The sequence below is a fragment of the Serinus canaria genome, chromosome 8 (assembly GCF_022539315.1).
Source record: "Serinus canaria isolate serCan28SL12 chromosome 8, serCan2020, whole genome shotgun sequence".
Classification (NCBI taxonomy): Eukaryota; Metazoa; Chordata; class Aves; order Passeriformes; family Fringillidae; genus Serinus; species Serinus canaria.
The window spans coordinates 21,756,240-21,823,936 of NC_066322.1; the positions used below are offsets into that span (position 1 = coordinate 21,756,240).

Here is a 67,697-nt window from a genome sequence, read left to right on the forward strand (position 1 = left end):
CCATACAAACGTACGAACTTTTAACATAAAACCTACTCCAGAAAAAATGTTTTACGGTAAAGGAGCATCAGAACAAAAATTATGACAACTGCCTTTGCAAGAACGTGGAAGCACAGAGAGTTGCTTCCTGTAGGTTTGAATGACTTAAATAAATATGAAAGTACTGGTTATCTGAAGGCAAGACAAGGATATGTGTATAGGTATGTGTCAAGATAAGTCTGTGTCAAGTGAGAAGCGCAAAAGAATTGTTCAGCATTGCAGAATAACTGAATAAAGTCTCTGACACTGTAGTAGCTTCTGGAAATTCCAATAGTATAATTTGCATCCTGCATTTGGCTGAAGGAGGAAGAAATATTTTGAAGTCAATTTAATGCATGTGCCAGGTGCTTGGGTTAGCAGCTCTGAAGGATGAAGTCCAAAGCACAGAGCGGCATTGCTGTCCCATATATTCTGTCTCATTCTGAAGGTTATGCTTTCTTTAGAGACAAGAGTGTAATTTAATCTCCATGTTCATTCAGCTCCTGGCTCAAAGCCCATGGAATCGAGAGAGAATATTTCACCAATTGCAGGGTGCTGCGGTGTCATCCTTCTGTCACTTGACCTGGTCCTGTGAGCCATTTCTCTGGTGAATAATTCTGAGGGAGATGTTCTAGGACTGAACAATTTGACTTCTTTTTCAAGACCAGGACAGCAAAGTGCTGTGTCTAAACATGGATATGGATCCACTAGAAAGACCCCCAAGACATTTCTCACTGGTAACAATACTGAAAACCTACCTTTGTCTTGCGTTCTCTCAAGCCTTGTCTGAAATGTTTCCTTTTTTTCTTTCTCAGATAATGCTTCCCTTTCAACATGTTTGCTTTCTTAATGCAGGAGACAGTTCTGTATCTTTGAAAAAATTTGGATTGTCTAGTGCCGTTTGTCAGGTCAGTCAGAGCACTGTGTGCAGGACTGTCTCCAAACAAAGCTAAGTGTTGTTAAAAAAATCAAAACTTAATGTCTCTAATCAGACACAGAGGAATAGCATTGCTCTGGTTTTATTTTAGATTTTGCCAGTATTTCACCAGGATTATTTAGATCGTTTATTTTTCTAATTTAAATGAAGTGAAAAATGCAGCACATGAACAAGATTAGAAATATCTCTGTTAATTATTAAATCAGGGGAAGAAGAAATCCAGCTTATTGAAGAATGCAGTGATTTACGAAAGAAAAACTAAAATGCATAGGTTTTTTTCCTGGTCCTAAGCACCACCAAGTTCTTTACTGATTGGAATAATTAATGGTTGTAATATTTTCCTAAGGACAACGGGAGGAAACCACATTGTGGCTGTGACACGAATAATTGCTTTCCTACATTTACTTACTTTCTGCAGTAATAAATACACATAAGGCTCAGCTTAAGAATTTAACAATATACTTAAATTTCTGATCAAGCTGATTTGAATTAAGTCTACTACGCTAACCTTTTTTAATAGAACTTTACAATATACTGTAAAACTGTTGTTTAAACAATCCTCCCCATAATTACCACCAATAAATGATACCTTTTTATTGCCATTAGAACACTCTGAGTAACTGGTTTCCAGAGATTGCTGCAGTAACCTGTACATAACTTTGTGCTATGTAGTAAGTAGTTGTATGGTTTTCTTTTTAGAATTCTGAAACTGGAAAGGTTTAAGAAAACATGCAAAATGCTGAGGATACACGTAAGTGAAATATTTAATGTCCATCATTCATAAAAGTTACATTGTTTACATAGGGTTCATTAGTATATAATAAAAATGTCATCTTAATGAAAGATTTTCTGGCAAGTCTTTTATATGTTAATTTGTTTAACATATGCTTTGGCTATACAGCTAAATAGGAATATATTTTAAAAAATCTTTCTGCAAATAGTTGCTTAACAGTTACAAAACCTCATTACTAAGAATTGGTTATTGTTACACTTGCTTGTTGTTTTGTAAAAATCATCTGTGTTTTGGACAGGGAATCTTAGGACCAACTTTATGTAGCAAACATGCTCATTGCATAGTGACCATGTAAACAGCTCAGGGACCCACAAATTATATCCTTGTACTCTAAAGTCACTGTGTAAAGTACACACTGTACTGCTCATGTTTTCTTATATTGATGAAGAATTTGGGGATTGTTTTATTGTTGATGCTGATGGGAATTTCTTTTTAAAATGAGTCAGTTTTATACAAGAAGTTAAAAAATTAACACCAAAGGAAATAATTTTACACTGTGCAATAGTATTGCTACCTCATTCTTTTTGATTTTAGAGAAATATATATATATATATATATATATATATAGCATATTGGAACTGCACTGTACTTCTTTCAAAAGAAAAGTTTAAATTAGTTGGGACAATTAGCTATGTGTTTACATAAAGTTAACTATGTTTGCATCAAATAAAATGTTTATTAATGAAAGGTATTATACAAGAAACATCAAAGAGAAATTCATCATACAGAAATGTACACTATATGTGACAGATGGAAAAGTGCATGCAGAGTTGTCTCATTTTAAAAAAATTAATTCTGAAACAATAGTACTAAATTTACTGGGTTTTGATTCCTATGATCTCGGATGAGTGAAAAGTTCTCCTTGAATTTACAAAAATCCATTTAACAGATGTGACTAGTACACATTAGCAAGCAAGTGGAATGAATGCACTCAGATTTTATTTTACAAGTACTTGTGCTTGACAAATGTGATTTTTTTTTTTAAAAAAAGAAAAGGTTTCTTCGAATATGGGCTGGGTAGATTGCTGCCAGGTTGCTCTGGTTTTATACATAGGTTCTCTAAATTTGTTTTTGATACCACACAATTTGTTGAAGCCTTCAATTCTGTTAATTAGACACCATAAAATAACGTATGTTTTGTTAACATTCAGGAAATGACATCAAGTCTTTTGCTTTTATTTTTTGGCTCAATAGATTTTTAAATGTATGATTATCATAACCTAATATTGTCTTTGTCTTCACTGCAGTGGATTTCCGATCAAACTTTTCCCCTTCTTTTAATACTTTAGGGAATTTTCAAACGTCGGGATGTTTGGCTGTAATGCCCCATGATTTGTTCTCCCTGAAAGAAATCATAGTGACAATTTATTAAACTACAGAGCAACCTGGCTTTTCGGGGTCTGCAATTCTATTTTGTGCTCAATATACCTAGCATTAAATCTTGATTCATTTCATCATACTATTTAGGTTATATTTGTCATGCAATTACTTTAGCTCCTAGTTTTCTGGCTCTTTTAGAGGGCTAAGACAGGGTTTCAGTATCAAATCAGTGGGGCATTACTTTGCATGTTCAAAAAAGGAGGTTAAAAGGCTAAAATCTAAATTGCACCAGCAGTAGCATATACATTGAATATGAAGAAATTGAAAACCTAAGAAGGAACTGTACTTTAAAATATTTAAAAGGCCGTGTTTCTGTGTTTAATACCAATTGTTCATAGGTACCATAAAAGCAAAGAGACACATGGGTACATGTTGACCTTAAATTTTAAAAAAGAAACAAAACAAAAAACCCCAACCAAAAAAAAAACCCCAAAAAACTGATGGGAAATAAAACTCCTTAGATTCAAAATGGTTTATTCACACAAATTTAATAGGATATATCACAATTGTTTGGTCCATAAATATTTAGGGGAAATAGTTTCTATACAATGCATTTATCAATAAACAAAGAAACATGGACAATTTTGCTAGACCACTTACTGTACTATAAACACGAAGCTCAATATATAAGATTATTGGATTTATCAACTATATCTGAAAGAGTGCACAACTGCTTTCTATGACATGTTTGTCCCCTCTAACAGGATACACCATAAAAAGAGTTTCAGAAATAAGAGGTAAAACAGTACAAAACTAGTGAGGTGTCAAAAGGGCTTAAAACAGTTAATTTAACAAACAACACATATATCCTGATTTTTCACAAACTTACTCCCAAGGTATATCATAAGGCACATAGTAGAACTGAGTTTTAATTAGTCTACTTAATAAAGTAGATCTCTAGTACCATATATTGTTCTGTCAAAGAACAAAATTTATAAGTATCAATATTTTTACCTGTAAAAGTGTATTAATAAAGATCTCAGCCTTACCAAGGTCTTTTGGTCTGGTTAGTGGTAAATGCCCATAAGGTAATAGAAATAGGAAAAGTCAAGATTCAATATCAGTAGAAGATGATAACCATACTTGCTAAATATATAATGGCAAACACACCTTTCTTCTATTACAGTGTTAACATCTCTTCCGTCATCTTTTTTAAAATAAGCTACTTTTCTGTGCTAATTTTCTAAAAACCCTGAGCAAAAATTACAATAATGCACTTTAATGTGGGCAGTGAACTGTCAATATGTAACCACACATTTATACAGCCAAAAAGGACACCTTTAAAATATATTAAATAGCCACTTTGACCACCAAAAAGAGATTTGATGGTGTCTAAAAAGTGGGGTATATGTGCAAAGTTATTCTTAACAATCCACTAAAAGCAAGACATAGATCTTGACTGGTTTTTGTTTGTTTTTGTTTCTGAGACTCTCCACAATCTAATTGGTGTTCAACTACAATAAAAGGATACAAATGAACATTCACCACTGCCCAGACCATTCAGACTTTTAGCTTAAATAAAACTAAAAAAAGAAAGATCACTATTGTAAACTAAGAAATGTATTCAGATCAGCATCCACAAGGCTTCTGAGTTTATCGGCTTTGAAGTTGTTCACTGCCAATTCCTGGTTTTGTGTGATTTTTGCTAACATTTTTTTTCTTTTATACAAAGTTTAAAAAGTTAAAATATGTGTTAGAGATATTAATGAACTAAAGATTTTAAGTTCCTGTGTTAAACAAAGTGTCTGATACAATCTCAGGAAACACCTAAAGAAAATTCAAAATAGTAATGAATAAATTGTACTGAATTTTTTTTCCTTAAACATCTTAATAAATTATATTTTGCTTATTTCCATTTCCCTGGGAAAAAAAAAAGTAGGATTTATCAAAAGTTCATTTGAATAGTACTCATGCATGCACCTTCTTGAAAATTATTTTTGGGCTCCCTAAAGTAACTGGGCAACCTCTTGTTTGCTTTGTAGGTACGGCATCAAAGCCATGTAGCCAACTGCAATTTTTTATCTTTTTTAATTACAAAAATTCAGAGCTGCGTGACAGACAAAAATTAAAGCCCCTCCCTAGGTAACATTTCAGATCAGTAGGACTCTCCACTTGCATTGTTACTCTGCTATTGTTACTTTAATGACATTCTTATAGGAGTGAGCTCACTCTGGAGGTTTTTTTCCAGATCTTGCCTCATTAATGTGGGGCACAAATTTGGAGACCGATAGCCTGGTCCCGCCATCCTCACCCACACGTGCTCTCATCACTGGGTCTCTCTCCAAGTCCTCCATCAGGCATGGCTTTCAGTGGTGGCCAAGGACGTCCCAGCTGGGCGCAGAACTGGCAGAGGAGCGTTTAGCTATCCCAGTGAGACTCCCCAGTGCTCAGGGAGAAGCAGGCTTGCAACTACTGCATTAGGAAAGAGCACTGGTACTTCCAGTCTGACTGTTTCCATGATTGCTCTAATTCATTTTGTATTTATTTTTCAACATTTAAAAATAAATAGTACAAAACTTTTGGATGCATTATGAAAATAAAATTGAATTTGGGGTTCTTAAATGCTGTGAGTGAACATACAATCCTGGAGCAGCATTTTTTTGATTATAATTAAAATGGTTTTTATCTGGTTATCAAGGAGGAATAGAATCTTCTTTTTTTGGGGGGGAAAACAATCAATTTTTTTCAAGGTTCTGGAAATAAGTAACATACAATTTTAAGAGGCACTTATTGGAATGATTCATCACCTTCTCTTCAGTCATTTGATAAATTTAAAGAATTTGAGTACAATTTACCAACAATAAATGTTCATATATTATAGCAACATATTATTTCAAACTCATTTGCCAGGTGGCTGCAGATGCTACACATCAAGCTGTTTATTTTCCCAAATATTTTGTGGGTTTGTTTGTTTGTTTTTAAAAAGGTTTGAAAATAATAATAATTATAATAATAATTATAATAATAATAATAATAATGAAGAGTAAGAATTTAAAAAAAAAAAAAAAGGAATGTTAGAAAAGGTTTGTTAAGGTAGTTTGTGAGGGGCTCCCGGATTCGTGGCTGTCCAAGTTAGAGGTCACTGATGTCACTACAGTGATAGTGGGATTGGTCAGGTCTGTTAAAGTGGTCGCAGTGCCGGGTGGAGTGAGTGCGCCGCTGTCTGCTGAGGGCGGTGCCGGGAGCGAGGTGCCGTCAGCTTTATCGACACCCCCATTCTCCTGCCGCAAAAGGTTCCTTCTGAATTTGGCTCTTGCGTTTTGAAACCAAACCTGCAAACCAATCCCAATGGATTTCTTTACCGATGCTTGTTTTGCTTTGCTTGTTTTTGTTTTTGTTCTCGCTTTTTAAATTAATTTTTGAGGTTTGATTTTGTGTGGCACATCACCTAAGTTATTCTATAGCTTTTCTTGCTACTGGTGGTACTGACTCTCTGTGTACAGACCCAGTGCTACAGGTGCTTACAGCCCTCAGAAAGCAGCCTCGAGAAAAATCTGTTTGCTCACTTACCCAAAGAGAGCAACTCTCTTGATGGCCACATAGTGTTTCTTGAGTTGGGTAGCTTTGAGGTCAAAACCCACAAAAATTGAAGCAAAGAGTGAGTGAGCAGATTTTTGCCAAGGCTGAAAGCTTGCCGTGATTATTTGAAAAGGCTGAAGAGGAAGGAGGGGTAATTACACCATCCCTGTCTTACAGATTGTTGATATGGGTCATCTAGTCTTTCTGTTCTGTAAGGTTCACTGGCAGCGTTTGAGGTGACATGTAACACGGACAGGAATTGCCACTAATAGATTCTCCTTCTACCTCACTCACTGCCCTTCTTTGGCACTCTGCATGTAATACACACCTCGTTTTAACTTCACTGAGCTATCACAGACCATATAGGGATTTTTAACATAATTTGCTAGGCTGTCCTTCACAGGGACTTTTTGACTATGCAGGCCCTTAAGGAAAGCAGTAATCTAACAACATTGGGAGGGGGAGCCAGCTGGTCCTGGAGGATCATATTGGTCAAAGCTTACTTCAAACACATCAGGGATCTGCTTATTGAGGGGGCACATTAACTCCTTCAGGGGAGCCCAAAGACTTCACCCATAAAATCAGTAGATTTGCCACCTCTATCCTTAGTGCATTCACCACAGAGAGACCACCGACCCCAGGAGATCTACTGGGTGGGTGGGCTCTGAAGACATTCTCTTCATGGTGAGGATGCAGCTAATCATAAACCACAGTTTGGTGTTTGGCTGCCTCGGGGCAGTAAGGCACACACATTTGGCACTTCCGCCACGTAACACCATACCCCCCTGCACACCCACTAGGGACGCACCCAGCAAAAGTATTTCTACATACATTGCTATAGTTACATATAAGGGAAAGGCTATTGACTAGCAGGGGAAAATTCTGTCAAGCCTGTCATATGGCTTCTTACCTGCAGAACTCTCTTAGTCAGGCCTGTTTTCTGGGCAAGCTGCTTGAGGTCCTTGGCATCTGGGTTGTGGTTGATAGCAAAGTAGGACTTCATGGTACGAAGCTGGTGGTGTTTGAAGGAGGTACGCATGCGCTTTGTTTTCTGGGATGGGGGATAAGGCTGCTGGTCTCTGTCCAGGTGATCTGCCTCATTCTCATTACAACCTGTCAAATAAACAAAGTGGAACAAGGAGTTAGCGCCATGTATCATGTAGGATAAATGAATCAAGGCAAAAATCTTGAGTAACAGGAGGGAAGAAGGGAAGGAGGGAAGGAGGGAAGGCGGGAAGGAAGGAAGGGAGGAAGGGAGGAAGGCAGGCAGGAAGGCAGGAAGGCGGGAAGGAAGGAAGGGAAGAAGGGAGGAAGGCAGGCAGGCAGGCAGGAAGGAAGGAAGGAAGGAAGGAAGGAAGGAAGGAAGGAAGGAAGGAAGGAAGGAAGGAAGGAAGGAAGGAAGGAAGGAAGGAAGGAAGGACGGAAGGAAGGAAGGAAGGAAGGAAGGAGGAAGGAAGGAAGGAAGGAAGGAAGGAAGGAAGGAAGGAAGGAAGGAAGGAAGGAAGGAAGGAAGGAAGGAAGGACGGACTACGGTAGTACAAGGATGTAGTATACATAAGTACAGATGTTATAACTGACGAGACCAAAAGAGATCCAGAATATTGTCATTTCCTATCCTTATCCTATGTCGCCCAGGCCTGTACCTACTGAGGGCAGACTTTGAAAGTTCTCTCTCCTTTGGCATTTATTTCAAACAAGTCTTTTCCCTGTGGTGATGGTTTTGCTTTGGGCGCTCAAGGAGTCATTTGAAATCACATTCAGATTTTGAAATCTTACTCATTGAAACATTGTTAGCTTGAGAGAAGAGTTAAGGTCAAACCAGCATTTTGAATGTTCCTGAGCTTTTCCCCCAAATCAAAAGCACCTATAAAAGAGATGTATAGCGGGGAAATTAGTTAAGACAGTTTATCAAGAAAACCGAGATTTTTGCTGATAAAATGAATGCTTTTGGACTCTGCCTGGGAGTTTATATGAACTGCTTGAAGTCCTTCATCTGTAGAACATATTCAGGAAGCAGTTGAATCAAGACTTGATCCAGGCGCCCAATCCCAATCAGTAGTATGTCTTGGTTAGTGCTGGTTTAGGACATTTCTACAAGCAAGCAGCTGGGAACTCAAAACTTGAAAAGTTTCTCTTCTTTCTCTGATTCAGTATTTTTGAAGTGTCTATGAAAGATAAGTTTGTTTCAGATTACACAGTTTTGAGTGTGAATTGTACACAAGGGTTGCAGCTCTTTGGGGATAGTGGCATCATTATTTCATATTGGAGAAAGAAATTACAGCATTAGCAAAAAGAAAAGTAAGAAATGCATCTGTGCTTTTCTTTTCAGCTTAAACGAAAGGGTTAGTAATTTCTAGGATCTCATTTTATAAAGATAGTTTGGTCACACAGGAGAAAATTAATGGTGTCATCATGGCAGGGAATATTAATTAAAGAAGAGCTAATTAAAAACGTTTCAGAATGTCTGTAAATTAGACAGTTTCATTAGTTGCTCATTTTGATTTTTGAACTGCTTTCCAATGGTTACTGCATTATTTACAAGGCCTAGCTGATCCCCATTCCTAATTGAGAGAAAGAGAGAGAAGAGAAAGAGGGAAGGCACACAATACAGGGAGACTGATGTCAGCAGCGCTGAAAACAGAGGCAAAGCAACTTGAAACCACAAGAAAGTAAAAAGCTTCTTGAAGGTGTTTTCTCTTTTGAATTATAAGACAAGTCAACATGAACAGATGCTGGTAAGACAACACTTTGACAGAAAATCAGGTGAATATTTAATTATAGCTAGCTTTGCTCCTAGTCTTGGTAAGAACTATATCTGTACTTTCAAACAAAGTAAGCTGACACTTCTGAAAAGACCAGGAGTTGAAAGTTGCCTTAAAAACAATATCAGACCAGATTTGGATTGTATTTACTACTTGTTTTCACAAGCAATCACATTGCCTTCAGTCAAACTGCGTGGGCTGTAACTTATGAGCTGACATAAATCAGAGTACCAGAATTCAGTCCTCAGGTTTAACTTCAGACTTGTTTTTCTTGGGCCACTCAGGCTTATAGCAGCAACACAAACTTCCTCAGGCTCCTCTGTCCTGCTTACTGCCTTTGTTTCTGTACTCTACTCTTTTTTTCTTCTCTTTGTTTTTGTTGGTGGTCTACTTTATTTTGGTTTTTATTTTCAAGAGAAAATGAGAAGAGGGCTCCAAGTATCTTCAGACAATCCTGATTTATACAATGATTATAGCTCACTCTGTTTTATACAGTGTTGTGTGGTTGGCCACATCCTAGAGCAGAGTCTTAAACTATCTCCTGGAGAACTAAGGGAAAGCATAAAGTCAGGCAAGACACTGCTCATTTCTTTACAGCAGGATTGGAGGGTGGTATAATTTTTGCTTTCAAAAGAGCTAGAACATTTTGATTCTTATTGCCAAGAATTCTTCAAGTGAACTCTTCATAGTTTTTTACACACACACACATACATAATGAAATAAAGTAAATAGCTCTTTGAGGAACAGATGTGTAAAATATTTTCTTAAGGAAATCTTCTTCACCATCTTATTTCCATATCCTCTAAGCTCTAAGTCAACACAGTTTCCCTCAAATATATATATTAATTATATGATATAAGATGTTATATAGAGGAAGCCTTGAATGTTTTAAGTACTTTTGAATAGTTTCTTCCATTTTTCACATTAATTCCAAACAGCTTGCAAGTATGAGTGATTTCTACCTCATAAGATTTTGAGTTATTTATTATTGTGTTTCCACTTTACAACCGAGGGGCTGTGAAAAAGAAATTAAACTAGCAAACAAAATACAGAATAGAAAAGCTGTTGTTGATTCTGCAGCAGAGTCTGATTTTCCATTCTGTACCAGGGCTCAGCTCCCCTGTAACATAATGTGCACACAAATCTAAGCCAGGGCCTGCTGGATGGCTGTGAATACGCACATGCTCATGCTCAGTTGGGTGAAACTGTTGGCTCCATCGGAGTTTCGTTTTTAAAGCTCGGGGGTCGTTTTCCATAATGGCTTGGCACATGGTATGGACACCGCGGCTGGGACTGTTTGGGAAGGAACTCGGCTTCCTGGGGAGGTCACGGCCGCGGTGCCCCCAGCCCCGGAGCGCCGCGGGTGAGGAGCTGCGGGCTCGGCTGCGGGGCACGGTGGTGTCCGGCTCGGTGCGCTCTGGCACAGGGGCGGTGTGCGGGGCAGGGCTGTGCCCTGTGCCTGTCCCCGTCCCCGCGGGGGACAGGGCGGCACACGGCGACACGGCCCGGACACCGCTCCGCCTGCTGCGGGGCCCGCTGCTCCCTCGGAAGGCGGCAGCCGTGCGTCCCGCATTTAATTTCTGCGGACTGCTCGCCCTTTGTAAATGATTACGTGCAAGAGCAGTTACTGAGTCACAGGGCAGAGAACGAAAAATGTGTCTAGGGAAGTGGCTGCCAATTAGTTCGAGGCTTTTTTTCTCTCAAGAAGCGGTTTCATCTACTGCAACTCATTTCGTAGCTGTTCCAGATTCGCTTTCCTCCCCCTAGATTTGGGGCGCAGTGGGTCAATGGACCGGATGCACGGTTTGGCTGCAAACTTTCTCGAGACCATGTGTCAACCCTGGACATAGCTAGATAATGCTTATAAAAAAGAATAAAATCACGGCCCTAACGGAAAAGATTTCTCAGTCACCTGAGTCCAAAGCCTCAGAGCGTTTGCTGATTTGTTATGGTTTGTTCTTTTTTCTCTCCGCTGCCCGGAGGATTCTGTGAGTTCTCAATGCAATGAGTTGTGTTTTGATAATGGGTGGTGCTTTTAAATCTGATTTAGAGTCAGTGGTACATCTTATATGGCTCGTTGTTGTAAAGAAGGGGCGCTTTAAGACCAGCACACAAAGATTATGTCAGCATTCCCAAATAATGTCTCTCTTGAGTCCTGATCTGAAGTTTAAGGGGAGCTTTATCATATCCATAACTCTTCATTTTACCATAACTTCTGAATCAAATTTTAAGGCTAGATTGTCCCTAGGATTATTTCCCTTTAGGAGTCTGGGAAATTGGGTGACGCTGTGTGTGGACCAGGGATAGAGACCAGAGCGGAGAGCGGGCACACGGGAAATCCACCATTGGAAGCTGGGGCTGAATGAATCCTGGCTGCGCTACAGGTTCCCTTTTCTTTAGCAGCTTTCAGGATTGATTGGAAGCCGCTCCGTAGCCAGGGATTCCAATGTCATCTTCAATTAACAAGGAACAATTAGCGCAGTGATTACCCTGGCTCCAAGGTCTACGCATCAGAGGAGATGAAATCGCCTTGCACAGCTCCCTGGTTCCCAGCTAAAGCCCGTTTCACGAGTGGCCCCAGAGGAGGTGCCGGGGGAGGGGTGGGGAGGGCAGGGGGGCGGTGGAAGATTCCTTATGGATCTTAGTGGCAGCGGGTTGAACGGTGCAGGAGAGAGAGCTCCGGGCCGAGAGCGGTGCACTGTTACCGATCCGCGAGTGTCGGAAGGGGAGGCCCTGACCCCTCTCCCGGCTCCCCCGTGGGGCCAGCGGTCCGCAGCCCTGGGCCCGGAGCCCCCGGCTCCCTGCCCCAGCCGGGACAGCTCCACGCTTCACGGGGAAGCACACCTTGCCTCACTCCTGCTTCCCACGGCTTTCTTTCCTCACTTTCTGTCCATGGGAAGCTTAAGTTTCTCTAAAATGATTGTGGAGTCGGAAGTTTGCCAGTTCGTATTTACCCTTCCTGCTTTCGTCCTTCGTCTAATGAAACTCTGCCTCAACTGCTTGGTCATACCTGAAACTTCTTTACCTCTGGCCACTAGCCCTATTTATACACGGTTTGGATACTCAAGTGACTGAAGTTATAAAAGATATTTAATACAGGGCAACACTTGTTCTTTCCTACTGTTGAGAGAACAGAAATCATTCTCCTTAATTACATTTCTTAGGGTTTAGTTACAAGAAACAACATTTATTCGTTGACCTCTTGTACAGTTTGATCATTTATGTGTCAGTAAAACAGAATTATTCAGCCTGAAGAATTAATCACTATAAATTCAATATATAAATTGAATTATATGCATACTACATTGGTATTGGAGGAACCATATACTACAACTTTCATTCAATTTTTTCTGATTCATTTGGTTACTCCTAATTTGAGGTTTAAGTGGTGATTTTTTTTTTTTACCTAATCAAATATAATAATGATAACTGCATCTCTGAGATTCTAGCAGAGAAAGCTATGTGGTTTTGGGGTTGGGTTAGGTTTTTTGGTTTTGTGGGGTTTTTTTTTTTTTTTTTTTTTTTTTTTTTTTTTTTTTTTTTTTTTTTTTGTCTTTACCCTGGGAAGTGGCTAAGTTTGGGTGTTTGACATTAATAGGCAAAGACAGCCTTTGAGGAGGGCTGCTGTTAGCTTTCCTGCAAATGCTCCAACCCTCAGAGGGCTGTTTGTTTGATTTTCCAATGGTTAAGCAAGATTTGGCCTGGCTGAGTTATTCACGCACTGCCTGGCTGAGGGGAAGCCCGAGAACGCTCTGTTCGGGGGAGCGGGAGGCAGACTCGGCATGTGTTTCCCACCTGAGTTGTAGCTGACGATGTCCACTCCCAAGGCAGGGCTCTTTCGTTTCCTGGGCCTCCCCTTCTGGACCGTGCCAGTGCCGTTGAAGTAAGGCAGGGCCAGCCCTCCGCTCTTGGCAGCCAGCTCGGTGTAGCTCAGCTGAGGGGGGTATTCTCCTTGCAAAAGGGACTCGAAGTGGGCCCTGCAGTAAACCAGGTTGTCCTTCATGCCAAAGTGATCTCCCGTGGTCAGAGTCTTGTTGCAGGTGGTGCAGGTGAAGCAGCTCAGGTGATAAACCGATTCCCTGGCTCTCATGACCATTTCAGAGGCTGAGATCCCAAGGTGGCAGCGGGCACATCTCTGCACGGAGAACCTTCTGAAAGAAACAGGAAAGTGGGCATCAACTAGAACGGCGAAGGCAGAGCTTGCCCCAGTGCCTCCCGCCTTCCCTCCCGGCCACGTGAGGGAGCCTGTCCCCGACAGGGTCGCGCCCCCCCGGCCCCAGGACGGCCAGTGACACCGGCTGTGGCCCCTGGCCCGCTTGGTGTCGGGACCGCCTCAGGGAACAGGCCCTGAGGTCCCAGGGGGAGCGGCTCGCCTTCCCCGCCGAGCTGACCCATTCTCCCGGACTTTGGCGAAGGCCCTGCCGCTGCCCGTGAGCACGGGGCCAGGCGGGCCGGAGCGGAGGGAATCGGCCCCCGCTCTCCTGGCGTTCCTGTCAAGACGAGGAGAGCCGCGGGGCGCTGGCCAGCGGGACAGCTGCAACACACGGACCAGCGGGGCCCGCTCCCCGGGCCCGGCCGCGGGGCTGGGCGGGGCGGCGGGCTCCGGCCCTCGGGAAAACCGGCCAGCTGCGGCCAGAGGGGAATTTCGGTCGGGTCTTTACGGAGGGAAACCGCCGAGCAGCGGGAGAGCCTTCGCCTGTTTGTGCACGGCCACATGCTCAGTCAGCGCGTCCCCTGACGGCCCGTTCAGTTTGGAAACGTGCGAGACTTTTCTGAGGGGACTAAGGATTTAGGAATCGCTGACTGCGAAAAGCTACCTTTGAAAGCCCGTGTGGAGAAAAGAGCGTTTCGGTTCACAGTGCCTTTTGAGGGAATGTGTTTTGAACCCATGAGGACTGATTGCTGTACCTGTAGTAATCCTCCTTGCAGTAAATACTGCCGTCCTTGGCAAAGCAGGTGAGTTCTGACTCCAAAGCCAGTTTACATTCACAGCATTTAAGACACCTGAGGTGCCATTGTTTGTCAACAGCCAGCAGGTAATATCTGTCTGAGATCTTCCCTCCACAACCAGCACACAAAGCAGGCTTCTCGGGGCTCATGGGGGGCATGTTCTGCAAAACAACCACACCACAAGGGATGAGACAGGGAGAGAAAGACAGGCAGGCAGGCCGGGCTGGGGACGGGTCCTGCGCAGGGCCCGGGGCTCGTACAAAGGCACGGCTCTCTGGGACCAAACTCCTGGCTCCCGGGGGGAAGTTTAAGGGGGAACCGGGGCCATCCCCGCTACTAAAGTATTTACCGTGATTCACAGTAAACCTCTCCTTACGATCTCGTGCCATTCCAATACGTGAAAGCAAAGGATTAGGCCGCAGTAGGAAAAGCAGAGCCCATTCTTTTCTGAGGTTCTGAACTTAAAGTCTGAGGCTTCCCCGTTTTTTTTTTTTAGCGTTGTAATCTTAAAGCACTTCGCAGGAACAACGTTTTAAAGTAGAAGAATACTGGTTTGCTGTTTCTAAAGTTCATGGCAGAGGGTTCAGACTTGCATTCATTCTATGGCAAATTTTCACCCGTATTTAAACAAGCCGCAACCACGTCTCTAAGGAAAGATAGGCCTTTTAAAACAGGAGTAAGAGAAAGGAGACAGGTGGATGGTGTAAAGAGCAGCGAGTATGAACGCTCACCCGCCCGGCCAGGGACGTGGGCAGAACGGTGACACGGGCTGGTTTCAGCTCAAACCAGTATCTTTTTCTCAGTAAACTTCTGCGAGTTCCCATTGATCTGCTCCCCACGAGGAGTGCCGCTCGGGACAAAGGGAGATGGAGGGACGGCGGAGACAAAAGCTCGGCCGTGAAACTTGGGGCAGCTTTTGCTGATAAAGTTACATAGGAAAAAAATCCCAAACATCTTGTTCTAAAGTCTCAACCGTTTTAAAGTGGCAACTCTGCACTCATTTTTCAATCTGAAGTTCTGCTCCTCGCTCCCTTTCTTTTTTAGCAATGAAAAGGTGAGTTAAATTTACATTACAAATCCTCATGTAACAAAGCATGAGTTTAAGAGAGGGGGTAAAGGACCTTATGTCCCAAAACCTTAAAGCAGTTTTCCAGGCCGTTACTTTGTGTGCTGAGCCTTGTGCGCGATCGGCGGAAGCCCTACAAGTTGGAGAAAGGGAGATCTCGCTTTGCACAAAGCGCAGCGTGACACTCGATTTCTCCGCCATCCCTTAGTACATATCCGAGAACTTTGGTCCTTTTGACTAAGTAAAGAGGAGATATTACTTTCTAAGCAAAGTAGTCGGCCGGCAAAACACTCAGAGAGAGCGGTGCCTCTGTATCAATCATACACTTCAGACCAAAAACAGTTACGAAAAGTAAGTAGTCGCGGTTTGAGGTTTAATTTAGGAGGTGCCAGAAGCGCAGAATAAAAATAAAGCACACCTCGGGACCTCCAGCTGCAGCCCTGCTCGCATTGGTAGAGCGGCCGCAGGCAGCCGCGGGGGCAAAAGGCTGCTGCGCCGCAAGGGCTGAAACCCCGTCCCTGCTACGGTTTAGAACAGATTCCCCGCTAATCCAGAGAGCACACGCAGCGACATGGATTAGACAAATGTATAACCGAGCCTGGCCAGCACAGCACCCAGCGTTACGGGTGGGTTTACAGGGAGCGTCGGAAGGAATTCCACAAGCAAGGGGTGACAGGGAAGGGACAGAGGGAAGCAGCGTCTTTCTCTTCCCCAAAGTCAGGGTCTGTCCCGATGCGGCTCCATGCTTGCAGGGATTCCCTTGCAAAGAGCTCCAGCTCCATTCTTACCGTATCTCGGCCGTTCATCTGTCCCCCTTTGGCCAGGCGGGACTCAGTCTTGGATCGCCTCTCCATCTCCTCCATGATTCCTTGGATGTGGCCTCCGGAGATCCCGTGGAAAAGCATGGCTGGGGGACGGAAAGGACAAGTATTTTCTTCTGCTCTGCACCCCACTATTTCCATATACAGACCCCAGAGTCTTTAGATCATCCAAAATGTTTACACCGAGGCGCACAGCGCAGGGAGGGAGGTTGCAAATAGGAGCTTCTCTTTGTGCAAGCACTGAGGGCTTCCTGAAGATGTGCAGAAAACAAACAAGGGGGAGAAAACGTAATAATAATTAGTTTAAAAAAATAAAATAATAAAAGCTAGCTAAAGGATCTGTTACTGTTCTGGAGAGCTGGGGGCTTCTGACTGGAGAGACTGGGACCTGGGGCGGTAGAATCAGTCGGGAAAGGATATAGTTTTGAATACAAAGAAAGCAAAAAGAAGTGCTATTTTCAGCAGTCCCTGGTTGCTTTAAAGTTCCCAGTGCCTGTAGGTTGGATTTGGGACTGCTGCTTTCCGGAGCTCTGTCCAATTTGTTAAGAGACTAAAGCCAGCCCATTTTTGATAATTTAGTAGGAGGAGTTCTCTCCCTTGAGCTGCCACTGATTTTTATTCAGACAACAAAGACCTGTCATACTCCTCTCAACCCCTAGTGATGGGCAAGCAGTGACAAACATTACGGTCGGGGCTGTGGGTGGGGTGGGATTTATTACCTCCCCCAAACACGGAGTCCCGGGAGTTGGCGGCGACGGCGCCTGGCGAGGGGCAGGGTGGCCCGCTCTCCCCCCCCGGGGCCCCGCTCCTCCCGGGCCGCGCCGCGGGAACCTCCGTTCGGCGGCAGCTCGGGCTGGCCCCGCCGTGCCTGGCTCCGCAGCGAGAGCGGGAGAAGAAAGAGGAGCGCCGGTGCCGGGCAGCCGAGCCGGGCCGGAGCGGCCGGAGCGCTCCCCGGGCCCGCCGGGGGGTGCTGAGCCTGGGGAGAGCCGCGGAGGCAGGGGCGACCCGCCAGTTCGAGCGCTTCCCGGGGCGCTGCCCGCTCTGCTGCCCCGCGGTGCCCCCGCCCGTAGTCACAGCAGGATGCGGCCCCTCCGCGGGGCCGGTCCTGGCCGGGCGGGGACGCCCCGGCGGGACCCTCTCCCCTGCCCGCGGACTGCGAGCTATCATTGTGTGCAGGGGAGCGGGCGATGCATTCCTTCCAGGCTAATCTCTCTGTCTGCTCTCCCTCCCCTCCGTTCCCCGTTTTCCTACTTACTTTTCACACCACTCTTCCTTGCCTTTCCCTGAAACAGCTGCTGGCTGTTTCCTGACACCTCGATCCCTACCGAAGGATCTTCCTGGCGGCAGTCCTGCGCTCCCCGCTCCCTGGGGAACACTCCACACCAACCCCTAGCGCGACTAGTGAAAGAAGTACCCCAGCCCCCACTTCCTTTCCAAAGCATCCCAGAGACATCCTCAGGGGCTCCTCGAGTCACCTCTTCCATGTAACCCAAGATTCAGGCAGCAAGTTTCCTCCCCTCTCTTTCCCCCTAAGTAGCTAAAATTAATGTTATTTGCAGATTGAATGTTGTTACATTCCTCCGAGTGCCAGAATACAGCTCATAAAACACAATTTCACACAAAGATGAAGTCAATCAAGTGAAATAAGCCGGGATTTTTTTTCTGTGTTGGCACACTAGACCCTGGACAGCAGGGCTGCTATTTACTGTAAGTAATGTAATTAGCCCTTTTGGATGGGAATCAATGTGTTGTATATATGTGTGTGTTTTAATAAGAGAGTAATAGCTATAAAACCAACGAGTCTCAAAAAGGGCTGAGGGAATCTCCTTTAAAAAGGGCAGATCCCTCCAGAAGCCGTAGTCTTCTGCAGAGCACTCCTGGACTGGAAGAAAAAAAAAAATATCTGTGTGTGGGGAAGGAGGAGGAAAAGATAAGCTTTCCTTGGAGAAAACAAGTCAATTAGCACAACAAGACATCAGGAAAAATAAACAAGGTGATTCAATCCGGGATACGGGAGCTATTCGCTCGAGATCCCCAATCTTCCTCCACCTCCTCCTTCCCGTCGCCTCTCCGCGACGCCGGCTGCCCGGGGAGACCGGCGGAGGTGCTTCCCTGTGGCCCGCAGCCCCGCCGGGCAACGGGAGAGCGGCCGGCACCCCCGCGGGGCTGCGTGGCCCGGGCCAGCCCTGTTGCGGGGCCGGTGGCTTTGTCGAGCGGCCCGGGAGGAGGGAAGGGAAGCGAAGGGAAGGGAGGGGCGGCGGCGCTGCGGGCGGGGGCGAACCCCTGTGCGGGAGGGCTCGCCCTGCGCCCGGCAGGTACCGCCAGCTTGCGCTCGCCTGGCTCGGAGAATCGCAGCGATGGCTGTCGACAGAGGTCAAAAAATCTCCCTTAGAGACGAGTTTGTTTCTAATCATTGCAATATAGTCTTTGCGCTCTACAAGCACGTTCAGGGTTTGTTCTGGGTGTTTTCCCCTTCGAAGGAAATTTTTCCGTATTCTTCTCCAGTTATGTTGTCGGGGTAACTCACCCTGCCCCTGTTTGACGTTGCATGTGCTCTCCTGGAAATGGTCTGCATTTCCCGTGGCGTTCGGGTTGCCAAAGATACCCCGGTGTGTGCCAGGCAGGAACCTCGCCGACCCCCGCCCGCCCGGGCCGGCCCCGCAGAGCCCTCTCGGAAGAGCCGCCGCCGTCCCACTGTGACCGTGTCCCTGCCGGGCTGAGGACCGTCAAACTCATCGTGCCCGCCGGGAGCAGGGAAGGGTCTGAGGCAAGTCCCCGGCTGCCTCTGGGCCCAGCCCCATCGGAAGCTAAAGTAGGATCCTGCGCCCCCCAAGCAGGTTGTGCCCCCTCCTCGGGTGCCTCGGGTGCGGGCACGGCTGCCCTCTCCCCCCATATATCTCGCGTTTGCTGTCTCGGGTTCGCCGAAACGCTGTGCAGGTGCGGCGTCAAAGCATCCAAGGCAGAGACACGGAAAATATTGCTTGCTAAATTCCCGTCTCTACCTTAGCTCGACGGCGCCGTTAGGAGTAATTGGGCAGACTCATAACAAAACTCAGAAATGGCTGAGCCTCCTCCGGTTAGACACACTTAATTAATTAGAGGGTCCTTTCTTTCTGCTCCATCAGGTACGGTTAAGGATACGCTACTAGCTACTGCTGCTCCAGTAAAGGAGGACAGGGGTTTCCAAGGCGTTTTCTGATTAACATCCTAATGCTGGCAGACCACTTCTTACCTAAAGGGACACTAAAAGTTTGTTGCTAGCATCAAACGTGACTTCTCCGTTTCCAAAAGGCCTGTAGGAGATCAAGGTAAATCTATTTCAATGTTCCTGAGATCTCATTCCTCGCTGTGAACTGGAACTCCGCTGCTCTAAGGCAGGCTGGTAGCGAGAGGTTGCCATTATAGCACGAGGGATTCCGTACAGTTTTGCTGGTTTGCTTGGGGGGTGGGGGAGAGAAAAGCTCACAAAGAACACGACAGGGAACCTAAAATCCAAATCTACGAGCCTGGCCCTCATGAATCCATCGGCATTAGCACTTTGCCTGTGAACGACAGTTTCTCATCGCAGGGCGCTTTTATCTCTTTTTGCAGTAGCATTTGAGAAAGAATTTCTGATGTGCAATATTCAGAATATTTTAGTAACGTGACAGGCGCTCTCGGTCTTTTCCTCTCTGTAAGGCTCTACCCGAACTCCCCGACCTAATGGGGGGCTGATGGGGAGAATGAGGGATGCATCGCTGTGGAGGTTTCCGCAGGTACAGTGTTTGCCTGCCCACGCAGGGCTGGAGAGCTCCCGGACATCCCGCTGGCCGGCTGCAGCCCCTGCCCGCAGCTCCGCGGGCGCTGCCCGGAGCCCCTTCCACCTTCGCAATTAGCGTGTGCCCTGGGAAGGTTTCAGCGTGCGGTCCCAGGGATCCGCTCTGCCACCGAGCCCGCGTTCTCCCTGGCCACGGGCTACGGGCTAAAGCCTATCACAGCGTGAACGATCTTGTATTTAGTTCGGGGGATTTAGGACAAGGTCTATATGCAAATTAATAATTGACCAACAGTAATTAGGAGAAGGGGGAGGGTGTTCAGGCGGGGGGTGGGGGTGGGGAGGAGGAGGTGTTCTTTGAAGAGAAGTGGTTTGGATTTCGCCTGCCGCATTTGAGGCCGTGGTGTGTCCGGCTGCAGGCGCGGGGCACTGCCCGGGCCAGCCGCCTCCCGCCCCGCAGGGCACCAGAGCTTCACACCCTCTCCGTCAGCACCTGAACTTTTCAAGACACTTCCAGTTTAATCATTTCCAGAAATTTAAAGCGAGTAGTAATAACAGCAACAGGATTACGATCCTGTTGCCTGCAAGTCGGGTGGTTAAAGCCAGGTCTATTTTTAAATCCTAACGCTATTTTCTGCTCTACGAGCTTGTGGTGGAGTGCAGTGCTATTAATGATCAGTCTCATCTGTTTGTAAAGTCCGCGGGAACTGCAACCAATCTAGACACAAAGAAGGGAAATCTGAATAGAATTACATCTCTTGGTGGTGGCACCAAATGTAGCTAATATAGTTTTCAGTATTCAAATAGGTTGCGGTTTATTTTATCTCAATTTCAAAAATTATTTTTTATTTTAAAATACATTATTTAAAATTCCACTTCGGAGTCAGATACAACGTATTTTACCATCACCATCTTTCTCCTCCCTTGAGTCCTCTCGAGTGTTCCGTAACGGATCGCTGTGCTAGGGACATGTTAAAGCCGGTGCATGGCAGCCAGACGCGGGCACCAGCCCCTCTCCTCCCCTGCCAGGCTGCGCTGGGCTGGCGCTGCGAGAGACACAAGCGCAGGGTGTCTTTAACCGAAACCGGCATCGGATTAAAACTCCCCAAACCTCCAATGTGCTTGTAGCTCCCGGTAATCTGAAAACATGTCAATTAAGACACGTATTCATCTGCTTAGGGAGATGATATTTAAATAAGAAACAACTAGGTGTTTTGCACAGTAATCCCAAACACATATCTTCCATAGCCAAGCGCTGTGACTGACCACAAACAAGTGATCACACAGCCAGAAGAAAGCAAGAGAGGCAGATTATTGTCTAACATGAAACTGTTCACTGCCTAGGACCTCAGCACTGTCAGCTCCATAGTTGTCTGGTATTAGCTGTAATCGTATTTGCACTCCGCTTGTAATTAAGCCATTGGAAATTATCATATTTTGCTGCTTTTGAAAAGGAATACCTTACAGACTGGATTACAGACAGGTGAAAGAAGCCATTCCATTAAAAAAGAAAAAATTAAAAGAAGCACAAAAGAAGGGGCTTTTTTTTTTTTTTTAATTGAGCTGAAAGGCTCAGGCTTCCCAAGCTGAGCTATATTTCTAGATTAAAACATAGATGCATGAAATGTTATCTGCGAATACACCTGGGGAAAGTGCCGTTCTGTGTTGTCAAAAAAAAAAATCCCAACCAAAAACAACACCACTACGCCAAAGAAACACCCTGCAAATTACATCCGTGAGGTCCAAATAGCTGCATTGCTAGCAAAGACTCATGCAGGAGCTTACCTTGAGACCTTAGAAGCTTCTTCCAAAATTGTACTCTCCTTAATGAGTGATGAGGGATGGGTTTTGAATGGAGAAGAGACACAATGATCTAGCCAGTAGATGGAGGTTGTTCCTTGCTCCTAGCAGAGGATCCCTATGTTAATTAAAATAAACAAGCTGCTTGGTGGAAAGATTTTTTTTTCCTCCCTTCTCTCCCTCTCTCTTCCCGCCCTCTGCATAGCCTCTGATACAGAACTGACGTGAATTTCTAACCTCTGACCTTTCGCCAATATGCACTGATACCTGCCTTTTATTTTCTGTTTGTTTCGAAATATTTCCGAAAACAAAACAAATAAATAAAGAAGAAGCCTGAATGGTAGGAAAAAAAAATAAATCCCACCTCTCGATTTTGGCTGGTTTGCTGGATTTTCTTGATTAGCTGTCTCAGCTCCTCAGTAATCAGGTGAGGTGTTAATGGGGAGCTGGTTGTAAATAAAACTAATAAAGCAAAGAACATATTAGGAAATTAAAAAAAGGCGAGGACCGAGAGGCTGTTAAAAATATTGTAGCGAGCTGAGCGTTTCCCCATCACGTCGTTTTTTTCGTTCTGTGCTTATTCACAGCTGAGCAGCAAACCCCGGGTTGTTGCCATCTCTCCACATTTTTTTTTCAAATCGCATTGAACCAACCATGGACTGCATCAACCCTTCCCACTTTCATAAAAAGCCTCTCAAATGGAGTCGCTAAACAGCAAACTTCAGCCTGATCTGATGTGATATGATATACGGATTCATGGAGCAACCTCGCTTTGCCAAACCCGATGAAACTGTGAGTTGTCATGCAATACTACGCAGTCAAACCTGGGATAATTGTAAAAGTGAACCCAATTTAACCCATTAGAATAAAATCAGATGCCAAGATGAATCGGAATCATTGCTTCTTAGGTGACAGTACTGATGACAATTGATCCACAGGCTCAAAACAATAGAAGAATATAGGGTCGGGAGTAATTTCTCGTGCTTCCTCCCAGGGGGAAGCGGGGAGCCGACGGGGAGGCAGGAGCCGGCTCCCGGCCGGGCTGCGGACGGGCTGCGGCCGCGCCTCCCGCCTGCCCCGGCGGAGCGGCTCTCTCAGGAGGGAGCTCACTGCGAGGACCCTGTGGCCGGGCAGCTGTTTCTGCAGCAGCCACACGAGATGACTTCTCGCTTTGGCTTTGTTTGCCCGTTCCTCTTAACTCCTGAGACAGTTTCTGTCCTTCTCCCCCGAGCCATGTGACCCTCAGGTCTACGTGGCCAGCTTGGTAATCTATCTGAAAAAAAACCAAAAGGCAATGGACGCTAATGATCGTCCTTGGAGTTTGTCAGCGGAGCCCCGGCGGCGAGCGGAGGAAGCAGGGCGGACTCGGCTTCCCGCCGGGGTGCGCACCGGCGGGTGGGAGTCCGCCCGTGAGCTTTGGGCAGAGCGGCGGGTCCCAGTATGCTCAGGCTCTGCCGGCGGGCCGGCAGCTCGGCAGCAGCCGGGAACAGCGCGGTGGCACCGGGAGCATCTCTCCCCGCCCCGGCTCCGTCCCGGCCAGCGGGGGGAGGCCCCGCTCCCGCCCTCCCGCGGACAGGGCTGGGGGACCGTGGGCAGCCCGGGCGCCGCGGCGGGTCGTGCCCGTGGTCCCCGTGAACGCGGGCGGGCAGCAAAGGGCACATCCCACGCAACAGCAGCGGCTCACCTGGAGAAACCGGCCAGGGACGTGGGTCAGGGTTGTGTGTGTGTGTGTGTATGTGTGTGTGTGTTCGTGTGGGTACTGATGGTGGAGAACCTAAAAGCCTAGTATGTCTCTGCAGGAGGAGTGGATTTGGGGCAGGGACCATGAGCTTTCATCACGCAGGGCTTGCTGTGCCAGCTCCGGGGCCATTGCAAACCCGTCTTGCTCCCGTGGTTCGGATGGCGAGAGCTTTTAGAATAAGGTTTCGTTAAATCCGCTGGCGACCAGGAAGTTTAAAGGCATCCCGAGCAAAAGCGGGAGCAACTCCGAGGCAGGGGTAGCTGAATCCGTCTGTTTGTGCGTGCCGGGAAGCGGCCTTCATGGGACTTGCTGTCTTCTTAACCTCCCTGAGAGAGCAGCCGCCATCTGCGCCAAGGTACAACAATAAGAATTATTAGTATCATAATCACTACGGTTGCTGTCGCTGCGACTTTGAGGGAGAAGCCCAGCCGGGCTCCGGCTCTGGCCCGCTGGACGCCCCAGCCGCGGACTCTGCCCCGTTCCTCCTGTTACTCTCTAAATCGCCTAAAATATATTTTTTCCCCCAATTACCAGCGCTCTGATGGGAGCAAGAGGCAGAGGAATATGCAAGGCTCATAATAAGCCACCTGCTGCGTCGTGCCTAACTAATGTTATGCTTTATTTCATTACTGCTGCTGCGGCAGCAGCACCGGCCCGTGCCTTACCAATTCCCCACCCAGCACGGACAGCCGGGACAGGACCCAGCACGCTGCGGGGCCGGTGCTCGCTCAGCGACAGGGACCGACGCTCGGTTGCTGCGCACGGAACGCGGAGCCACGGGCGGTACCTCGGCACGGGCCCGGGTCCCGCCCGCTGCTGCAGGGCGCGCCGCCCGCTCGGTCCCTCCAGAGCTGTCTCTCCCCGCAATGACCCCCCTCTCCACCTATTTGCATGCCCACGCGAATCTGTATAAACAGCAGTAATGGCCTCATACATTACATCAGTATTTGTTAGCACAACCATTCCGAGTCATTTCAGATATTTGGACTCGGTCTATTCAATGTAACTTCAACCTATTGACTTGCCAGACGAGATGTTCATGTGGACCCAGTTGCTAAAGCCATGAAAACAGACTTCAGCTCTAAACTGTGCTACTCTCCCATCTGACGGATGTTAACACACAAATGAAATCCATTTGGATGTTTTTTGTTACCAGAAGGCTGCGCTGACGTTCAAATGATCTAAATCTTAGCATCTGGAAGCCTGTACAAGCTTTTTTTTTTTTTTTTTTTTTTTTTTTTGGAATTGGTTTCAAGACATTTCGTTCAACCCAAACTGAGAGAGCATCAAAATGGGACACCAGGAAACTGACAATAGCTTCCCATCTAAATGAAACTGTTTCATTTCAAAGCACCAAAAATAAAATAAATAAATAAATAAACCCCCTAAGCCTTTCCATTTACTTCAGTCCCTCCGGGTTACCCCAAACCCTCCCAGCCAAGGTCCATCATGGAGCTGCTGCGAGGCACCGGGATGTCCCGAAGGCCACCACGGCCTGCGAGTCCCCCCGCTGGCAGAGTGCTCGGCGGGGACAGCAGACCAGCTTCATCTCAGGAATACCTTTAGGGCTGGGGATTCATTTAGTGTTTTCTAGGCGCAGCAATTCATCGACACTATGATAGAACATGTTGTGTGAGTGCCATTCAGCCTTAATGAAGATCTGTAGAAGAAGTCGTGCGAGACAATAAATACAGCGGTCCGGATGTCGGTGACTTTAGCAGGAAATAAAGGAGGGCTCCGTGTTAATGAAACAAAGATGTGGGAGCTCCTGGCAAGGGCCTCGAATGTACAGGAGTGCTCAGTACCTCCTGGGTGCTCATGAATATCTGTGGTGTGCTTTACACTTCGTATTATGCTTGCAAACCGAATTCTTTTGTCTTTCTAAGGTTTTTACAAACTTGGATGCCAAACAGACCAATGTTCAATCAAATAAAAAGAATTTAAATTATTCAGGAACCCAAGCGATTCTATGGAGCCTTTCTTTCTCCCATCCCCCACCTCAGTGCCGGGGATTTAATCCGGTAGCAAGTGTGTCAGGGAGCCGCTTCGGCCCTGCCCCAAGGCGGCGGGATCATCCCCCTTGGGCCGGAGGGCCCGGAGACCCGCGGCGGAACCGCGCAGCCCGGCCCAGCCCGGCGGCGGCGGCTTCCTCGCCTGCCCCTCGGGAGGGCTCCGGGGCCGGGCCCCGCTCTGGTGCCTAGGCATGGCCGAGCTCGCTGTGCAGAGGCGTCGGAGCATCCTCCGGAGCAGTCGAAGGGGATGGGCTTATCCCAAAGGGCGGATTTTCCCGGTACGCGGCGGGAGCGCTCCGCCACCCCGGTCATCCGCCTGTGCCGGTGAGGAGCGACAGCCGGCCCCGGCCGTGCTCACAGTGCACACACAGCACATAGAGCACACACACAGAGCACACAGAACACACAGCACAGAGCACAGCAACACACTCACAGAGCACACAGAACACACACTACAGCACACAGAGCACACACGCAGAGCACACTGAACACACAACACAGAGCACAGAAACACACAAAGAGCACAGAGCACAGCAACACACACCACGGCACGCAGAGCACACAGCAATACAGAGCAAACACCACACTCCACAGCACACAACACCCAGCGCAACACACAACGCTGTCTGTCCCTGCCGCCCGCACTTTTCAATAGTCTAAACTCCTGGGTACCAACGATGTTTGGCCATCATGTTGCTTACATCATTACAAAAGTAATGTTAGATACACCTGTGGGATTTACAGATCCCATATGCTCACTTTCTTAGTTTATTTTAAAGGGAAAATAATTGTATTATGGGATTGTAGCCTGTTACTTGTAGCATAAACGAAAGTGAAAGGGGTTCAGTGATGCACTGTTGAAAATACACGTTTAAATATGGTTCAGTTTGTGGTTTATGACAATTAAAACACATTCACTGGGGAACTTGGATCAGGTGCAGCAAATGACAGTGTTCTATCTGTGGAAGCCACAAAGAGATGACTGGCTTCAGTTTTGCAGCCAATCTCATAGAATGAAAAAAGCTAATAGTCACCTATTAAAAAAAAAAAAAAGGAGAAAAAAAGAGTTGAAACACTTTTTTTGGGACTCATTTTTGCATTAGCTTGCTCCTATGAACGCTGCAGAAGAAATAAAACAAGTCCTTATTGCATTACTTGGTAATCAGTATGGAAAAGCCCAACCCTGTTTATGGTTAACAAGAATTGTTAATGATATATAAATCATTTGATCTATCGTGCCCTCCAGTCTTAAAGGATAATAATGGCAACCCCAAGCAAATGGTCCTAATTAGTGTCCAAGAAACCACTTCCTAAATGTATCCTTCCAACTCATTCCAGTTTGACTGTCCAGAACAATCTTTTGTTCTTAGATCCCTTTATTTTGTGTGTAACTGCAAAAATGCTCTGCATACGGGCGCTTCAAAAATAGTTTATTTCAGGGTACAGTCCAGCACTGGGGCAGGAGGAAGGACGAGGTGATCCCAGTCTCTTGCTGTTGCCTGTAAATCGGTCCCAATCATTTGAAATTACATTTTCCCAAGCCTTGCCTCCTGACAAGTCTCCTTAGAGAAGTACCAAATGGGAATTAATCAAAAAATCGAGTCACTGCCGCCACTCGGTCTGCAACACAAACTTTGAAAAGCCCAACCCAAAACCGGATCCAGGAGCAAACCGTGCATATTCGAGCTGCCTGTCACATATTTTCACCCACTCTCTCCACAGTTTCCAAGTGTGATCTGTAAGTTAAACGCACTGTGGTATAGCCATAGATGCCACACCTCATGTGGTACCCAGGTGAAGGTTCAGGCACACCCTGGAGGAGGAACAGAGCTTGGCCACTGGGTATTGTGGCCTTGTTCTTGTGAAAGCAGCACAACTCTCACTGTTTGCTCCCTCAGGAGGCCTCTTTCTCGGATGTTCAAAATATAAGCTGCCATTTCTCATTAGCTGGAGAACCAGATCCTGTTGCTTCATGAATATAATCCACTCTTCCACCCAGTCCAGCATCTTCTGCCACTTTTCTATCCCGTAACTACTCTATCACAAAACATCATTCCTCAAGTTTGAAACACAGTGCTGAAAAGCTGAACTACATTGTACACATAACAAATCTTGGTTCCTTGCATCTTGTTCTTGGTTTGGTGTGGTGATGTGAGGTTTTTTCTGGTTCTCTTTTTTTTTTTTTTTTTTCCTTTTGTGTGTGTGTGTGGGGGGGGGAGTTGTTTTTTTTTTTTTTTTTTTGGTTTTTTTTTTTTTTTTTTTTTTTTTTTATTTATGAAAGCTGGAAGGAAACAGGCTTTCTGGCACGAGCTCTCTTCCCAAACGTGATGGACTTGCCAAGGGAAATAGAACTTCTATAAAACGACAATCAATTACAAAGTTGCTGTGTAGTGCTCTTTATGCTATTTCCAGGAGATAACGCTAATGGGAAATGCTGCAATATTTTAACCAAGAAAATCTGTCAGCGATCTTCCCTGGACTTAAAACGTCCTTGACTCATTGAAAGTCACGGTAGAACACATAAGATGGGTTGCCAACTCTTACTACCCCAGCATAAATAATTTTACTAAGTCGCGGAGACAACACGCAAGCTGATGCCGAGAGGTTTCTTACTCACGTGTCTGCACGCAGAGCCGCAGCAGTTACCCCTCTGAAAGCGGGCAACTTCGGAGAGCACCACAGCCCCAGCAACTGCATCCACTGCGCTCTGCTGGCCAGCCTGAAAGCAAAAGCAACCAACCTCGGCTCTCTGGAGCCTTCAGCTCTTTCAGGTTTCATATTGCAAGCGAGTTTGATTTTGTTCTCTTATAAATGCTTAAACGAAACACGCTTGTTTGGTGGTTAGTGATTAAATGCGTTTATAAAGAAATGATATAGTCTGGTATTCACAAAGACTTGGCAAATCAGTGGATGGGGGCAGGTTACAGAAGCGATTGCGGCAGCTGTAAGGTAACGTTTGAGGGCAGCCACAGCTTTGCTGTTTCCCCCGTCCCCTGAGGACACCTCGCAGTGCGCCGGTGAGCCCGAGCCGTCGGTGCGGCGGGACGGGGACGGCCGTGGGCCCGGGGGGCAGAGGGGCTGTGGGGCGGCCACAGCAGCGCTTCGTTCGCCGGGAACCACAGGACATTCCCACCCCTTTAACCTGGGACTTTGTCCCCCCGCTAACGCTATTTCCTCTTCTCTTTCCAAATTTCAGCTCCTCGAATTCTGTTTGTAAAACATTTCAGGCAGAAACACTTTCATACCAGAAAGTATTTGACTATTTTTACTGCTTTTTCTTAGATCAAAAGCAATGCTTATCCCTCCAGCCTCCGCGCTCTAAGGTGCCCTGCGGTGCCCAGCCCGGGGCCACTGAGCCACTGCTGCGCGCAGGGGAGCAGCGAAGGCGCCGGGGAGCGGGAGATGCCACCGGGGAGCGGGACCGGAGTCACTTAGCACATCTGCAAGCTGCTGCCGGGCGATTATCAGGTCATTTCTTCCGTAATGCAAACCACGCGCTCCCGTATCACATCAAACCGCTAATTGCGAATGATGCGTTTCGTGTCGGAGGTGAGCGGCTGCCCCCGGCCGGGGCTCGGAGAAGCGCCCCGGGCAGAGTTTGCGGGTCGGCCCCTTCTTCGAGCCGCGCCGGCGGCTCCCGCGGAGGCCTGGAAGTGCCGCTGTGGGTATCTCCGCCTGGGCATAGGCGGGCCAGAGGCAGCCGGCGTCTGTCTCGCCGGCGCCATCCCAGCCGCAGCTCCCGTCCGCCCTGCTGCTGCTCCCGAGGGAAGCGGAGCCCCGGAGCGAGAGTGACGGAGCCCCAGGCCCATCTGTGGCTCCTCCGTGAGGGGCCGGTGGCCGTGCTTAGGCGTGTCGGGTACATTTTAGGGATGGGGGTGTCTAAAGTAGCCGTGCATCCCCGAGGATCCAAATGCTACACATCTCAAGCCACTGCTAGCAAGGACAGTCGGGGTCTGCCTGAAATCAATGTCAGTGCAAACATAATTTGTACTTTGGAATATTTCGGTATCACTTTTTAAAAACTGCTTAAAGTCACACAGTTTCTCTTTTCCCATACCTGCCTCCTTAACCTATTTCTTCTGTGAGTCCAGTGTCGGTTTTCAGCACAGTCTCAGACTGCATATGGTGTTTCTCAGGAGATACACTCTCCCCTTCCAGATCTCCTTCTCAGGTCTTTTGTCTCAGTCCCATTCCCAACCATAATGCCTGTGATGAAGCATTTCCTTGTCCCAGGTTTCTCAGTCTCATCACCACGAATTTCAGCACAGACAAGCATCTCCAAAAGCCCAGAGAAGGAATGGAGCGCCTCAGGTGCCTCGGTGGGATTGAGGCCTTGCCACTGGACTCTTTGTCACCAAACTTTTGTTCAGCCTTTTCTAGTTACCTACATGGATTTTGACCTTTCTGTGAAGTCGTGGACTCAAGGTGAGCCATCTCCCTTTCTGGTTCCTTTCCTGTTGCCCATTTGGATGTAGTGATTACCTCCTCCCTCCTTTATGTTTCTTTGCCTTCCCAGACTTGATGGTTCTCAGGGAACACAGCTGCTCCTCAGATGTCCCTTTATTCCTCCTCCATGCTGAGTGTCAGTTTGTTGCCTCGGTTGAAGTCTACCCTCTGTTCTCTCCCACTAAAGTTCAACCCTTTCTGGTTCTGTGTGTAAATCAGACACTTTTCTCTCCCACAAGCTCTAAGGCCAGCAGGAAGTGCAGACAGCACCAGAGAAAAGTCTTCTTTCACTGATTCCAGACCCAGACAGCCTAGGAAGACCCAAGAAAAGTCCAGAAGAAAATTTGCAAATAAAATCGTGCTTTACCCTGAATCTGAGCATTTCCACTGAAATAATCCAAGAATGTAGCTGCACGTATCCAGCAGGTACAGCAGGACATAGGGACACTTGCAGGGCATGGCTTGTTATGGTTTATGACTTGGCTAAATTAGGATACATTTTCACATATTTGGCAAAAGTCCTATTGCCAACACACAGCTCCTAGCACAGAATCTCCCTGCCAAGTGTACTGCTGCTCCAGAGGAGGGGACACAAGTGCTGCTTAAAGTCCTCAGAACTACTAACATGAACATCACAAATGACTTCTTTCTTCAGTCTTATATAAACTTACATGGGCATATGTATGTATATGTAAAGGCTATGTCTTTCTTGGCTAAATTTTTGCAAAGTATTTACCCTAAAGCGAGGAGGAGTCTGGAAAATAGGAGCTTAATTTATTAAATTATACCAGTTTTAAGGAGTTGAAAACAATGCCGCTTTACAGATAGTGAGATACTGACTACACATAAAAATTTATGAAAAGTATATTATTCAGCAGCAGTGAATACATCTAAATAATTCTCTTTATGACTGAGTGGCTGCATCAAATTGGTTTCTAGCATTTATTTTTATTTATAAATTTTTGTACTGTTCTGTGTGATGCCTTGCAGGATCCAAAAATGTGTACAACAATGTGCCCAATCTGAAAATTTATTTTCTTTCCTAGCACTGTCTTTACTTGCTTGATCTTTGCACCATCAGTCTAGTTTATAATTTATATAAATTATGAACCTTCCACCTGATGTCACATTCCATGAATTTGTGTCCTTAAAAGTAGGCTCTAGGAAAATAATCAAGGAAATCAACATTTAACTCAGTGGTGCAATCTTAATTCACCTGATGTTAACATCTTAATTTATAAATGACTGTGCTGGTTGCCCTTAAGCACCCAGTGACCTTGCTGATGTAAATGCTGCAGTGGAAGATGTGACCCAACTCTCCAAAGCTGCAGCCCCACAGGAGTCCCCTGGAACTCCTGTACCTGACTTCAGTGCACACACCTAGTTCTCAACAGCCACAGAGCTCTCAACTAACTGAAAATCTATACCTTGCACACTATATTATTGGGATTTATTTGGAAAAAATGGTATTCAGAAGTATTACAGCTGAGTTTGGATGATGAAGAGAAGATTGAGAAGGCATCTGGTAGAGGGGTTGTTGATGGAGTGCTGAACAACAACTACTTGTTTTGTCCTTACAGAATGATTTGGTGGATTATGCTGTTTAGCAGTTCTGACCATAACAACAAATAATGATTTAAGAACAACTCTACCTACTAAAATGCCACAAGCTGAAGAGACATTGATTTTCCAGCTGAGTAGCCTATTTTATAGGTGTGTGAGTTATATATTTCAGTTAACTGAATGCAGTAAAACTAAACCCACTTTGCAGATGTTGGTCCCAGTTCCATAAACTTGGTAGGATTCAACTGCAGAAGCAGTTTGATGAATTCTCATTTTCCAATGAATAAATATTATAAAAATGAGGAGCCATTTTTCTTCATTTGTTCCAAACCATCAAACCTCTACTTTATGAAATAGTTCAGAACACTCAGCAGATAGGGCCTGTAGTCCTTATTTGTCCACAAGTGTCTGGAGGAGTGAGCAAATTGCTTATTTTCAGAGAATACCTGCTAACCATGTTCTTGATATACAGAGAAGGCTCTGACTGACTGGTGCTGACTTTGGTTGTTGCATTCAGGAGGCCCCAAAGGTGGGAAGGCAGAATGCTCTGTCACAGGATTTAGCTGCAACTTTGTAGAATTCTCGTGGAGGAGAGTGCTTTGATAATAAAGATTTTAAATCAGTTTCAGTGGTGAAATTCAGAAAGGAAAGTTGTGATAAGAATCTGAACTCTTAATTTCAGTGCAATGGTGCTGCTGGAGCCTATTCTCACGTGGCCATGCATTCCATTAGGTTTGTGTTGCTGCACATGCTGAGACAGTGTTTAGGGCACAGAAAAGGGGCCCACAAAAAAGGTCATACAGCCCCTGTATGTCTGAAGAATAGAGGAGAATAAACTTCCTGTTGCAATCTACTGAGTCCTCCAAGATGATGAGAATTTTTAAGAAAATGGTGTGGAATTAAGTCTTTAAAAAGCCGAGCTTCCTTAGATAAGCAGCAGAACGTGCCACCTTCGCAGCACATTTTGGGAGCAATGGGAATGAGTGTGGCCTGTCACGAAGAGCATCCTCTGCAGAATCTCTAGCAGGGCACATTCATGGGAATGTCTCTTGGTACCTCCATCCACAGCCCAGAGAGCAGGCAGTTGTGAGAGCAGGGAGCAGCTCCAGAAGTGCTTTAGTAAATCCCTTTAACAGAAGCCTGGGATGCTGTGACTTCTCCGTGCCCATGGCAGGGGTTACTCAGGCATGAGGTGTGCAGTGTTTTGCTGTGACTAGTGCATGCTTATGGGCTTTCCATACATGTGACTTCTGAGCCAAAGCACTACACATTTTTACCTACTTTTCTCATAGTCCAGTTGCTTTCCCCTTGTTTGGCAGCTTGTCCAAGGCAGCAGTCCCTAAATAAGGACATGTTGACATGTTGCACATCATTCAGCCCTCTTCCCTGGATGTTAGGAGAGTTTCAACCCTGAGTAATAGGAGCTCTTCCTACAGCTTTGCAATTTACTTGGTAGAGTCTGTTCCTTTCTAGTGGCTGGCTCTAATTTCCTTCTGTATTTTTTTCCTGTGTTCTGTGGAACATAAATCAGTATTTTTTCAAATCACAATTACAGACAGAAAGCCATCTGTAACGGACATTTGGAGAACATGCAATGTATCTTATTGAGCATCTTTTAATAGACTCTGCATTTTTGTATGGACTAACCTTTCTTTGAAGAGAATTAGAATTTTTTGTGAAACGCTTTCTAGTGAACCTTCTCACATTCTCAGCTGTCTACACTAGATAATATAGTCAGTTGTGAGCTTAGCAATGTCAGGTATTTTTAAGCCCAGAAAACAGCCTTTCAATTTCTATGTGCTGATATATTAGAAAACACATTATACACTAAATGGAGCATATACTACTGCATGGTGTGGTGCCATTATGACATCTGAGCACAATAACAGCAAAGTAATTAATGAACATGCAGATAATATTCAATTTAGCTTTGTTAAAGATTATCTCTGCTACTATCTGACTCTGGTTTCTCTCTTGGTGTTCCCCTCACCTTAACTGCATTCTTAGCCAGAGCAAAACCAGGCAGCTACCCAGTTATAAGAACATGATGCCTGCTGATGTTGTCTTACTCTATCATGATGTAAGGCAATCTTAGCAAAAATGAGAATTAAGTCTTGATTATAATCTCAGGTTCTCTGACTATATCAATATAAATTCTCTACACAGCTCCTCATGAAAGAGAACAATGACTAGTGCCTACAGAGCACTTTGAGGTCAAGGAAACTGGGGAAGGGGAGCAGTCTGAAATGCTCAGGGGTGTGAGGGATTGTTTTAGTGTTGAATTCTCCTCAGCAGTAACAACCACTGTGATTTTTACTGTGAGCTAGCAAGGAAAGGAAAGAGCATAGTAGGGAGACTGCCATCACATTTGTGATTACTCACTGCTGGGCCTTTTCCCTTGACTAGTTTTTTTCTTGTGTTTGGTAAACTTACCTCCTTTCTCATTTATATTAATGTACATTTATGGTACTTAACTGTTAATAGGAAACTAACATTTTAAGATCAAAGAGTAGCTGGTGAGTCAGAAGCACTTGTTCAACAGTTGGTGATTGCAGTAATTTGCTGTTATATATTGCACGTGCAATCACCAACATACAAAATTATAGTATCAATATTAGCTAATTGAAATGGTAATATGGTAGCATTTAATGGGAAAGGGTTGATTTGCTTTAGCCTCTGTTTCCCTCTGTGATTCATTGCTTTTTCTCCAGCACATATGGAGGGGGTTCATTGCAAGAACTAGCACTGGCATTTCAATTGGCAATTTTGTTTGTTCAAGGCATATAGGAATGTAAAGGGTTCCACTTGAGAAGAGAGCCTCTTTCCTCTGCACATTGGATGAAGATTATGCTCTCTCACAGGAAAAAAAAAATCTTCTAAAACTGTTTTTTAAGGATTATAAATGAGGACACAAATATTTGTGGGTACTTGTAGAAGACTTAGACTCATGTATTTTATCTCCAATAAGGAAAAGATACAGCACTTCATAGGTTTTCTGTCTTACAACAAAAGTTAAGCTAATTATTCAAACTAATTTTTAAAAAAAAGCTAAAAATAGCATAATTCAGTCTACTTCAATCTAGCATTGAATTTTTGTTTTCTTTATCTGTGACCTGAGGTAGCAATCAGCATAAACCAGCATTCACATAATACACAGGCAGACAAAACCCCACACACTTGTTTTTGTGATATGAGGGGGGGATTCTGTCAGGACTGATTTCTGCTGAGCTGGAAAGAGTATTTAGGGGTGCAGACAGTAGACACATAATTCATGTGATCTAGAATCTGTTGGTTGAAGCCACTCTGCTGCTGCCTGCAGAGATTGCCTATGTGCTTGCCCATGGTTCCTTTCCATCCCTGAAGGCAGGAGGTGGGAGTATCCTAACACACCTTCACACTGAAGGCTTTATTACCTGTCTTCTACTGTGACCTGAGGACACCAAGAAATATATTTTTAGACAGTTCTGGTGAAAGCTCCAGTAAAAAAGGGGATTTCTACCATGTTGTTTTTATCCCATACCAATGGTACAAACCACCTCTCATGTGGCAGAAACCTCCAATTATTTGGATGAAGTCACTTATTGAGCAAGATAGTGAAGGCTTTCCTTCAGGACAGAATGCAGATGTATTAGCTAATTTCAATGGTAGGTAACTTTCTGCATTGAACACGTGGGTACCCTCAGTGGTTGCAGAGAATTAGCTCTCTTTTAATTGGGTTTAACTTCCTTGCAAGACTGCCTTTCCCTTGCTGTAGCTCTGATGCCCTTATTGAAGCTGTTTATCTCTGCTGACACTGGAAAAGAAGAAAAATATCTTGAATGATGCTTGAACCAGGCTGATTGTTATGTATGAGGTGCTGCTGACTGTGGCTGGCATGGATCTGAACTGAGGTCTGAGGGAGCTGTGCCTCACACCTAGGAGCTATGGAACACTGTTCCTGTCAGCAGTGGGACACAGCTTCTGGTCCCCATTTAGGGCTGCTTTTACTTCTTCCCCTAATATTTCTGTGCTTTAAAATAATGAGCAAATAAGAACGATTGCTTTGAGATAATTATCAGGTATTTGCTGATGACATGGTGATGATGAAATTATCGACAGTCATGCTGTTTTCACATAGCTCATTTTAGTGGAGATGTCACTTTTGAAGCCTTAGGAGCTAGAAAAATGAGCACAGAGCTTTTTCTGTAGCTCTCTTCACCCAGCCCCGTGCCAAACACCAGACAAAGGCTGTATGTGCACTGCAGGCTGTTGAGTGCAACTTCTTTTGAGGGCTTGTTTATGACTTAGTAGAGCACTATAAACAATCATCTTCATGTCATCTAAATTGATCAGTATTAACATTAACTTTTATTGCTCGTGCCTGGGAATTGTCTAATGAAGCAAAGCACTGCTTTTGTACCTTATTTTTTTTTAGTTTAGTCAAACTATAAGAAGAAATTTGTAGTTTTTTTTTTTTTTACTCTACTCTTCAGAGACCTAGAGTTACTCTTGGGATGAAGAGCTTTGTGGTCTAGAGAGTCCTTTTATTCTTTCTGTGGCAGCTCTATTAATGATTTCTCAGTTGCTCCTGTACATAACTTGAGAGTCTAGGATCTGGCATCTGCCTCTTCCCTGAGTTCTACTCATGTGTGGCAAGAGCTTTACAGAGCAGCTGAATAAACAGATAAAGCTTGGACAGTCAGGTGTCCTTTCTCTCTAGCCTATTCTGGATCCTTGTCTCTAGAGAGCCCTGTTCCCTCTCCTCTCTGCATACAGGATGATAAGCTACCTGCCTGACTGGATCAGTGAAATTCACTTAGCTCTTACTCAGAGGGATCAGTATTTTCCAGCAGAGTATGGATTTCATGTGCATGCTGCCAGCTTGATACAGAAGAGGTTTTTTGCTTGAGGTAATGCTCCAGGGTAGCGTGCATCACGAGCTCTCTTGCTGTGTATATGAAGAAACCCAAACCAACTAGTTTTGTACAGAAATAGTATTGTATAAGAGCAAAATAAGAAGGGAACTTTTAACTGTAAAATTAATATTGTTGTTTTCCTGAGAAGCAAAAGTCCTACCCTCCCCATTGCTTGTCTGTTGGTTTAAGAGAGCTCTAAGGTAAGGTTTGATTTGCTGTTAAGAAGCACTACTGCTTTTGTAATTAATCCATAGCCTTTATTTTATTTTTTTATTACTAGAGAACAACAACAAAAAAAAAAACCCAATTAAATCAGTTACTTTACTTATGCTGCAGAAAAAAAATCCCAAACAAACAAAACCCCAAACCCATCAGGGTGAGGAAGATAACAGCTCACTACTTGCTTTTTTAGCCAACTAAAAGCATCTACCAACCAGTGTGACCTCTGTAAAATTCCCCATATAGGGCCTAGTTTCAACTCCTCCAAGACCTCACTCTCATTGCCTTTAATGGGGTGAGTGTGAGGAGGACAAGGCCAGGCTCAGCAGTGTGCCAAGGCACTGAGGGTTTAAAAGGATTCATGTGTCAACTTTGAACATCCCTTCTGTTTTCCGGGCTCGGCCTCTTCAGCTGTGTGACAGTGCCATCTTTGTATGACAGAGCTGCTGAAGAACCAGGTTTTGAAGAGCCCCTTGATTTTTCATATCCAGTTTACTGTGTACTAGCTAAGAACTGTTGTAAGGTTATGTTGCTCATAGCATGAGCAATGTTACTTATTTCTCTTTCTCTACAGAGAACGTGCTTTAAAAATGTCCCACGAGCATTTAAAAAGCAATAGCCCAAATTAATTCATGTTTGATTATAATCCAATAGATAGCATGCCAAAGCTGAGTTTGTAGTAACTCTGACTCTGCACATTGCTTAAATATGCAAGATTTGGACTCATAGAAATCTTGGATTATGCAAGTGTTTGTGTCCCTTTGGTAAGTGCTAAGCAACCGACTCATAAGTGGGAAGTCTGGTGCTCTCTGGTTTGTGTGTTGCTAACTAAAGATATTTGATTTTTAAAAAGTTCTCTTTTCCACCATGCAATGTGTTACTGTATTACACTGCTCAGAATGATGGGGAAAACAATTCCCAGTAGAGAAAAACATCTGATGCGCCTGCAGTGCAGGAGACTGAGCTCCTGAGCTGTCTGACCCTGTGTCCCATGGGGGCTCTAGAACTCCTCACAGCCTGGTAAGGCAGAGATGAGACACACTTCAAAATCTTAAGAGATTTTGGCAGTGAACAAAGTAAAGGCTTAATGGAACACTTCTAAAATTGGCTCCCTTAAGTCTTGAAATGTGTGAGCATTTTGAGAGCTGGAAACTCTTGGTTCACTTGCTCTTGTCTAAAAAGCACAGGTCACCCCCAGCGTGGAGTTCAGCCTTGTGGTCTGGTGGGATGGGGCCTGTGTGAGAGAGCATCAGACTTCCCCAGAGATGGAAGAGAGAGGCCACAGCAGGGTGTCACCAGCCTGCTGGGAGCTGGGGAGGGCAGGGGCTTGGCAGGTTCTGGTGTAACAAGATGGGAATATAATTTTAAGATAGGTAATACTTTCTCTGTCACAAAAGCAAACTTTTTATTTCAGATCTAATACTCATACTGGGGTGGTTGAAGATTTGATGCAATTGCTTCAGTATCATCACCTCCCATAGCAGTGCATTCACAAAGGGAGAGACCAAGGACTACACACCTCAGTCTTGGGGCAGGCTTGCCAATAATTCTCTTATCCATCTGAAATTATTACTATTACCCATGGCAGATTGATAATTACCCAAAAAAATAGATATTTGTGTGTGCTTTTGAACTGCAGCTGTCTCTGCCATGAAATATGATTGTTCAAACACCAAAAACACAATAGAATAATTAAAATAGAACTTGATGTCAGTTCAACTTGGACTGCAGGAGGAGTTGCAATGAAAAAAACCTGACTGCTTTTCAGAGGTGCTGGGCTCATGCTTTATGGAAGGGGAAAAGATGATTGTATAAAAATGTGTGAACAAGGACAGGAGATGATTTGGTTTGGTTTGCTTGTTTGTTGTGTATTCCAGTGATTCAGCTGGAAGGGGCCAACCTTCCTAAGCAATCTTCTCTTTCCAGGCAAAGGGAGTTGTCAGATAGATGGAGGCACTTAGAACAAAGCAGCCAAAGTCCTCCTTCACAAAGGTTTGGGATGGAGTCAGTCATCCTTTTTGACTGGATTTTAAATTCATACCAGAAAGATATATTAAAAATATGACAAGTTTTGAGAACCTAAAGGATCAAAACAAGTAAATGAGCATATAAAAAGTTAAAAGAAGTTCCTTCTATATGAAAGATAATGATTTCAAACTCCCTAGACTTCCTTCAAAACTCAGCTGTGGGCTTTGTTCTTGCTCAGTTCCAGAAAAGAAACTTAGATGAGGTTAGAGTTTCTTTAGGACTGGGATTTAGAATACTTCTGTGTAGATTAACACTGGCAATTACACATGGTAAACTGAACCATAAAGAAAGTGTTATTGCTCTCTGATGAAATAATTTCAAAATCCATTCTTGGTTTTAAAGTTTTTAGAGTTGGCAGCAAAACTGCTTCATGGGATGGAAACATAATTTCAGTCTTTGAACTACATTTTTTCTGAGTTAGAAGTACAAATAGAGTTTTTCTAGCAGAATGACATCTGGCAAAGCAAAAGGTCTGATCTTCCTGGCCATCTCTAGACTTCGTATATAAGGACTATTAACCAAGATGATTTTGAGCAGGACCTTTTGGTCAGGTGTTTTAAAGTGTTGTTTTAAAGCATCAGGGCTGGTGGTTTTATTTAATGTACATATTTTTCCCCTTGAGCACCATGAGCAGAATTGCTCCCTGTTTAGGCACCCACACTGTTGGTTCCCATACCTGACCGGCCAGTTACTCTCTTTGTAGTCAAGTGACTTTATTCTTCTGAAGTACAAATAATCTCTCTGAAATATCTGTCCTCAGTCAAGATATTTATACTTTTGAGGTGCTTTTTTCTCCCCCATGGATGATAGACTGATTCTCTCCCACTTTAGGTGTGGGTTTTCTGAGCTCTGCACTTCAGGGATATGTGATTCCAGCCATCTTGTCCTTCCTATTGTGAGCCAAGTATGCTGGCAGCCTGCTAATTTCAGTGTGCTGGATATTTCAAATACACTTTTTTGCTGCTGTAATTACAACTTAACACGAAAACAAATGCATTTGGTCCCCTGTGTTACTGGGGAACTATTTTGACAGCAATGCTTCAGCTAGACATTGAGCCTTGGGATAAACATGTAAATGGCCTCAAAAAAAGCAAGATATCTTTAGCCAGTGACATTTTCTGCCTACAAGGTTCCCTGGTTATTAGAGATTCATTGGCCTAACTTCTTAATTTTTTTTTTTTTTTAATGCATTGGAAGTGTCTGGAACCTAGGTAAAAAGCAGGGGCACATGGAAGATGGAAGAGCTCAGGAATGCCATGCCATCCAGAAAGTGTGGGACTTGGAGCTAATTGTGGGAGAAGCAAAATAATGAACATTCAAGGCTTGCACTGTGATGCAAGAAGGAAAAAAAATAGGGTGGGAAGGGAAGACTCATAATGGAAAAAGCAATATACTAACCTGCCAAAGTTAGCTTAAAAGGAGTGATTTTACAATGGCAAATATAACTGCCACAGCAAAGCAGATTTCCCACTCTGTGTGGGAGGTTTCCATGCTGTGGTGAGACACTCTGAGCTTCATGGAATTACAGTCTGGATACTTTGTGTGTGGGGGGTTCCTCTAGCTTGTGTTGGTGGGACTGAGATGATCTGGAGGAGAGATATGCTGATGTAAATGTATATTCTGGGAGTCACAAACCAGCTTGTGAGTGCATGACTAGGATTTCAGCATGCCTTGACAATAATGAGAGAGACAAACCATGATTCAGCTCTAATTTATGCCAGTTTCACATTAGTAAATCAGCTGACAGCAGCAGAATTAGTCCTGAATTTTTGTGATATAAAATCAGAAATAAGAATCATTTATGATCTTGGAATTTGGGCTTCCGCACTCCATCAATTTGTATCACAAAGACTACATTATTCAGGCACGAGTTGTTTCATATTTAATATCATATTACATATGTCCCTTGATGAACAAAGGACTGTAATGTAATTGGGTTCAACCATCAGGTTAAACCCTCAAGAGAACAGAGTTCAAGCTGTTAATAAATTACTGCAGAATCCTGACATAAAATTGAAGGTTGGGAATTCCATCTGTTGTTTTAATAGAGAGAGAACGATTACTTAAATATTTTAGAAAGGCTTGGCTGAGTAATGACCAGAGAGATGAGGTAGGATAGCATTCACAAGTCTGAGCTACTGACTCACTGTGATAACATTTTAAGACAAACAACAGGAAGCTACTAAAAAACATTCAGTTTTTCTCAGTCTTTCAAGCTTCCCTAAAAAATTCTCCATCCCGGAATAAGACATAGCATTAAAAAATTATGAAGTTGACATGGCCTTAGCTTCATTTCTGGAGGCATTACTGCTGTAAAATTGCAAGGTCTAACCTTGATTTAAGTGCCTCGAGTCTGAAACATCTTGGTGTGAAGCATTTTTATGGCATAGTGATGGAATGTAGGAAATGACTGGCTGCTTTGAAGCTGAGCAGTAGGAACTGGGTAGAGCAGGGAGGAATAATTGGTTGAGCAAGCAGAAGCAATTGTGGTATAAGACAAAGAAAAATACTATTAATGAGAGGACGTATTTTGGGCATTTTTCTTACTTTCACAAAGAACTAATGATGAAATCTGTGCTCAATTCAGCTTTGAAAGAGTATAGAACTGCTTAGATATGCAATACAGAAACTGGAGGTGGTGCACACAGAGGTGCAGATTGGCTGAGGCCTTGGAGGCAGCTGCAGATCCTTCCCCCAGCCTTTCCTCGGCAGAGGCTGTCCCGGAGCGTTCGGGGCTCTCTGCGCAGTGCTGGGGAGTGCCGGCCCCATCGGCTCCCCCGAGCTCCTTCTGCTGTCAGCTGCAGCTGCTCAGCAGCGTGGCCCGGACACCTGGAGGGATCCGTGTGGGCCAAAACACCTTTGTGGCCATCAGCAGAGTGCTACTGCTGGGCTGAGACTGGGGCAGGCAGCAGTGGGCACTGCCCAGCCAGCCTCGGAACGCCAGCTCCATTAGCAGCACATATATCCATCCCCCTTCCCGGGAGGAGGGTGCCGGGATTTCTTTCAATTAAAACCAAACTCGTGTTTCTGTGTCAGAATGTGTAACATTTTCACATAACAGAAGTCTTCTTTATTGAAATATATTCAAAGTATTAACATTGCTAGATACTTAATATTGAATTTTTTAAAAAAGCATCACATTTTTGTAACTAGGTCATCTATCCATTAATTCATATCCCTTATTGCTCAGAGATATTAATATAGATATTTTTTTCATAGCATTAATCTCCTGCAATATGAATGTCCTTATTTCTAAAATGAAACCCATTAAGCATTTGCTGGTTCATAAAAGAATACAATAATCTGATAGCCTGATTAGATACTATTTAATTTGATAATGGTGTACCAGTGGCTGGGGGAAACTGTTAAATAAACATGGATGCATTGCTTTACTAAATAACAAATAAATTATCCTCTTGATCCATACTTAAATAGTTCTTCCACTTTCTTAGCATTTTTAGGAACAGATTAATGAAACCTGGGTAATAACTTGCATATGCAAATTATAAATGCATTTACTTTTTGTAGCCACAGGAGACATAGGTGACAACACAACTGCCTTCAAGTTTTTGCCAAAATGTAGAGGTATCCCATTGCAGTGGTAAGGTAATGCCCACATCTTCAGCTCCTCATGTCCAGAGGGAATGAACAAGAATGGCAAAGCCATTCAGGACAGAGGCAGCACTGGGAAGGACTGCTCCATGTGCAAGCTGCTCCTGCCTTGGCTGGTCAGGCTGGGAGCACAGGGCCTTCCTCCCTCCTGTGCATGTGGAGGTGCTGCTATGCCCTGACACCAGCTCTGAGTCCCAGGAGGCTGAAAACAGTGAAGAAAAAGATGAAAAACCTGCTGCTAGTCCTGCCAGTGCACTGGTTTAGGAAGAGGAAAGCTGGGAAGGAGGTGGGAAATGGAGCAAGGGGAGCTGGCACTGGTGTCACATAGGATCTCAAGGAGAAGGATTGCAGCTTGCTTTATGGTGCTGGAGAAATGATCCTAAAACAGGAGCTCTGAGACATGTCAGGGCAATCTTTGGCTACTGCAGTAACTTGCAGTTCTTGCAGAGAGAAGTTGCTGCTGTGGAAGAGTGAGTGGGGATTGGTGTTTGTCTCCATGGCTGGTTCCTTTCCAGAGATAAAGGTGTGGGGAGTATTTTCCCATAGCCCTAGGGTTTCTCCAGGGAACAGAGCCTGTGTGTCCATGAGCAGCTTGTGCCCTGGGAGCCCTGCAGTGCCCAGAGCTGCAGTGTGTGCATCCTGTGATACCTCTGCAGCAATCTGGATTTGCTTCAGTGGGGTTGCTCCAATTTATGCCTGAACAGAATTAGGCCCTCTACATGGCTTGGATTCAAAATATTGCTTGTCACAGTCACCAAAGTCATCTGATGTTAATTCATTGGAGTACTGTGGGTTGTCTGTGCTCTCATCTTGTCTCTTACTGTCAAAGAAACATCCCCAGCTGAAATGTATCCAGGGCTCATGCACAGCAGCTCCTCTCTTTTTCCTGCAACTCGGAGGAAAGGAGAAATCTTTTGTAGTACACAGTGACCAGAAACTAGCTTGTAACTAGACTAAAGTATTATATAAACTGTAAGAACATTAAAATAGTTCTGTGCCAAAGAAATGGCTTCTAAATATTCCTTGTGGGGATTATGCATGAAACCAGTTAGCAGGAATTACTGGGTTTTAGGCAGCTGGAAAACATTGGTGTGTATATTAAATGTTTTCTATTTATTAAGTGCAACTTCTCTGTAAATATCTCTTACCTTGCTTGCTGCTATGTTGCTACCTTTTGCATTCTGCTATGGGGCTGCTTTTGCTCTTTAGCTTTTTTTTTTTTTTTTTTAATTAAAAAAAAAAAATTTAAAAAAAATTCTCCAATCTCTTGTGGGTGACTAAGAAGTCTTGGGAAATGACAGAATGTGATTTGTTTTACAAGTCTGTAAAAGGCAAGATGGGACCTGGAACAGGGTCTTAGTTTGAGGATTACAGATACCATGTATAACCCCTGAAAACAAATGTGGATCTCATTCAGTATGAGAAAAATGTGAGCTAATGATTTATTATTGTATACTTTAAATATTTTTTCTAAAAAGTGAAGAATAACTGAACTGGAAAGGTCATTTCAATGTTTTTTAAATTTCAGTTGGTTTAATATACAATAGTTATACACTTATTTATAGTTTTGAGCTTATGCTTTGAGAAATTTTAAAATCCAAGTAAACTTTTTTATATAAGTCTTTTCAGACTTTGCTTCCATTTTCATTATCATTCACATGCCCCTGGCATGATTTAAGGGACAGTGGCTTGAATCCCATGAGAATAAAATAATTTTAAATTGCAAAAGACATGTCAAAAATGTCTATTTTATTTCATAGTGAAATAATTAGTCTGATTTTTAAAGGAATTAAAAAATTTATTTATTAGAACATACTGTTAGCTAATGGAGAAAAGGTTAGGTTTTTTATTATCTTAGTAAAATATGCTATTTAGATAAAAAAAATTTAGTGTATGTTTCTCAGACATGGGTGAGAGAATGGTTATTTTGGATGGCTTTCTTGTGCTCTTTTTGCCCTTTATTTCAGCAATAGGGTCTTGTGGCTTGAGCAGGTAGCTCAAATATCTTACAAATCTTATCCAGACTACTGATGAAACACATGTCCTTTCACAAGAAACCAAACAAAAAACAAAAAAAGAAAAAAGAAAAGTTGTCTCTGAAAATTATGTGTGCCAGGAGCTGGAACTTTGTGAAGGATAATCAGCTTTTTGTAGAGAGCACTCAGGTCCTTCTGCATAGCATTCTGTAAAGATGCCTCATGTTTAGCAACCAGCTCACACAATTCAGGGTGTGAGAACTTGGAAGCAATGCTCCAAAAAAGCTACTTTGAACTTTGTCATTACATGAGATGTGGAGAAAATGCCAGTGGGATCATCCAAGGGACAAACCTCTTTTATCTACCGACTTTCAAACTTCCTTTAAGGATCATGTCTAGGAGATCCTGTATGTTTAAAGAAGGTACAAGTGAATGAGATCCTGTATTTTAGGAGTTAATACTTATTTACAGCTTGTCTTAGTCCTCATCCCATTGACTTTGTGAGCCATTCTGTCACTGATCTTGGAGACTTCCCAGAGCAGTTAGTTCTGCAGAATTAACTGGCTCTGGTTTGCTTTAGACTGAGGTAATGGTGCTGTGCTTGGAGATATTGGGTTTCTTGAATCCCCACTGAAGTTCACACAGAAGATTGCCACTCCTGGGAAAGGTGAATCAAGCAGTAGAGCTCCATTTTTTACACCTCTCTGTTTACTTTCTATAGTAAACACTGAACTTTAAAGGACTGTAGTAACTACTTGAAATAATTTAATGTTTCAGGATTTGAACTATTTTGGCTGGTGGAATTCAGGAGTTGTGGCTGCAGTTGAATTGGACACTCAGCCCAAGTATGATCAAAGCTAAGGTACCTTATGCTGCTTCAAAAAAACCAAAACAACAACTTGGCTTAGGTGATCTTCTCTCAATGAAAGAAGTGCTTTCAAAAGCACTGACACCTCTGTTTCTGGGCCTTCTAGAAATGTTGAGCAATTACCTGTCTGTGTGGGCAAGCAAGGGCCTTGAGAAACCAAATGCCTCATGCCTAACTGTACTTACATTGTCCATCTGTCCATGAAAATAACATGGTATTCTCAAATATCTAAAAGCTTGATAAAATCTGCTCATTTGGCCTGGAGCCAATGGGTTCTTAAGGTGTATTTTTGGGTTTTTTTTTGAAGCATCTAAACTAACATTAGGTTGTCAGGTGGAGGAAGGCAGTCTCTCAGGGGACGAGAGAGGACAGGGAGCTGTACCTTCTCTGTGAATGTTAAAGGGCTGTGGTGGTTCTGGGCAGCAGAAGTCAGTAAGGTTCAGACAGCAGTATTCATTTCAAAGGTGATGTTCCCATACCATCTGGGATTAATACATGCTACAGAATGATTCATAAAAGTGCACGGAAATGATGTATGTTTATCCAATACCTTTGGCACTCAGCGCTATCCATAAAAGTGTAAATGTTCTGTTCCCTTTGAAATAGGCACTTGACAGTGTATAGGGTTCCCTGCTTCTTGTTAGCATCTCATCTAAGCTAGGAGTGGACAGGGAACATTTCAATTTCTCCTGTGTCTCAGGGGAAGGGCAGATCAGTCTACTTCAGCATTATCCTGCCTACCAGTGGTCTTAGCTATAAAGTTATAAATGGTAATTTTTTCTGCTAAAACTGCTCTTGGATGAGTTGAATATCAACTATGCAAAGAGTTTGGTATTCACTATAGAGAAATGTAAAACAACAGCACTAGAATTCTCCCTGGACTGTATTTATGCCCTTTAAAACTACCACAAATGTTACTGAAACAATCAACCCCAAAACAGCCCCCAACATTTTAAGGCAAAACAAGCCCTGGGCAAAACTAAGTAGAGCCTCAGCATTCATTATACATTACAGGATGCTTATTCCTATAGCTGCAGGTGATCTAGGTACTCCATAGCAACAACCTTGAAGCATTTAAAAAAAAAAAAATTGTATCATTAAAAAGTAATACTTGCTGGGACTCTTCAAACACAATTTTAATACTTGACAGACTATTAGAATTTTGGAAACCGAACTTTATTTTTATAGTCACTCTCATGACAAAGATTTTAAGCAGAAAACTTTTACTCTGAAAAACCCATAAAATAATACTCCCCAAGTGAAGGAGTGGGGTTTCTTACAATGCTTTTTCATGCAAACTCAATCCCAGAAGGAACAGCTACACTTTACCACAGGCAGCTTTGAGCAGTAGAGCTGGGAGAAATGGCTGCACAGCCTGTTGCTGCATTCAGACCATGATTAGAAAATTGAATGAGAACCTCAAACTTGTCTGAATTAGGAATGTATGTGGAAAGTCCAATCAAAATGAGCAACTCAGCCACAGAGTGTTTCTGAAAAATCTCATTTTACAAGTCAAATTAAAAATTTGGACCACTTATGTTTACCATGCAGGTTAAAAGGCATTGAGTACTCCTTGTCAATAGCCTCAGTAAACAGAAGTGGGAGATTAGTCTCACACTTGCATTCCCTAGCCAGGGATCCATAGTCACACTCAGCCTGACATGACAGTTTTCTGGTACCTGGTGACAATGCAGGAGCTGCCCTGGGGGTAGCTCTGTGATCCTGAGCTGTTTGGTCAGTCATCCGGGATGCAGGAAACCGACTGCGACATTTCTACAGCAGAACAAAAAAAATGGGGGAACTTCAAAACCTCTCATGAAATAGTTATTTTCTGCCTTGCTATGGCATCTGCTAAACTTGTACTTCTTCATTTGGAAAGTATGGATTGCTCTGCTGCTGGGGATTGAACTGAACCTGGCATGGGTCCACAGTATCCACCCTGGTAGCTGGGACTAGGGCTCTTCCTCGTGCATTAGTCCAGACTCAGGAGGCTGAAGTGGACACTCGGTGCATACAGTGCAGAACAGCAGAGCTGTGGTCAGCTTGCAGCATTAGCACATGCTTGGTTTTAGTATAGGTGAAGGGATGCCAAATCAAGTGAACATACCTCAGGGCCAGAATTAGGATCCTGCTGCTGGGCTGTAAGATGGCTTCATGTAACACTCATGTTAGTGAGGGAAAAAAGAGCTTTTCTCCCCAGAAGTTAGGTGTTAGGGAAGCAACTGCTGGAGCTGTGTTGCTTCTGAGAGCACTGGGAGTGCAAAACCTCAGTGGTGGTGGCTCTGCTCCTGAGGGCTGCCTCTGGCTCAGGTGAAAACTTATCTGGAGCTGGTTTCTGTGATGGAGGAAATGGGGCCACCTTCCTTTCGGACTTAACTCCTGCTCTGTTCACTTCAATACATTTCTTGTTCTGGCATTAGTGTGCTGGGCAGCCAGGCAGGGACGTGAGCACAGATTTTAAGTGCATTCAAAATGTACAGAATAGAACAGCTGCAGTGAGCAATGCCAGAGCCCAGGCCACCAAGCAGCGACCCAGAGCATCTGCTCGGTGCCTCCCCTGAGCACCAGTGCTGTGCTGTAGCAGCTCTCTGGTACTGGGAACAAATGGACCTTCTCATTGACTGAGGGGCTGATGCTACCAGAAAGCCATGTGTGGCCTGGGGGAGACTGCAGTGACCTGGTACAGGTCTGAGAGGGAATGTTTGTGCCAGTATCTGATCCCTCTCCTTAGTGTGTTCTTGCTTGCTTGCAAGCAGATGCTCTCCCTGTGCTTGCATATCCTGCTTGGGAAACGAATTCAGCATCTGTGTGGTGGAGGCAAAGGTCTGAGATGCTGAAATGAGAATGAAGGCTGCAGCACCTCCTCAAAGGAAGCATGCCAAATGGACTCTTAATCCCTAAATAACCGGTCTAGTAGAACACAAACCAAGGTGCTCCTGAAACAGTTCAACTGTTGCATCAGAAAATTATAATTTACATGTTTTCTAAAGAAATCTCCATCTACTGGGCCATTTCTCTTGAGCCTGCACTTCTCAGTAGCTGAGTTATGGTCCCTTCTAGCTCCTCTGGAAAACTTTCCCTCACCTCAGAGGTGGAGTTGCTGGAGTGGCCACTGGCCAGAGGTGATCCTGCTCTTCCTCTTCTGCCAGCTCTGGAAATTGCCTCACCATCTGTGGGGCTTGTTCAGAGTACTGAATTGGCAGAAAACTACCTCCTCTTTAAAAAGGGAGCTTTTTAAAGGTTCTTCCAGATGAGCATGTTCATTTGCTACTAGGAAAGGTGTAATTTCCCTGTCCCTTGGCACTGTGTTGTCTGACCAGGATGTGGGCGCCAGCACAAGCTGGATGGGCAATGGAGAATATTCAAGGACTCATCAAAAATCTTCCTTTTTCCAGACCAAGATGGGACTCCTTACTGAAGCAGCCCATAAGGATGGTGGACTGTAATATATGCATTGGTGTAGTGAAAATCCTAGTGAGAATGAAAGATGAAATCTTGGCATCACTAAAATCAGTGGAAAAATGTGCTGAATACCATTAAGGTCTTTTACCATAAAAAGTAGGGGTAACCATTAACCCATCAGGCTGTTCACACCTTCAACCCTTATGACTGAAGAGCAATTTGTTGGTGCAGGTTTTTATTTTGTTTTCTGGTAACTTAGAAAAATATCAAGCACCATATCCTAGGTTGATGCTTCCCCTCACCTTCCCCTTTGAACTTATGAGAAAGCAAATGCTGCAATCTGTTTTCCCTGGCCTATAACATAAGGAGGGGCTCTCTCAGCCAGACACACTTTAAAAGTGAAAGATCAAGACTTAAAGAGAAATAAAAGGGGAAGAAGTTATCACATAATGCAGAAGTCTGCATCTCTGAATTAATCATTATAAACCTTGATGTTCTTGCAAACCACCACTTCTTTTCCCAAAGTCAGAAGAGAGCTTGTCCCTTGTTTTCCTGTTAGACCACAGGATAAGACATGCTTACCCATGTGAAGTGTAGGTTTGCCTGTGCTGCAGCTTGAGGCCATGTAGAAAATGTGGTCTTTCTGTTTTTTGTTTAAAAATCTAAAGCTGCACTCTTCCCGTTGGACGGGCTGGAGTGCTATAGAACCAAAGCCACTCCAGTTTCAGCTTCATGGAGCCTGTGGTGACAATGCAAATGCAAAAACCTTTTGCAGGATTTGAAATGTAGATTATATTGGTATTATATAGGACACTGGGGACATAGGAGTCATTTGGCATTGGCTTCATACTGGCATATTTATATTCACGTTTTTCTATTTATGATCGTTTAGGAATAGGATCAGGAAATGGATCTTGAAGCATTACTTGCCAAAAGCAAAGACGACTGAAACAGATGACGTGATCTTTAGAGTAATTTTGTACAACTGGGGAAAGAGAGGAGTAAAGGAGAAAACCAGTTTACATGTCAGTTCTGTGAACTTCAGAATAGAAAGGCCAGAAACTACAGTGAGAAATGATCTGAAACAGTCAGCAGCATTGCTTTATTGTGAGAAATGATCAGGATAAACTTGGCTACAAAGACAGTGAGAAATTTTGTGGTGTAAAAGATCATAGTCCAGAGTTACCAGGTTCACAGGACTGAAATCAGAACTGAAACTGGATGCCAGCAGAATCAGACACTTTGGCTCCACAGAAGAAAACTGGGCAAGAATAAAGATTTTTTCATCCAAATGCCATGGCTCCAGTCCCTGACTCTGAGAAAAACATGCAGAAGAGCTGGGTTATTGTTTTCCCTGAAGATGTCTTGTACAACTTGATAAAGCACAATAAATTGCATTTACTTATTAGGGTGTTTAGAACAGGGCTAAACTCTAGGCTAAAGATAGGAGCACGGGCTGTAGGTTTGGAGTGACCTTTTCAGTTGCTGTTTTCTGCCCTGACCCAAGAAGCTGCACTGTCATTATCCTTTTATAATTCACTTCTCTGAAAAGAAACCTTATTTCCTCTTTAAATCTCCATGAAGACTACTTTTTTTAGCCCAGTTCCTTGAACTGTTGCTATTATAACTTCAGCTAAAAACTTTTGGTAGCAGCAGCTTCAAGGATAGTTGAGAAATTGGATCGGCTGCCCTCCTAGCCTTGGTTTTCCCAAGCTAGATGAACCAATTTCTTCTCTCTACCAGAAATGTCATCTGGCATGAGAATCTTTTGTTTCCTCTATTCTGTGTTGGCTTTACCAGCTTCTGTTCTTACCAGCTGTATCAGCTTCTGTTCTTAGTCCTAAAATACCTTTGGAACTGCCTATCCTGTGGCTACTTATGAAGTTTTTCCCCACAGTTTTCCTCACTTATCAATTCCAGATAGTTTTAGCAAATTTTTTAAAGAAAGTTCCATGTCTCTAGTGTTAACATTCTGGATGACTTCAGGAAATTTTTTCACTTAGTTTCCCTTCCTAAAAAATTTGCTCTTATGAAAAAAAACCATCATAGTTAGAGACAAAAATTTGTTTCTTTTTCCATTTAACTAAACTTAACCAAGTTATGATAACTTAATTCAAATTTATTTTGCATGTGCAACTCCCTTATAGCATGATTTCTAAAAGTCTGATGTAACCTTGATTGTTAGTTTGATAATTATTTCATAAAGAAATCTGCCAGCTGCCAAGTTCAGGAGCAACTTTTTCACGTCATTAGTAGAAAACACTGGTTCAAGTGAGGAAAATTAAGATTGCTCACTATAGATTTCTTGTTAGTGTTCAGCTTTCTTACATGAGTGCGTTTCAGTAGTAGGTTATTGAAGTGATCTTAGCCGAACTTCTCATGCTTCTTCCACATTTTGAAGGCTTTATAGCTTTAACTGTGCTGGCCTTGCTTATCTCATTATAGCTTATTACATAATTGATAAATAATTCTACCTCTCTGTAACAGGTTTCTTACACTGCTTTTGTTTCTTAATGCTAGCTGCAGGTACCTGTACTGGGGTGAGGGTGAGGGTTCCTTGGTTTTGAGGGCCTGTCTAATGTTTTTAGTCAAACATTAGCAAGTTTCTCTCCATTTTTCTGCTCAAATTTCTTGTATTACACAAGACAGTAAGAGCAAGCACTCATTTTCAACGACATTGAAGCTTTACACAAATATTAATTTGGATGTTTAATGTCTATTGAGCAGTTGAAGCAGATTGCCACAGGTGCAGGATTTATATGCCATGTGTATTGACTCACTGAGTACAGAGTGGTTATGCATGTGCAGGAGCTTTGCTCTGCAAGTGAAGTGGTTACATCAGGCCTCCAGCCTGCTATCATCTGAGGTGCCCTTAAATGAGTAAATAATTATGTGATAATTAAATATTTCACAATTACTATTTTACTGCCTTTTTTCAAAAGCCCAGTAAACAACTAGGAGATTGCAGAGGGATGGCTTGCTCCCTAGGATCTGTTGAACTGGGAAAAACTGTCCTTTAGAAATAAGCAACAGACCAAGATAGTGTTTGATCTGAAATACTGGGGCAGCAATGTCATTGCTGTGGTCTGAGGTTGCAAGTGTCTTGCTCAGTGCTATGCAGTAGGTTATTTAATCTTCCAGTTTTTAGTTCTCCGCCCAGGAGATAGAGAATCACATTTAGCTTTCTCATAATGGTAGCTTGTTGGGATTAATTTCTGCAGGCTGCTGAATTTGGCAGATGAGGATCTTCATAAATCAGACAATCTAGACATGAATTGCAATCTGGACTCCTCCTTTGGGACCCCTTTGGAAGGCAAGTACATTGAGACATTTTCTCTTAGATTATTCTACAGCAAAACTGCTATAGAAATACTAGTCAGTTTAACTTTTTTAGCCTTTTCAGTATGTTCTGTCTCTTACAGAGCTGATTATTCCTGACAAAATGATCAGAAAGTTGTGTTTTGACGTGTGGACTGTTTGTTCCTCACCAACAGTTGTTCAGAACTTGTCCTGGCTTGCTCATGTGATCGTGTGCCCAGAGACCAGCTGCAGTTTCAAAGTGGATTTGCTGTGCAGCGGTAGAAATCTCTTGGAAAATAGGTAATCTGATCTATTAGTCTGTATCAAACCATGAGGACTATTATTCATGCTGTTCCTGGTCTGCATCATCGTGGCTGTCAGCCTGATATCCCTTCTACGCAGCTGGGTAGACAGGGTTTAAAGCCTCAGGCATGTATATGAAGTGGAGAAAGAAGCATCACTCCAAGGCTGCCTGGCAAAAGTATCCTTCTCTTGTCAATGGGGACAAAAAGAGAAGGATGGAGGTCACATTGAGGGTTTTTTAAATTTTGTTGTGGGGTGGGGTGGGGGGGTTGTGTGGTTTTTTTTTTTTTTTTCCCGAAGGGGAGGGAGAGGAAGAAAGGCCGTGGTGTAGCCTTTGCCCATGTTTGGCTTAAGAAAGTGCTGTGAACCTGTAATATACCTCTCAATCCTAAACTGCACCAGCAAACTGAGACAGTGCTAAACCTGACCCTGTGGGACTGCTGTCACCCAGGTGCATTTCTTAGAAACACTGCCAGTAAGTGTGAATAATGTAGCCAAGCTCTCGATGATCTGAGCTAGTGGATTCTTTTTTGTCAAGTTTTGCTAACCACAAAATCTGCCAGTCAGCACCAAAGCACATGAAATGCTTTGAAAGAGAGAAAAATATATATGCCAGATTACAAAGGCAATATTTTAAATATGCAGCTATCTAGATAAATTTGGAATACTGGAAATATTCCTGAAAATACTTATGCATATACTTAACCTTAAGCATACACATAATTCTATTAACTTCAGTGGGACTATATATATCTCTAAAGTGAACCACCTGTGTGTTTGAGAAGACAAAGCCATTAAGCTTCTCTGCATGCAGAATCTGATCCTGTGACTAAGTCTTTGTGTATCATGCTGTAAATTTACCCTGAAGCTTGCCATAAAGTCAGTGCTTTTAAAGAGTATATTTGAAGAGCTCCAGTAGAGTCTCAAGGCAGTTATAATAGTGTGTATTTGATTTACAGCATGCCATTGAATTAGAAGGGTATTTGAAAGAGGATTTATGTTAAAATAATGTAGACAGTGATTTAGAGCATGGATTGTGGCCATAACTATGGGCAAACCAGAAGAGTTTATTGCAGCAAACAGCTCATTGCCTTCTGCGGGAAAAACACTGAAGTAGAAAATTTGGAGATTGTCATCTTGGCTGAGTATATCTGTTAACTAAAAATACTGGTCAACACATGGCTTTTCAAAGTACAGAGGACTTTCAACAACATTTTGTGTAACCAGCACTGGATAGAATTATCAATGAGCTGGAACAGTGATTTGGAAGGGAAAACCATGGAATCAATAAACCAGCTGGGACAACGAATCCAAGAAGTATACATTTCTTGGAAAATGACAAAGCATTTTGGCAATAAGTGCTACAAAAGAAAGTCGATCTGAGAATTTTGCCAAATTCCTCAACAATACTGAGATGGCTCCTGAATAGACACATGCCTTGACCTGATTAGTAAACATTTGGGTTTTATACAAAAAATCTAGAAATTAAATATTAAAATAATAATTTCAAATCTTTTTTATGACTCTCTCAATTGCTCTCAGTATTGTTTTCCTAATTTCTTATTGGAAGCTTAAAATGCAAGGCTAAAATATCAGCTGGTATAAATTACCTGACTTTTGTGAAGATGGGCTGGTATGAATGACATGGGGCTTGATCTGTCTCCCTCAATATGTCTAACCCCTGCCTTTAATTACAGTCTGTTATTTTGGGTTTAAGTGGATTTTAAGATACACGAGGCTGCTGTGAAAAATGAAAGCTTATTTACAACATAAAGCTGAACTTTCCATACATTTTTAAGGTGCAAACAAAGAGAACCCCCTTGGTCTGGACTTGCACTGGCAGACAGGCAAAGACCACAGTGCCTCATTTGGGGACAGCTCATCTGAGTGAGCCCAAAGCGCTTCCTGTGGCTGTGCCAGAAGGTGTGATGGGCAGAAACGCTGGCACTCTGTACTACCACTTCATGGTTTGGATTGCCCTCTGTAATTCTGGTACAAACAGCTGATTAGGGGGTTGCCAAGCTTATCAGTTGAATTCTCAGGTTCTGGTTTTGGTGGGTTTTTTTAATGCTAAAACACGGAAAACAAACCAGTGATGATCCTCTATGGATCCTCTATCCTCAGTTCCCTGCTGAGAGAATCTGGTCAGGCTGCTTCACCCATGGAAAAGATCATATTCATTCTTGCAGCCTGAAGGCCATGGGTAAAACCTTCCTGGATTCACTGGGAGAGGCAGCAGTGCTCTCTGTACCAGCAGCCTCATGGGTGAAGCTATCCCCAGGACTGTAAGGATCCAGAGGATAAAAACTGATCCAGGACAAATGCCAAGGACAGAAAGGTCTATGCAGTGAAACGATGCATGAAATATTAAGAGGGCGGTGTTTGGCAGCTTCATTAGGAGGCCAGGGGAAGCATTCTGCACACCAAGAAAGGATGAAGGCAACTGTGTCTTGGAAACTTGACAAAGAGATCTTTGTGTTCTCCTCTCTTGTTTGGTTTAACATCGTCACACTCCTCTCTCTTTCCTGGAAAATGCTCTCAGCCACAGCAGAGGACCCTGTGTTTCTGTTTGGGTGGATGTGCAGGTCTCCCTCCATCCCCTACCCCTGACACACTGAATCAGTCTCCTGCTGGATCCACATGGATTCACACAAACTATGGGAGTGGACAGAGGGAGCTCTCCTGCTCTTGTTTCAGGCAGGCTGTATATTCAGCCAGACATTTCAAGATCAATTATTCTCAAATTTGAGTTTATATACAAGCTAGTGAATGAAAGGTTTTGAAAACTTGAATGATTTTCTTTTTCTAATGGGAAAACACAACTTTAACCCAGTGCTCAAGGGATGATGTGTGCCTCAGTCCAACATGGAGAGAGTTGATGGCAAGAGCACAGATGATAAAGTTCATAAATAAGTCGCAGCAGAGCTGCTCATAAATAGCAAAAACAGTGCTGGATATTGAAGAAAATTAACTCCCTGCAAAAAGAAGAAACTTGAAAACATAATGTAGAAGACAAAAGTAGTCCAAAGAAAATTATTTTGATGATATTTGGGAAAATAAAATAGACAAGGTTGAACTTGATATAATCAGATCACAATTTTTTTTTGGACAAAAAAATTTGAAAATTTCAAAACCATTTAGTAATACCAAACTTCTTACCCCAAAAGTGGTTGCAGAGAATATTAAGAAAATGTTATTTGAAACAGAATTCTAATTACCATTAGAATTAGAATTTTAGATTTCTTATTAACATTCTCAATGTACTTTATTAACATTATAGGCAGAAAAAAACCTTACAAATTGTAACTATTTCATAGACACAGATGAATAGGCAGTAAAATCTAAGATCTAAGGACAGAGAAAACCATTTTTAAGGCAAATTAATCATAATGCATTGAAGATATTTTTCTACTTTATTGAAGCAGAAGTAGGAAACAGCATTGCTGCTGCTTGTCACAGAAAAGCATCCTGCTTCATATGGAAATGAGAAAGTGCAGAAAGGCCTTCTTTTGTCAGAGGCCTTTAAGAAATTTCCCACCAGTAGTACTCATCCTTTAGGCCCCTTTGTCTCTCTCTCAGGCACCTGCTAGTTAGCTCCTTGATGGTTCTGCAGAGGTAAATCCCCTGTCAGAAGGAGAAGATGGCAAAGGAAGCAAGGCAGCACAGTGACCTTGCACATCACAGGTCAACCAGTGCTTGTCCCAGTTGTTTAGGATCCTATGTGCCTTGCAATCCAGCTGCAGGACAGATGTTTTCAATACAGCCTCTTCTAAAGCTCTGAGAAGATTGTAGATTTCAATTTTATGCTATCGAGAAGAGTATTCTCTGTTGGCAGACATTTTCATGGTCTGACTCTAGAAAAGCTTTCTCTTGGATGCATAACTGTGAACAGTCGCCAGGAAACAGGGATCCCTCACTTGTCCCTAGTTAATGCACCTGGGGTTAGTGCTTGGTTTTACAGTGCAGGATGAGAGTAGCTACAGAAGCAGAAGTGCCATACCTCAGTAATCATTTTGAGTGATGCAGATCTCCTGTGTAGCTGCATACAGCAGATGGACTGGAGGGATGCTCGTTTGTTGCTTGCATTAAAGGTGGTTTGTGCTGATTCTTCTGTTGCAGGGAGTGAAAGCCTGCAAGTGTTTGGTTTGAGAAGTGCAGTGAGCTTGCTCTCTTTGCTTCTGAATGAGTCCAAAACAAAATAGGTAAGACAAATATCTTTACTGGCAGTGGGTGACTGCTCGTCTGCCATATGTGTGATGAAAGAAGATTTATGTCATGGGTAATGCCCAGATTTGTTGAAAATATTGGTCGATTTCCTCAGCAGGCCAGAAATCATCTTGCAATAAAACACAGTATGTTATTACTTCTCTGGGTTACTGCTGTTACAAGTTGATGACTGCATGATGAGAAATTTAAATTTTTCAGTGATAACATTTAACAGAGGCAGCCTCAGTAAAACAGCAGAGGCAATTGCAAGCATTTGGGTAAGTGCATGGGCACTGCAGATAGACTATTTCAAGAATCCTCTACTGTATCCATCATAAAAACAACCTCTCTGATGTGAGAAGATTGATAACACACTCCGTATTGTAGGTGATTTTCATTCAGTCTGCAGATTCCAAAAGTGAAAATAAGTTGCATCACATCAGAATCACAGTATATCATGTCTCCAGGCTAAACTAGAAGTCTTTTAAGGAGGTCCTTCAGTTCAAAGCAAGTTTTATTTACTTAATTAATGCCTAGAAATACCCTTTAGTTTTACTGTGGAAAGGAGTTCTTTCTTATCTCTCTTTAAAAAAAAAATATTTTATTTTTTAAGTGTACTGAATGCTTGTTTATACCTAATTGTCATCCCAGGCTTATACACTGAAGAAAAAAACTCTTTCTGCAAGATTCTGACTGTATTTTGTAACACATTAGAGGAACTCTCATATGGATTACATCTCCTGAGTCTGCTGGTGCCTGACATATGTTCTGTGAAAAAGAAAAATGACACATTGTTCTGTAAAACTATTCCCCGTGTCTCCCCACTTGCCAAGTTTACTATACATTATGTGAAGGGAAAAAAATGTCCAGAATATTTCAGAAAAAGTGGAACAAACAATTGCAGTTGATTGTGACAGCAATGAATATACTTGTAAGTGTAATTGCTGGTATCAGGAACATTCTTTAAGCTCTTTGAAATGCTTTCACTTGGCATATTTCAGATTGCCTGGTTTGTACCCTCTAGAACTGGCCCAGCCCTGTTTCTAGATATAAATTGAGTGTAATTAAGGAGTACTAGGTGTGATGAGCAAACCATGAATTACAGATAACAGCTTTCACAATGCTTTTTGAAATGCACACCAACGATGCTTTGCCATAGAAACCTGTATACAAAATACCACATTGAACAGGTGGCATTAAAGAAACTTAGGAGATAACAGAACAGAAAGAACAGGTCCTTGGACTAGTTTATAGAGTGCAATTACATTTTAATGTGTAAAAGGTTCTTGAATGAGGAACTTTAGCTTTGTTTTCTCTGGAGATTGCAAGAGAAATAAAAAAATTGATCCTTGGAAATGAGGATTTCAAAACTATTGTACTCCAATATAGTCCATCAGATCTCATGGGCTACTTCTGATGCTGTTTGGATAGAAACATGCAGAGATTACCTACTTCAAGTGGAGGTGATAAGGTTGTAGTGATCCTCTCCTTTAGGGTCAACACCAAATTCAGGACTTAAGGTGATGCCCTCTTGCTTGGTGTCTTGAGGCTTTAGGCTCAGTACCCATTGTGTCCATCCACATTGTCTGGCTGACTGCAGTTCACCACAGCTCTGAGCTGCATTTCCCACTCATGCTGCAGTGTGCATGATGAGGTTTCTCTTTGGTATCACACATGTCTGCAGGGATATTTGGAGTCTAAACATGTTTGGGCATGAAGATGAATTTTTGTTTAGTTCTGAGTGCTTCTTTATCCCAGGCCCTGACATTCATAGAGAATTTCAAATGCCCTGCCCACTAGAATGGTGACAGGATCATGCACAACCAATCCAGAAGGTTTTTGAAGGGTACTGAGGACATTTTGTTCTAGCAGGTGATGACTGAACTGTTTGTTGGACCCATTACACACAAAGAAGGAAGAATTGGTTGAAAAGGTGAAGGTCAAGGGTGGCCTTGGCTGCAATGACCACGAGACTTGGCAAATCCCCACGTGAGACAGACTTGGAGGAATAAGGGGCCCAGGAGAGCGAGTCAGTCTTCAAGGACAACCTCCTTAGGGCATAAGAGCAGTCTACTGCAATATATGGAAAGTAAATCAAAAGTAACAGAGGAGAAGCGTGGGTGGAGAGGGGACTCCTGACCCAGCCCAGATGCACACAGGGAGCACACTGAAGGAGTGTGCAGAGGTGGCAGCCCAGAAGGTATTCAAAGATGCTTCTTGAGCATGCAGAGAAAGAACTGCAAAATCCAATCAGCTCAAGCTGAGTTGAAATTAGCAAATGATGCAAAAGGTGTAAAAGGGCTTCTTGTGCTTATAGGCCTGGAAAGAGTGGCCAGTGTCAGCTGAGTCCAGTGACCACACAGCAAGTCTGTTGTGATGAGGCAGGTTCAAGGTCAAGCCAGGAAATCAAGCCAGCAGGTCAGGATCAGGGAGGCAGGAGACTGGGCACTGACACAGCTGCAGCACAGCTGCAGTGTCACTCAGGCAGAGGCCAAGTGCAAGAGCCTCAGCTTGAAAGCAGCTCCCAAGGGATGGAGAGGCAGGCAGGCCTTTGCTGAGGTTGTCTCTAGCTTTATTCCCAACAAATAGCTCAGATCAGCAAAAAGGCTGACCTTGAACTCAGTCAAACAAACTCCTGAACCAACTAAAATCCTGGCAGGGGGAGTTGAATCGGGGCCCTGATGCACTACAGGCTGGGGATTTGCTGTGCAGAAATCAGTATTGCAGAATAAAACCTGGGGGACCTGGTGGACAAGGAGCTGACTGGGAGTCAGCAACATGCTCTGTTGAGAGCACTCCAAGCTCTGTGAGCAAAAGGCCAGGCAGCCTCTGAAGGGGAGGCATTAGTCCCTCTGTTTGTTTACTCTGCCCCATTTTGGGCTCCCCATCATGAGAAAATGAAACACTAATGCAGGGCCAGGGGTGGGCTGCCAGGATATTGTGTGCCTGGAGTATCTGAGAGAAGGGGGAACAGCTGAGAGAGCTGTGCTTGTTCAGCCCTAAGGAGAGGTGGCTTCAGGGAGAACCCCCCTGGTGTGGGCAGCTACTGAGGGGTGCGAGGAGAAGATGGAGCCCAACTTTTCCCACAGATGGAGAGAGGCAGTAAAGATATGTTGAAACATGAGAAATTTTGACTTGATACAGTAATTTGCTTTTTTGCTGAGAGGGTTGTTGAACACTGGAGTGAGCAGGATGCCCAGGAGTGCTGCAGTGTCCCTCATCCTTGGAGATGCTCTAAGCCAACCTGCATGAGGCCCCAAGCAGCCTGCTCTGAGCTGGAACCAGAGGGGAGGGGACCATCCCACAAGTGGGATTTCACATGGCAGCAAGGTGCTTTGGTGTGGTGTAAAAATGCAAGTTTGAGGACAGAGGTTTGTACTTAGTAACACTTCTAATTCTCAGGAACACATACACATCATTCTGCTCCAACATCTGTTAATAATTGAATATGAAGCAATACGACTTTCTAATGGAACTGTTGAGAAGAGCAACAGATGGAAAATTCTGTGCAAAAAAAGTCATATCAATATGATTTAATTTTTGTGTTTGCCTGGGACTCTGACAACAAAATGGCCTGATTCTGTGGCAGAAGTACAGCAACATTTGAGAACTGCTATGAGCCCTGCTCCCTTCACCAGCACGGAGGAACAAAGCCCTGAAATAAAACAGCGAGGTGGCTCCAAAGGCTCACTGCTGTCATCTTCCTGAACTCTCTCTGGCACAACCTCTCAAATGCCAAACAGCATGGTGTTCCTGCCACTCTTCTGCTCTTAAACTGAATCTACAGCTCCAGTGGTTAGGGCAGGCAGCAGGACTAACTCCAGTAAATAAAGCCATCAGCTGTGTTCATGCACTAGGGCTGTACTGTCCCAAGGACAGCTCACTGGCCTTGCCTTTCTGGAGATGTCACTTCCTTCTTCTGCTCTCATTTTACCTAGCTATTAAACTCAAGAATTTCTTCAGTAAGCATTCTGATAAATATGGAAGTTTATTGTATTGGGTAATTCCCGGGATTATATCCCATCTGTTGTGCTGAGAGCCCTCCCATCCGCTTTGTGTCTTTGGTATCTGATGCAGTGGTGAATCAAAAATGGCAAATGCATTCAGGGATAACCCATCTGCCTGAAGTGTTTGTACCTATTTAGCACAATGGCAGTGGGTCTGTGGCCCTTACATCTCCGAATGAAGAAACAGCAGAGGTATTTATATTTCAGTGATTCACCTGTGATCCAGCTGCATAACAAAGTGGTTAAACAAACAGCAGTGTAGAAGTCTTCCCTAAATACCTGCCATATTCCTACATTAGGATTCATACGCTACACAAGAGTATACTTTTTCCTTTACAGAAAAAAAAATTGTTAGAGAGAATTTACATATTCATAAGAAGAAAATTTGACGTTGCTGAGTTACCTTAAGAGCAAAGCACCCTCAACAAAACATGAGGACAAATTGCTGCTAAGGAACCTGGCACTGGGGCTCCCCCATTATGTCAGCCACAACGTTAGAAAAGGGTCAGGGATATTCTACAGGATCTTTTGCCAGAGGAAACCATACAGTGATTTTTAATTGTTGTCTTAGATAACTTGAGTTCTATCATCATCATAGTATGAGGATTTCACATTATCAGAGCTTCATACCTTCTTGATGTTGCTCACAGGCAGCTCCTCTACACACTGACTTCACCAGGTCCTGCCAGTGATCTGACACTCCTCTTTCCTTACTCTTATATAGCACTAGTTCTTATTGATTGCAGGTGTGGCCTGTTAAGACCAGGCCCACCTCCAATCTTCAGCAATTGACCCAGCTGCAACTCATTGGGGGACAAGATCACCCTCTACATTTAATCTTTTAATGCAAGTAACTATAAAAACTATAACTGTAACTATACACTGGCTATCTCTATTGGTTATTTGTAAATTAAATACTGTTTGCAGGGCTGCGAGACTGGCTTTTTTATAACTAATTTCCATATAAAATTTCTGTCAGTATATACTTTTTTATATGTATGCCAGTGCATAAATAGGGCCTTAATCCATGGCAAGTAAATAGCTGGAAACTGTTCCTTTAATATTTAGGATTCCTTGATTTACTGCTTGAAATTTTTTGGTAGACATAGCAGACAGTTTCCAAAGCAGTCTAGAAACTTTTAAGCCATTTTCATTTCAATAAAGGTCGGTTCCTAATTTTGTGTACATTTGGCCTTACCCCATTAAGTCGACACTCAGAAGATTACAAGAGTATGAAATTTTTATGTCTGATAACAAAAATCAGTTTCATACTGCTTTGAATAGAACTTTTTAAAAAAGCTCCATCGTAGTTTTAATGAGACCAGATTAATCAGGTAACCTGCAACCTGCAGCATTTAAAATATACATTTGAGAAGTATGAGGAGCATATTCTTGCCTAAAGAGAACTGAATTTATTCAGCAAGAAAGCGTTCAATCGGGTAAGAAACTTTTACTTGCAAATGACTTGAATGAGTGATTTCCTTCTCCTGAATCCATGCATATTGAAAGATGCTGCCTGACCCTGCTGCTTCACTAAGAAATTATTCCTTAAAGCAAACTGTCTGCTGGGCTGAAAAAAATCTCAACAGTAATCACTAAGTGTGGGAAAGAATTGAGTATATTCCCTTAATATTGCCAGAAATATTTCTTGAAACTTTCTTGGAGTTTGTTGGGTTTTTTCCTATGCAAAGGAAAGAACAGCTTCTTTCTTTTTTCCATCTTTTGTTTCTCTGAAGTTCCTAACAGGGAGGCTGGCTGCAAGGTGTCTGACTTGCATCTGAACTGGAACTGGGCAAAGACCAGCCCTTGTTTTCAAACACTCCTATGAATAATCAGCATCCACTGGAAAGCATTTGATATTTGCTGGCTGAAGGCTGGATTTGGGCAGCAGACCTGAAAGGTGGCTTATTCGACTGTTAGATTCTACCAGCTGTCACTTCTGAATTAGAAATAAATTAGAAATAGAAACTAGAAATCCACCCAAATTTTCTAAATTGTCTATGAACTGAAGTTAATATGCGTAGAAATATTACTTCTGTTTAATTTCTAAATTAATTTGCATCTAAACAATTAATAAAGCATCCAGACTTCATAGGTAAAGCAAATGTCTGGTATACTTTACAAAGGCTTGTAAATATTTACTAAATTCATGCTTCACATCATCTGTAGACTATGATGCAAATCCATCTAACAAACAAAAGGTATTATGGATCAGACTACAAAGATTTGCAAATACTACCAGTAAACCAAATGCTGAGCTAATACAGCCCCATCACAAACATTTACATTTTTGAGTGTCTTATCTCTCAAAGCTCTGTAGTTTGAAGTGATGGTCACAAAAGTTTCCCCATCTCCTTTGTTAAACTTCTAATTAAAGCTGACCTGATTATGAAGATCTGCTATCTCAGGCTTGTTGGGAGGACACATTGATTAGAAAATCAAGGAAACCTCATTTCCACCCAAGCAATGACCTCTGCCCAGGAGTCCTCTGATTAATTAATGAGCGTGTTTACCTGGGTGTGTGAGTTTGGGCAGGTTAGTCTTTGCACATAGCTTGGCTGCAAGGACAGTGACAACCCTGGAATGCAGCATCCCTGATCCCTAATGACAACCTAGCACAAGCATCACATGAAAGCATCACCTCACCCAGCCATGGCAAGGTGTCACTTTTGGTCATGTCTACCTTAAATCATCATCTGCTCTTAGGCAGGAAAATTTAGAACCCTTTACAGTGAATTTTTGAATAAATGACATTGAAAGGTTAAAAAAGATGTTTGTATGATCATGCAAGGAGTCAATAAAAATGTGGAATACTCGTAGACATGTATATTCTATATATATTTAGTTAACAAACTAAAGTTTATTTATTTAGTATACATATATAAATAATATTATATAAATATATATATTATTTATAGGATTTAGTTAATAAACTCTACAGACTTCTTGAAAGAGACCTATTTCCAATCTTAAACGAAAGTATCTTTAAAGAAACTGAATGATGAAATCACATAATGTAGGTATGTGGTGTTTAAATTTTTAAAGTACAGTATTTTGTCTTCAAGTATTGTCTCATGACAGTATTATGGCTAAGGAGTTTAAGGGGGAAATTCATGTTTGTGAATTTGGTAGTTTGGAAAACTTTGCATAGGGGAGATGACACAGCCACTCATTCTCAACTGGGAATGAGTGTGTGTAAGATTCAAACAAGGTGATAAAAACTCCAAACCTCCAACCCCATTAAAACGGGCCTGAGAGCACACTCTCATTGTAAAATGCTTTTCAAGTCTGTGAGGTGTGACAAGGGGATTATGTTGTTAGGAGATGTACTGATAGCTGCTGAGATAACATAAACCTACTGTAACTTATTTGAAGGAACAAGGACTAAAACAGACCCAAGTACACTCAGGAGTGAGTGGAGACCTCTTGGTACAAGGTATAAACTGCAGATCATATCAAAGTATTCTAAAAAATATTTATTATGGCCATAGAGTGGGAAACTTAATAGGTTTTGATTTTGCCATTTCTGACAAACCCATTGGTGTTCCCAGGGGAGAACATGTCTGTCAGCAAGCTCTGCTAACAATGTTCTGAAGGAAATCCCTTTATGGGTTTCAGGAGCACTTGAGAGGAAGATCACTTTATTAGCAGTATGCTACTATTAAATGAATTGTACCTGGCAAGTGAAGAATTTTGTGATACTTAAGATTCCTTAATTGACAATATGTCTGCTCCAGCTTCTGGTGATGATGAGTGTTTTCTACCTCTCAAAGCCTTGCTGGAGTTATTTGGGATGGGAGATTTAGATCTGGACAGAGTTGGATTCAGTCAGTGAACCCCAAAGCCCTTCAGAGGGTGGCATTTGTGTGGAGGGTAAATTCTGTTTCCTGTGCTCCCTGCACAAAGCATGGGTGCTTGCAGTTTGCATTAGGAGGATTCAAATTCCCCCATGCTAAATACTGAACAGAATAATTTCTGTCTTCAGAAGATTTGTGCTTTTGCCTTCCCTTTGTCCCTTTTATGCCTTCTGTGCTAAATGAAAATCACTAGATGCGTGAATGTAGTGGTATCAACTAGAAAAAAGTAATTGGCTTCTTGTGGAACTTCTCTGCCTTGCTCTACCATTTCCAAGGGACAAGATGTGTGGCCATTTTTTGTCTGTTTCTCATCTCCCTTTTGGAGATTTTAACCCTGCTTTGCACCACTTTTATAGACCCAAACCCACATGGTTTTGATTTGACAGAGAATGGCAGATTGCTAACAGAAAGGATGTGATGCTTGTTTTGGCATTTTGCTTGGTGTTTTTCATCTACATCTCTTGTTGTGTCCATATTGAGCTTGGTTGTAAACTAGAAACTATGCTCTGAGGGTTTTTTTGACTGATGACAAATCTCATGAGGTTTGGGAATCCCATGAGGTTTAATAAGGCCTAGTGCAAGGTGCTGCTGGAGTCCAGAAGGGGACACCCAGCTGATCAGAGGGATGAAGCATTCTTCCTGTGAGCAAAGGCTGACAGCATTGGGTTTGTCCAGCCTGGAGAAGAGAAGGCCTTGGGGTGACCTAATTGCAGCCTTCCTGAAAAAGCATGGACAGGGACATTTTACAAGAGCATGTAGTGACAGGGCTAGGAGGAATGGCTTCAAAATGAAAGACAGTAGGTCTAGATTAAGTATTATGAATAAATTATTTGCTCTGAGGGTGGTGAGGCACTGGCACAGGCTGACCAGAGAAGCTGTGCATGTCCCCATCCCTGGAAGTGCTCAAGGCCAGGCTGGATGGGGCTCTGAGCAGCCTGGTCTAGGGGAAGGTGTCCCTGCCCATGGCAGGGAACTTGGAACGAGATGATCTTCAATGTTCCTTCCAACGTAGGCCATTCCATGATCCTTGAGATGGAGCTGCCCTGATGGCACTTCCATTCTCCTCTTGTCTGATTCAGATGAAGTAGATTTTTGGCTATTTTTTCATTTGGCTTCTTACTCCAAAGCATTAATAAAACTGGGATAAAATTAAGGCTTGTAGGTCCAATTCAATTTACATGAGACCTCTTTTACTGCCAGTACGTAAGAGCTGAATTGTGTCAGTATCTGCATCAGTTTTAAAGCTCCTTTACATTATTAGACTGGTAAAAAGATGACTAATGAATATTCACCACTGGTAAACTGCAATGGAGAATGGAGTAGGAATCTTCATCTCTAAGTTACCTGTTTTTCAGTTGCTCCTATCTACAAAACAAATGCTCATCTCCCCCACCTCCTGTGAATCCTCTTATATCAGTTCCTATGCTAATCTTTTAGATATAATTTAGATTGAGGTCAGCCATTTTCATGTCATGCAAAACTTAAAGAAAAAGGCTTTGTGTCTTTTGGATTATGTGTAGAACAGCTGATTCTGAAAAGCCCAAGTATCAGTTGCTTCATGGTTCTAATTTGGAATGGAAAACCAGAGCAAACTACACTAACAGCTTCAGAATATACTAAATTAATCAATTTTCTGCATATCTAGAGGTTTTGCTTTCAGTTTTTCCTTCTTCCTTGATTCTCTTTCAAGGAAAAGCTGAAACCAAGGCAGTAGCAAGAGCTGGTTTTGAACACTAATACCTTTCCCACAACATCATCTTTCATGAAAAGCTGCTGTGGTTGCAAAACAGTCTTGAAAACATGAACTAAGTGTAACCTGGGCAGAGATGTCTGCTTAAGCTTTCACAGAGTCTGAAATAATAGCTCTGAGAGATGTGAGCCTCATCTCAACAGGGTGTTCTCTCATATGCCTTCTATTTTAAAGTTGAACTTTCTCTACTCTTCCTGCTCTTCCAGGCAGGCAAGGTTTAGTCACTGCATGCAGTCAATTTACTCAGTGACAAGGCATGTATTTACTTTGGGAAAGAAACCCTACCTATTTTTTCTCCAATTATGATAAAATGAAATCTAAGGGACCCAATGGTCCTATCTGCCAAGACAGACCCCAGTCCAAGAGTGGCTGGAACTGCATGGTAGATCAGCTTGACAGGCCGCCAGACTGCAAAAGTGGCAAGCAACAGCAGCTTAAGAGAAGAGAGAAATAAACATACACTAGACTTATAAAATATTTATTGTAATTCAAAAGAAAGATTTACTGAAATCCTGGGGCTTCTTGGAAGTGGGGTGTTTTTTGTTTTTTCTTCTTTCTTGTACACCTCAAATGGAAATTTTCCGTAAGTAAAATGTCTCAATATTTGGATAATCATCTGATCCAAATTCAGTCTTGTTAAAGTATTGGCCTTTTTTTATTTGCAGAAGAGACTTTCAAATTCTGTCTGCTTTGCAGTAGGTCTGGGGGGAGAGATAGAGGGCAGAAGGGGAGGCAGGCAGAAAAACAGAGGTACAGACATGACTGTGGTTGTGTCCCATATCCTTCCCTGTGTGCTTCTTCTCCTTTTGGTTCTGTAACATCCTCGGGTGCTGGATGCCTTGCTCTTCCATCCCCTTGCTAGAGCAGACATGGACATTGCTCCCTTCTCTCCAGACTGATCCCACCAGAGAAGTTCAATTTAACAGTGGGTGAATTAACGCTGCCTGCTGTGAGGGCCTCTCATGGTACACAAAAATCCACATTTAACTGTTTTTTTTTTTTCCTAAAAAACCCCTAAGCTACATGAAGTGTGTTGTTATATGCTAAGGATACAAAGCCCCAAACAATTTCATTTACTTCAGTGGGAATTGCAAATACTGGCTGCTAAAACACGGCCAAAAATTACCACAGAATGAGGACTGGGAAAGCAAGTACTTGAAACCCAAGACAATCCCCAAGCTAAGGTTACTGCTACAACGTTCAGCTCTTTCTGGTGCACATCTATATGGTTTATTATTAGTTAATTCATGTCCTTTGAGGTGTGGAGGATGTGCAGTGAAGCCAAAACAATATTGGTTTGGAGAAGTTAATATTTGTAATTTCCTGACTTTTGAATATTTGATTTTTCAGCCCCAGTAATGCACTAATGCTGTTTTATGTGTTTAATATATAATTGGCTTGAATTTTTTTCATCTTTTCAACTGTTGATACGATGATTAGCTTCTGGAGGAAGAGTGAAAAGAATGACGTTTTCTCTTTGGCCTAGTACCACAGAATCTATTTTACGCACTTTTTCATTACAGTGTTACTATGTTGGTGAGGGAAACTTGGTGTAGGTGGGAATTTGGCTGCTCAGTGCCTCTCAGATGAATGAGACTTGGAAGCCTCTCAAGGACGGTGTTATTTTTATTTCCTTTCCAAACTCGAGGGAAGCACTCGAAGACTGAAAGCTTTTTATGTGTGTTTACAGGACGGTGGGTTTGCTCCAGCCG

At 43.3% G+C, this 67,697-nt stretch overlaps 1 protein-coding gene across 2 annotated transcripts; it reads right to left on the minus strand.

The window, feature by feature from the left end:
* Positions 1–2,851: 2,851 nt before the first annotated feature.
* On the minus strand, positions 2,852–16,715 carry LHX9 (LIM homeobox 9). 2 transcript variants are annotated; one of them, XM_018912072.2, is made up of 5 exons: positions 16,214–16,715; positions 14,318–14,520; positions 13,205–13,560; positions 7,558–7,760; positions 2,852–3,090 (listed from the first exon to the last, which is right to left on the minus strand). In XM_018912072.2, exons 1-5 carry the CDS (start codon positions 16,385–16,387, stop codon positions 3,034–3,036), a joined length of 993 nt encoding a protein of 330 aa, XP_018767617.1. In that variant the 5' UTR covers positions 16,388–16,715; the 3' UTR covers positions 2,852–3,033. The 2 variants fall into 2 exon arrangements, with proteins under 2 accessions (XP_018767617.1, XP_009086708.1); XM_009088460.4 differs by lacking the exon at positions 2,852–3,090 and adding an exon at positions 6,143–6,400.
* Between the last annotated feature and the right edge of the window lie 50,982 nt (positions 16,716–67,697).

Bases quoted from the DNA above. Each gene is read 5' to 3' on its own strand.
- LHX9 (XM_009088460.4), bottom strand. From the start codon at position 16,387: ATGGAAATAGTGGGGTGCAGAGCAGAAGAAAATACTTGTCCTTTCCGT. The intron at 13,561-14,317 runs GTACAGCAATCA...TGTTTCTTTCAG, and splicing joins TGCAAGGAGGATTACTACAG to AAGGTTCTCCGTGCAGAGAT. The intron at 7,761-13,204 runs GTGGGAAACACA...TTTATTTGACAG, and splicing joins CATCGTCAGCTACAACTCAG to GTTGTAATGAGAATGAGGCA.